The sequence below is a fragment of the Mirounga leonina genome, unplaced genomic scaffold, assembly GCF_011800145.1.
Source record: "Mirounga leonina isolate KUSES-001 unplaced genomic scaffold, KU_Mleo_1.0 Mir_127, whole genome shotgun sequence".
Lineage (NCBI taxonomy): Eukaryota > Metazoa > Chordata > Mammalia > Carnivora > Phocidae > Mirounga > Mirounga leonina.
This window is the reverse complement of record NW_023270316.1, coordinates 29380000-29452088: the sequence shown is the minus strand read 5'-3', so window position 1 is coordinate 29452088 and position 72089 is coordinate 29380000. Positions and strand designations below refer to the sequence as shown.

At 39.1% G+C, this 72089-nt stretch overlaps 1 protein-coding gene across 1 annotated transcript; it reads right to left on the bottom strand.

Annotated features, from left to right (window-relative positions):
* Window positions 1-34570: 34570 nt before the first annotated feature.
* EDNRB (endothelin receptor type B) lies at window positions 34571-58176 on the bottom strand. Its single transcript, XM_035003212.1, has 8 exons — window positions 58012-58176; window positions 56582-57117; window positions 41433-41545; window positions 41094-41298; window positions 39567-39716; window positions 39066-39199; window positions 38424-38532; window positions 34571-36947 (listed from the first exon to the last, which is right to left on the bottom strand). Exons 2-8 carry the CDS (start codon window positions 57065-57067, stop codon window positions 36813-36815), a joined length of 1332 nt encoding a protein of 443 aa, XP_034859103.1. The 5' UTR covers window positions 57068-57117; window positions 58012-58176; the 3' UTR covers window positions 34571-36812.
* Between the last annotated feature and the right edge of the window lie 13913 nt (window positions 58177-72089).

Below are 72089 nucleotides of genomic sequence, written 5' to 3'. Positions count from 1 at the left end.
GTACCTTGCTCACACCAAAAGTCTTTATAGACAACAAGCTTCCTTATATATTTTTATTTTTATTTTATTATTATTTTTTAAGTAGGATCCATGCCGACTTGAACTCACAACCCTAAAATCAAGACCTGAGCTGAGACCAAGAGTCAGATGCTTAACCAACTGAGCCACCCAGGTGCCCCATGTATTTTTAAAATTTATGTTTTCTTATTAAACATTAACATTAACTGGTGATACTATTAATGCCAAATCATTTGTTTGTGGATATATGTCATCTAGTTCTGTCATATCCATCCATGAATTTGGCTGAATCTACAATAACCGACTATTTCAGTATCATGCAGATAGCTTTGGTATCAGAGTAGAAATCAAAACAACATAAAATATCTCAGCGAAGTGAAACAGGATTCGTGGTCCTTTGCAAAGAGATGCCATTGGAATACTTTAGCTGTAATTTTGAAGCATTACTAAGAATTTCAGAGTTAGTGTGTCTGGTTTGTGATCTCTGTCTGCCTCTTCTTCCCCTTTTTACAATTTAGCTTGAAAATTTTCATTCCTTTCCTTTCATTTTATTAAGTAGCTAGCATAGGAACCGAGAACTTCACTTTCTTTCTTTTTTTAATTGGGGAAAATCAACATTTTTAGAGGTGAACAAATTTAGTAGCTAAGGTAATCCTGAGAAAAAACATATGCGGAAGTATCATGCTTCTGGATTTCAAACTATACTGGTATACTAGCCATAGTATAAAAGTAATTTTTAAAAAACCATAGTAATAAAAACAACATGGTACTGGTACAAAAATACATACATCAACCAATGGAACAAAATGGAGAGCCCATAATTAAACCCTGGCATATACAGCCAACTAGTATTTGACAAGGGAGCCATGAATACCCAATGGGGAAAGGATAGTCTCTTCAAGAAATGATGCGGGGAAAACTAGAGAACTAAGGAAGAGTGTAGAACAATGAATTTGGACCTCTATCTCACATCACTCTTTAAAATTAACTCAAAATGTATCAAAGACTTAAACATTAAGATCTGATACCAAAAAACTTCTGGAAGAAAATGTAGGGAATAAACTCATCATTATTGGTCCTGACAGTATTTTTGGGGGCATAATGCCAAAAGCACAGAAAACCAAAATAAAAATCAACAAATGGCACTACATCAAACTCAAAAGCTTCTGCACAGTAAAAAGAAACAACAAAATAAAGACAACCTATAGAATGGGAGAAAATTTTTGCGAACCATCTATCAGATAAGGGATTAATAGCCCAAATATATAGAGAACTCAGTCAACTGAATAACAGCAACAACAAAACCAAACAATCTGATTAAAAATGGGCAGAGGAAATAGATACACCTCACACCTGTTAAAATGGCTATCATCAAGAAGACAAGAGACAGCAGGTGCTGGAGAGGATGAAGTGACAAGGGAAACTTTATACATTGTTGGTGGGAATGTAAATTGGTGTAACTACTATGGAAAATGAAATGGAGACACCTCAAAAAATTAAAAATATATCTACCATATGATCCAGCAATTCCACTTCTGGTTATATACCCAAGAAAATGAAAACAGGATCTCAGTGAGATATGTGCACTCATGTTTATTGCGGCATTATTCACAATAGCCAAGATATGCAAACAACCCAAATGCCTTTCAATGGATGAATGTATAAAAAAAGATGTGGTACATATACACAGTGCAATAGTATTCAGCCAGGAGAATATTCTTCAGGCCTATTTACAACAACATGGATGGACCTTGTGCATGCTATGCTAAGTGAGATTAAGTCAGACAGAGAAAGATAAGCACTATATGATACAACTTACATGTGAAATCTAAAAAAGTTAAACTTGTAAAAAACAGAGTAAAATGGTGATTACCAGGGGAGATAAGAGTGATGGTATCTAAGGGCACGAACTTGAAATGAGTAGTAAAGAAGCGAGAGAAATCTAATGCACTGTTTAATGAATATAGACAATAATATTGTACTGTAATTATGTAATGTGATAAATATTGCTACATGGGCTATCATATTATAATATATAAATAGATCAAAATAATATGCTGCACACCTTAAACTTATACAATGTTACATGTAAATTTATGCAATTGGAAAATTTTTATTTAAAAGAGAAAGGAGCTTATGATGGAAAAAAATTGATTCAGTCAGCCAATAGTTTAAAAACCATTGTTTGTTAAATGTACAATCTATAAGGTCCCTTATTATCAAGGCAAATGGATAAATGTTTTTGTTGTCTTCCTAGACTTCTGTTATGGGATATTGTTTTCCTTTTCAAAACGAACTTTGATATTAATTGTAGCCTGATTTCACTTGAAGGAGAGAGGAGGAATGGAGGGGAAAGATAATGTAAAAATAGGGACATAACAAGTCAGACTCCTCAAAGATATTATAGATTGCATTCATTCCTAGGGATGGCCTAATCTTTAAGCTACTTTCAAATTGAATGTTCCTTAAGAAGATTGTCAATTTCTCCCCAAATATTCAAGTTTGTCAGTGTCCTAATACCAATTTGTACTATCAATGCCTGTTCATTCAACTAATATTTATTAGGTATATACTATTTATAGTAATCTATGATAGGTACTAGAGACAAAATGGTTCCTATCCCTATAGAGCTGACATTCTAGGTGGGAAGGCATATGAAACTGATGTAGTAGGTCTGATACAGTTGCATGACTAATAATGCAGAACATGAAAAAAATTAAGCAAGAAATACCGTAGTTGAACTATTGACTGCCAGTTTTATGACTTGTGAAAATCTCAAATTACTTCTTACGTTTCTTTGTGACAAGGAAAATATAAATTTTTGGTCATATAGCTATAACGAGAATAAATACTAATTCTCCTGTGGGAAGGATAGAGAAATGTACTTACTTTTGGCTTCACAAAGGCCATTTCTCTTCACATTCTTGGTATTATAGTATCAAAGTATTGGGGATTTTTAGGCAGGTCTAAGAAACTTCATGGAAGAAAAAGGGTCAGGAACCTCAGCCTTTCTCTTCTGAGAATCACTCCAGAACCTCTCTAATCAATCAAGATGGTCCTAGAGGGAATTGTGTCCAGAATGTCAGTATGAGGAATTTCATAGGCTTGTTCCCTGGGATACAACTATAACTGGTGAAACTTACTAGAAAACAAATTTTTAAAAGAAAAAAAGAAAGGAAGTCTGGACATCATCTTAAAATCATACAGAAAATGAAGAAAGGTTTATTTAAGAAACTCTACTATCTCAGGAAAAACAGTAAAAGTCTGTGTCACTTAAGCTATGACTTGTTCCCTCTCTCCCTTCCCCTTTAGCTCACGATGACAGGAGCTCCACTCTGGTTGGGTGTGGCCAGAAAGACAGGGCTTCTTCACTCCGCATAACTTCTAGTCAAGGGCTAAAATATCTCCCTCAAGAGAGGGAGGTCTTAGCCTTTTTCATTACCCCCAGCTTTGGGCTACAGGTAGTTGTGGCTGAGAGGTTGGAGGCTCACCTTCCTCCACCCAGCCTCCTCTGGGGATGGACTCTGCACTAGGCATGACAAACTGAGAACGCAGGGGTCTCTCATCACCCTTGCCTTGGCTTGCTCACAGGGTGGAGGACTCACACCTGGAATGAGAAGCTGAGAAGACCAGAGACTACAGTCATCCTTGCCTGTTGTGCTGGTCATAAAGCAGAACTGTCACTCTGAGAGTAGCAGGACTCTTCTGACTCCCAGATCTGGGGCAGTGGCTCAAAGATTTTGCCTAGGATGAAGAAGCAGGATGGCAAACAGGGCACTGACAATCTCCCTGAAAGAACTGATTTATTTGTAACAGAATATGGGGAGTGTAGCTACCTTATCAGAGAGAGAAAGAGAAAGATAAAAAGGGCTCTCTTGAGGCCAGAACAAACCTCAAAGACTGGACTCAAAAACTACCTTTGCAAAGGGGCCTTAATTTAATTGGATCAGGCTATGGGGAATATATAGTTATGCCCCAAGGCAGAGTCTAAACAATAGCGCGATCAGTCAGCAATTAGTGGAGCGAACAGATAGTTGTGATACTCCCAGAGGCAGACAGTTTAACAAAGAGATCGGGAAAAAGACAGTAAAAAAGAGCCCCCGCTAAAACTACTGTCATCCCGGGGTGGCTATGCCATGCCCAGGGCCTTGCCCTCTGAGGGGCAACATCGGAGGCTTCAGACTGTGGGGGAAAGAGACTTCACTTAAGTAGTACAGCCACATCATTAAACAAATAAATAAGCAAAAAACAACAATACTACTTCCTGGGGGAGATCAGTGCCTACCTTTGTTATAATTGTTATTATTATGCAATTATGATTATCTAAAATGCCCACAGTATATTATCTAAAATGTCCATACACAGGGAAAAAGGCAGGCGACAGACATAGCCAGTGAGAGGCTCAGATATTGGACTTAAGAGACAAAAACTTCGAGGCAGCCATTATATAAATGGCCCAAGAACAAAAGGAAACCATGCTTAAAGATGTAAAGAAAGATATGATGACTGTGGTTCATATTGAAACAGAGAACACATAGAAAGAGATAGAAATTATTACTTAAAAGAGGGACCAAATGGAAATTTTGGAGTTGAAAAGTATAACTGAAACGAAAACTTCATTATAGTGGCTCAACAGTAGATTTGATGTTGGTTTTTTGAAGAAAAACAAATAGAGATTATGCAAGCTGAAGAACACAGATTTTAAAAATGAAGAAAGATGATTGGGGTCTCAGAGAAATGTGAGACACTGTTAAGCATATCAACATGTAATGGAAGTACCAAAAGGAGAGGAGAGGGAAAAAGGAACAGGGGGAATATACACACACACACACACACACATTTATATATATATATATATATATAAACTAATGACTGAGATATGAGGACTAGAATTTATTTTGAGGGAATCATAGGTCTTCATTGACATTCTGGACCCCACACCAGGGTCTTTATTGTCTTGAGAAGGCTAGCTGTAGGCCCTGTGTAGTTAATGCTGGCAAACCTTCTGACTTAGTTACCCATGGTATGGGGAAATGACTCACTTCTTTGAGTAAATGACATTGGAAGGGAGATCTGAATCATAACATGATAACATGAGAGTCAGAGAGGGTAGTGCATTTGTGCTCCCATTTGGGACAGAGGGAACATGTGCAATGTCTTCGAGACAGAATGGTGTCTTCAAAGACATTGTATGCATTGTGAAGGAAAACAGTAGCCCAGGTGAGGCTGGGGGTAAGCTGGTATTAGTCAGTGAGATTTGTAAGCCATATGAATGACTTTTAAAAATTTTCGGTTTGAGATAATTATAGATTCACATGCATTTGTGAGAAATAATATGGAGAGAACTTATGTATCCTTTACTCAGTTTACCCCAATGATAACATCTTACAAAACTGCAGTACAACATTGCAACCAGATGTTAACATTGATAAAATCAAGGTACAGAACATTTCCATCAACAAAGAAATCTCCTCCATTGCTCTTTAATAGACCTATCCACTTTTCTCTTGCTTCTACCACCTTCTTATTCCCAGGTAAACACTAATCTGTGCTCCATTTCTATAAGAGCCATGACAAATAACTGCATAGGGAGATGGTAGAGGTTGAAGAGCAATTAATTGTTCAAGATAGATGTTTTGCAGTGCTTAAAAATTTCAAAAAAATATTATGCAATTGGGTCAATACTAGTTTTGGAATGTCAAACAATATTGGTATTCTTAATATGAATTTGATATTCAGTTACAAATAAATTAGAAATTTTGAGTAAAGAAGTCAACAAATGAATTAAAAAGCAAAATTGATCAGCCAGTGAAAGCTCAGTTAGCTGGAAGACAGGTCCAAGAACCTCTCCCAAAAGGTTTCAGGAGGGGTTACAATGGGGAAAAAATAAAAGGAAATTGAAAAGGAAGGGAAGATGGAATACTTTGTTGTTTTTTATTTGTTAGAAAATGCAGGGTTTCTCTGTATGTGGACATGCTTGCACTGAGCTAGTTGGATATTGACAGACTCAAGGCACAGTTTCTGTTTGGAACACATTCAATGAGAAAGGAGATTCAGGGTGAGGTAGGCAAGTGTCCACGAGGAGCAGGCTTCAAGTGCATCAGGAAACATGATGCAGATGCTAGATGACTAAGAAAGAGGAAGGCCAAAAAAGCTGAGGTTGGAAACAAAACATAAACCTGATTTGTTTAATAATTTTGTCCACGAATAAAGCATGTTTTAAAACACAGATAAGCGTGAAGAGAGAGTATGGATCTAGTATCTTCAAACTTTATGCACAGTGGAATCACCTGAGGAGTTTTAAAAATGATCAGTGACGAAGTACCATAGTCAGAGATTATGTTTTTATTGGTTTGGGGTATGGTCTGGGCACCAGGATTTTTAGCAGCTTCCTAAGTGATACCAGTGGACAGCCAAGGTTGAGAGACTGGTAGTTGTAGACCTGTTCAGTATGGTAAAATTGATGGCTTATGTATTTATGTATGATGATTCTTTTCTTCCAAAAGAACTTGAGTTAGGGTAAATAAGTGAGTTACAAGCAAGACAATTGGAATTAAAACAACAATAGCCCCAACAGATTTAGAGCATCTGTAGAAATGGTCCTGAACTCTCCCTTCAACATGTGAATCATCTCAGAGCACATTCTGGTACTTGACCCCCACCCTTAGATCTGGGCTGGACTCTGTCCTGGACACACAGTATTTTTGAAACAGAAGATTCTGATGTGCAGCAAAGCTTGAGAACCGCTCAAGCAAACTGCAATATCAAATTAGATGCTACCAAGCACCTGAAATAAATGTTTTACCTCATTAAATCATTAAGTTGAGTTCAAAGTTCCTGGCAACTGATTCAAAGGGGAGACATGTTACAGAGCTTCCATTTTCTGGATGAATTATACAAAGCTCTTCTTTAAAGATGACATATTTTTGGAAGAGAATTTAAAATAGATTTTTCCTGGATTGATCCTCATGTAAGGTCTTGAGTAGTGACTTAGGGCTCCAATCAAATCCCCACAAGAGACACTGGGATGTTGCTTAAACGAATACTTCTTGTAGAGAGCTGTTACGTACGGAAGATGTATCTTTAAAATGGGTCTGTGAAGAAAGTTTTGGTTAACTAAAGAAGCAAGGAAACCTGAGAGAAGGTCTTTTATTATTTACCTAATTTAGATATTATCCAGCTATCCCATTAGAATTAAGTTGCTTGTCTAGCTTGGGGAATCATAGACTGCCCGTGAATATCCCTGAGACCTGTTGTGTACAAGTACCTCAGTGTTCCATGAAGAGATAATATAAAGGTCTATCTCATCTTTGGCCAAGTTCCTTATCAAGTTCATCCATTGCCTTTGGGAGGTAGGGAGAGTGGGCTGATGAAAGTAGATCAGGTACTCAAGGGAAAAATGTTACCTCTAGGACACAAAAGAGGTGGGATCTGATGGGACCTGAGTCCTGCCTTAGGACATAAGTAAGAGGGAGCTGAGGCTGAGTGGCCATCCAGAAGTGTGACACTAAAGCTTACCATCACATGTGCCTCAGAGCATCTGGCTCTTATTGTAGCCACCATAGATTATCTACTCCACAGCTACCAGAAAGAGAATTCATTCATGAAATAACTTCCAATCATCACTTGATAAGGGTCCAAAATATGTGAGAGTTGAAAAAGAATCTAACAGACAATTTTATTTTGGCATTATTTAGTTCCTTGAGTTCTGTCCCTAAGTAGTCCTCTTGATAATGTTGGTTGCCTTGTTACTGTTGGGTTGTCTCTGTTAAATGGTTTGAGTCCTCCTTGAATGTCTGGGTACCTGGCCCCACTGGGATTCATGGTAGTCAACTCTTAGTCCCTCTTTTTACTGAAGAATAAGAAAAATAAATCAGTAATTTCCACTACTGTGAGAGCTCATATTGTAAAACCTCAACTTTCTAGGTAAAAGTTTGTTAAGTGTCTAGTTATTTAACTCCTTTGTGCCTTGTCTGTCTTATTTACAAAATGAGGATAATAATTGAACTAACTGGTAAAGTTGTAAGAATTAAATGAGATAATTCTTGCCAAGGCACTCCACAATTCCTGACACACAGTGATCTCTCAGTAAAAACTAGCTATTTCTGTGGTCATCATAGATGTCTTCATCATCATCCTCCTCCTCATCATCATCAACATCCCTGGAGTGGAATGCAAAGTTTTCCCAAGGTAGGCAAGACAATAAAATAGGATGCTTATTTCTGGAGTATCGGTTTTCCTAAAAGAATGAGTTAGGATAGGGTGAGAAACATTTTTCATTAAAAGAAACATAAATGTATTATGAAGTAAGTTTCAAAAATCCCTGGAATTTTAGGCTAGAATGAGACATCAAAGAAATTTATACTTGCAAAATTTCATAAATCTGTGCAACTTCATATTAAGCCTCAAAACCTCAGAGGTCACACATCCTCTCTCTTCTGCCGTCAGTGGAATTTTTCTGGAAATTTTGGGAAATGATGGCTAAAAGAACTCTAGGATTAGTGCATCTGGAAGAGTTCCTTTCTCGAGAAGAGATGTGTGCCACTGAAATTCCCACTGGAATGGATGCTGCACTGAGTTCCCAGTAATTGTGGTGTTGACATGGTACCTGAGGAATCAACTCAAGACAGCTGAACAAGCGAGGCACACACACAAAACCTGTGTGCTGGGGAGAACTGCTGCAGGGAGACAGCTGCTGAAACTCTGTCTTCCTATGAACAGCTGGGAGGAGGGAGAAATCACCAAGCCCTGGTGCTCACTTCAAGGGCAGCAGGTGTGGACCTGTTGACCAGAACGGCCACGGGAAGCAGTAGATGGAGTTAATCCTGAGAGATGGTCCTTCCAGGATTCCCCCAAACTCTCCATTACCTCAGTATGAATCACTTGAAGGGAAAAGTGTGTGTGTGTGTATGTGTGCGCACGCACACATACACACACATGCACACGTGCAAGGGAGAGGACTGGGGAAAAGTTAAAATTAGATTGAGATTTATGGGAACTAATGTTTTTTCTTAATTATCATTGAGGAGAGGGACTAACAGTTTCTGTAGTGCATTCCAATGGGACTGGCTGCCTGGGAATTCAGAGGGGACCCTTGAACCAAATGAAAGCAAGCCAGTAGTGAGTAGGCAACCAGAGCGTTGGTGTCCAAGGCAAGAGAGCTTAAGGAAGAACTTGAAGGAGCTAAGTGATGCCAGAATTAGCTGTCTCTTGGATTCTTGCTCAACTCTCAGATATATGGAACATTTTTCAGACACTTGATAAAATTGAATTCTCTTTTTGATTTTTAGAGCAGGTGTTGTGTGGACTTAAAAGAGTGCCACATTGAGTGGGTGCCAAATTTCATACTGTAGTTGTAACCCATACGAGAATCTCTCATTTCTGCTGTATTTGGGTGGAAGTAGAACCTACCAGTGGAGCAGAGGTTTGTACTTCTTGAGTACTTGAACTCATGCGTGACGTGGTCTACTAAGAATATCGACATAGCTGGAGACTGCCCTCAGGATTTGTGCACTTCTGTTGAGCCCTGTGATTCTAACCAATTTACCTGTTAGTTGCCTAAGGCCATCAATATATGAATTACACAAACATCTGTTATAAGCACATAATGTACATATATAACACACATATATGTATAAGTACACATATTGAATATACATTGAATATACACACATGTATTTATAAGTATTCAAGTTACATTTTCTACTTATATTTGCAATAAAGAGTCTAGTAACAAAGAGGTTAAAAACATGTTTTTCTTTTTTTTTTTTTTTAAAGATTTTATTTATTTATTTGAGACAGAGAGAATGAGAGACAGAGAGCATGAGAAGGAGGAGGGTCAGAGGGAGAAGCAGACTCCCCGCCGAGCAGGGAGCCCGATGCGGGACTCGATCAAGGGACTCCAGGATCATGACCTGAGCTGAAGGCAGTCGCTTAACCAACTGAGCCACCCAGGCGCCCCAAAAACATGTTTTTCTTAAATGAAAATAAACTGGATTAAAGTTTTATAATTTTTCTAAAATTGAATAGAAAGGAAATTGAAGTCCACAAAATACCGTGGAAATGAATTCTGATTTTCATTGAGCTTTTCTGTTTCGGCTCAAAATAATCTGAATAATATCCTGTTATAAGAGGGGATTGAAATGAATGTCTAAAATGAAACAGGTAAATGATTTTGGCTCAAGTACACTTATGGTGGCTAGACAAAATATGAACTTCTATAGCCTAAAGGTTAAAGTGTGGTCCTCTCAATACTAAACATATAACTCTATTAATTTCATCCAAAATCAGAATATAGTAAAACTTGACAGGAAAAAGATAAAAATCATTTTATAGTGAAGGGGAAATCACAAGGAAACTTGCTTTTTACCTCATTTTCAGCAACGTTGCTCACAGTCACTGCCGTGAGCAGATTGTTGATGAGTTTTTCTGACATCATTCTTCTTTTTAGATTTTATTTTGATAGAGACGAGTCAAAGAGATTACAATTTTATTTCTTTGAATGAGGCTGCTATGACAGCATAATCGCACTAAGTAATAGAGTATGAATCCTTAAACCAATGACATGATGCTTCTCATTGCATATGACAAATTTCCATTAATTACTGGGTGAAGGATGGACTTAAAGTCATGATGCTGTAAAAGCAACTCATGTAAAATTTGTATCTAGTCAAAACACTTAAAACATTTTTTGAAAATAGGATTTGAAGACATTTCCATGTGAGTTTACATATTTCTTCTCTTTTTTTAGGGGGGCTATATGTGATAGTTACCCTGTTTGTCTTTTTATTCAGAATGGTATAGTTCTTTGTGGGAATTGTTCTTTTACAAATACTGGAGAGTCATAATCTTTTTTTTTGTTATTTATGTATGTATGTATGTATGTTATGTTAGTCACCATACAGTACATCGTTAGTTTCTGATGTAGTGTTCCATGATTCATTGTTTGCATATAACACCCAGTGCTCATGCAATACGTGCCCTCCTTAATACCCATCACCAGGCTAACCCATACCCCCACCCCCTCCCCTCTAGAACCCTCAGTTTGCTTCCCAGTGTCCATAGTCTCTCATGGTTCGTCTCCCCCTCCGATTTCCCCCCTTCATTTTTCCCTTCCATCTCCTAATGTCCTCCATGCTAGTCCTTATGTTCCACAAATAAGTGAAACCATATGATAATAGACTTTCTCTGCTTGACTTATTTCACTTAGCATAATCTCCTCCAGTCCCATCCATGTTGATGCAAAAGTTGGGTATTCATCCTTTCTGATGGCTGAGTAATATTCCATTGTATATATCTTAAAGATTCATACATGAAATTTATTTATGAGCCCCCATTATGCCCTTACTTTTAGATTATTTGTCCCCTATGTTAATCAATGTCTCCTGAATACGTTCCATATGAAAAATTGCCTGTAATTTAGGATCCATGAAGACTTTCTTCCCTGATAAAACCTTTTGCTCCCTGACATTGAAAAATGATAGATCAGCATTTTAACTAGTGTTTAACCAATTACACCCATTCACTGAAAAGATAAAAATCTAGATTTATTTTTTGTTCATACTTTATACATTTTTTTTCTTTTATATATTCTTACTTCTAAATTATCACCTTTTTAAACTTACTTTATTTGTTGTGGACTGACTTAAATCTCATGCAGAAATGAAGTTGGTGTAAGTAGAATATCCATGACTTTTTCAGGATCTATGCCAAGGCATAGCTGGGTCATCCCAAATTTTTGATTTAGCTGGCCAAGTCATAGTAAAGCTCTAAGGTTTGTGCAAATAAATGAGTATAAGCACCAACAAGGCCTTTTAACGTTTGCTGTCCTCAAAGAAGTTTTTAGGATAACAAGGCTGGGTGGGGCCTTGGTCTTTCAAAACTTGGTCTCTGTCGCAAAGAAATTCAATTAACCCATGTATGCTAATTATTATATTCTTTCCATCCAACTGCGGTGTCTTATTTCAAGGAATTTGTGGAGACAATATTATACCCAAAGTATGATGCCAGCATAAAAATCTCTAGCAATTTGCAGATTAATAAGGGGGTATTTTAGGATTCAGGGACTTTGTTTTACTTCTCAAGTTATCTCCATAGGTAGTTTTCTCACAGATCCTTTACTTAATGACTTAATTAAATGGGTCTTCAGAAGTCCATAACAATGCATATGATTCTTGTTTGTGGCAACACAAGTGAATTTTGTGTGGTGGAGGAAATAAATCTAAGTCTAATTCTCACCGGAATGGGTTTTAATGTCTTTAACTTCTACTGCTTCCTCTTTGCTATTTGAAAGGCCTTCTATCCAATCTCAACCCACAACTCCTGGAATCGATGTGAATGTTTGGATAGCTAGTCTGAAAGTGGGTAAGAACAGCTCCAAATCCACTGGGGGAGATTGAAAGGCATGATCAGTGGAGGAAGAGACAAACTTCTGAGACACATCTTATTGCCTATATGCTGCATCTGTTCAGTCTCCTGCGACAGTGAGTACTCTGAAGAGCTAGCTTCTAAAAAAGGAGAGTGATGTTATCTCCCAGGCAAACTTGAAAAGAGAATAAACAATGCATTCCTCTCTGTCGATGTACGTCACACTGCTGATTTCTTGCGTGTAAGAGTTTACCAAAGAAAATCTGGAACCACTAAATGCTACTTGCTCAACCAGTATCCTGTAACCATAACATTCAGCTCCTTGAAAGAAAGAAAGAAGCAAGATGAGGAATATTTTAAATTATCCCAAGTCCCTCTAAATAGCAGATGCACCAGTCAGTCATGAAGGAAGTCAATGATGTTTGTCAGTCCTTGTCTATAACTCAGTTTTAAATTTTATAAGCATGTTAATGCTGTTTTTCCAGTTGTAGGAGAGAGGAGTTAAACTGAACTGCCTTAATATCATGATATTTTATCAAAGTCTCCTAGGATATAACAAAAACCCTGGGAAAGTGGGGATTATATTTTTAAAAAAAATCAATGCATTGTTAGGCTTTTCGTCAAAATCTGTTTAGTGATTACATTTCTGTTTTAGAATAAGAAAACAATAAAAAAATAAAACAATCAAAAAATACTAGATACATAACCTTCAAGATTTCCAGGAAAATCAAAGGTAGATATTTCCAGGCTAGTTAGTTTGACCTCATGAAGTGTTTAGCAAATAAGAAGTTTTAGGGAAAGTGTACTCAAAAGTCCTGCTGATACATGGTTCCATGTGGATATCTTCTTCCCCAGTAAATCATCAAGCATTTGCTCTGTTGTTTCAGGATTTCAAAGATCCTTTTGATGGCAGGACACAACACACTGACACTTAAAAGAAAGGCAGAATTCCGTTGCTTACAGTTCCAAAGAACGGGCTGCTAGGCAGGACTGTACAAGGGGTTACACCTGGGGACAGAGTACCAGCTAGCTGGAGCTGTAGAGGGGAGCTAATTGTGGCAACGGGGTGCGTATATAAACCAATTGGAATGGTTTCAGGTCCAGGATTATAGGGGTTGATCCTAGTTGGTGAGTACCTACCTGGCCTTGGGGTAATTAGGGCTTATAGGAGCCCAGAGTCTGAGAGCTCAACAAGGGGAATAGTTAGGGTATGAACTTAATCAGCTGTTCAAGAAGGGGAACTGATTGGCCTCTAACTAGTTAGAACCTCAAAACTAGGTCAAGACAGCATTTAATAGGAGCCCAGAGTCTGAGAGCTCAACAAGGGGAATAGTTAGGGTATGAACTTAATCAGCTGTTCAAGAAGGGGAACTGATTGGCCTCTAACTAGTTAGAACCTCAAAACTAGGTCAAGACAGCATTTATTTATTTATTTATTTATTTATTTATTTATTTATTTATTTATTTATTTATTTTTTAAAGATTTTATTTATTTGACAGAGAGAAACACAGCGAAAGAGGGAACACAAGCAGGGGGAGTGGGAGAGGGAGAAGCAGGCTTCCCGCTGAGCAGGGAGCCCGATGCGGGGCTCGATCCCAGGATCCTGGGATCATGACCTGAGCTGAAGGCAGACGCTTAACGACTGAGCCACCCAGGCACCCCGGTCAAGACAGCATTTAAAAAATAAACTATATGACATCTGTGTCCAGCATTGTATACAGGATATAGCAGGTGTGTGAGAAGATGTGCTATTATTAAAGAAGCTCTGGAATAGAAAAACTGATTTCTGGCAGGACCAAATGCCCATTTATACACAAGTGTTCTGCAAGGTGCACAATAAAGAGAAAATAAGGTATCGAAATTACTTCAGATTCTGGTTCAAAAAGTCTGCGTGCCTTTCTGCAGGCTGTATCTCTCTGTACACTTTACTAATTCCCTGAGAATGTCTACTTCTTTCTTTAAAAACAACTGTATTGAGATATGATTATGTAGCACAATTTTTATCTAAGTGTATGATTTAATGATTTTTTAATAAATTTACAGAATTTTGTAACTGTTGCCACAATCCATTTTTAGAACATTCCCATGATCCCAGAGAGATTCCTGAGGCCACTTGTGATCAGTTTTCTTCTCCAACCCCCATCCTAGACCACCATTAATCTCTTTTTGTCTGTATAGATGTGCCTTTTCTGGACATTTAATATAAATGAAATAATACAATAAGTGGATTTTACATCTGGATTTTGTGTGTAGCTTTGATTTAGCATAATGTTTTGGTTTTTTTTTTAAGATTTTATTTATTTATTTGAGACAGAGAGAATGAGAGACAGAGAGCATGAGAGGGAGGAGGGTCAGAGGGAGAAGCAGACTCCCTGCCGAGCAGAGAGCCCGATGCAGGACTCGATCCAGGGACTCCAGGATCACGACCTGAGCCGAAGGCCATCGCTTAACCAACTGAGCCACCCAGGCGCCCTAGCATAATGTTTTTGAGGTTCATCCATGGTGTAGCATATATCAGTACTTTGTTCCCTTTTCATTGATGAGTAGAATTCCATTGTATGGATATACCACATTTTGTTTATTCATTCATCAGTTGGTAGACTTTTGGGTTATTTCCAGTGAGAAGATATTGTGAACAAGACAGCTATGAACATTTGTATAGAAATCTTTATGTGAACATATGTGTTCATTTCTTTTGGATATGTACCTAGGAGTGGAATTACTTGGTCATATAACACATTTTTTTGAACAAGCAAATTTTTTTAATTAAAATGTGATTAAAGTGCAAAATACAGAAATGTATAAAGAAAATAAAAATGTTACATAATCCCTACACCTTGAGATAATTATAGCTTGCATTTTGGAGTATATATAATTTTAGTCATTTCTCTTATGTTATATGTACAGCTATATTTATATATCAATTTGGAGTCATAAAGTAAATGTAATTTTGTAACATCATTTTTTAAATTTAAATTCAATTAACCAACATTATATATATATTATATATATGTGTATATATATATATATATAATTAGTTTCAGATGTAGTGTTCAATGATTCATCAGTTGCATATAACACCCAGTGCTCATCACATCCTGTGCCCTCCTTAATGCCCATCACCCAGTTACCCCATCCCCCAACCCACCTCCCCTTCTGCAACCCTCAGTTTGTTTCCCAGTCAAGAGTCTCTCATGGTTTGTCTCTGATTTCTTCCCATTCAGTTTTCGCTCCCTTCCCCTATGATCCTCTGCACTATTTCTTATATTCCACATATGAGTGAAACCATATGATAAATGTCTTTCTTTGATTGACTTATTTCACTTAACATAATACCCTCCAGTTCCATCCACCTCGATGTAAATGATAGGTATTCATCCTTTTTGATGGCTGAGTAATATTCCATTGTATATGTAAACCACATCTTCTTTACCCATTCATCTGTTGAAGGACATCTCAGCTCCTTCCACAGTTAGGCTATTGTGGACGTTGCTGCTATGAACATTGGGGTGATGTGCCCCTTCTTTTCACTACATCTGTATCTTTGGGGTAAATACCCAGTAGTGCAATTTCTGGGTTGTAGGGTAGCTCTATTTTTAACTTAAGGAAACTCCATAGTGTTTTCCAGAGTATCTGTAACGCTTGCATTCCCACCAACAGTGTAAGAGTTCCCCTTTCTCCACATCCTTACCAACATTGGTTGTTTCCTGTCTTGTCAATTTTAGCCATTCTGACTGGTGTAAGGTGGTATCTCATTGTGGTTTTGATTCATATTTCCCTGATGACAAGTCACTTGTCATCAGGGAAATACAAATATAATACATTTGTGTACAACTTTTTGAGAAATTGTTGAAGTATTTTCCAAAGTGGCTGCACCATTATACACTTCCAGCAGCAGTGTATGAGAGTTCTAATTTTTCCACATCTTTGCCAACACTTGTTATTGTTTATCTTTTGGATTATATCCATTCTAGTGCTGTGTGTGAACATTTACTTCTTAGTATTGATTTGATAGTGTGTTTGTAATACATCTTTACTCTAGAAGTCAATTCTATTCCCTGAGATAAGAGTATTACCTTCTGTCTTGGAGCTTGTTCACCAACCTCAAGAAAGCCATTTTGTTCTGGGAGATGGTTTTTTTTTTTTTTTTTCTTTTTTAAGTAAGCTCCACACCCAGCATGGGAGCCAAATGCGGGCTTGAACTCACGACCCTGAGATCAAGACCTGAGCTGAGATCGAGAATCAGACGTTTAACCAACTGGGCCAGCTAGGCACCCCTTGTTCTAGGAGATGGGATCGCACCTCTACACTATCCTGGCAGGGCCCCAGAACATGAAGGACATTTCCCTATTGATTCCCTGGGTCTAACCAGAAGGTCATGAAAAGGTCATATGAAAGAGGGGAAAATAAGTGCTTATTTCAAGCTTCATCTTTGACAAATGATGCAATGGTGGTAAATACCTCAGAATTAATTACTTTTGCCTTGTTGTCCTTAGTTAATTGGCTGCATGTAGCAGAAGTACTTGGGAGTGATAGATGGTAGACTTAGACGAGATTATTTGTGTTTCAAAATGGATTTGTTAATGGGGAAAGAAGTTGGTGTAATGACATTGAAATTAGGAGTCAGAATGCGGATCTCTATTCAGTTTGGATCACTACTTACTGGACCCTTGAGTATGTTCTGGGCTTTAATTGCCTTATTTGTAGAATGCAAATGGTAAAATAATCAGAGGATTTCATACTTGTGTTGCTGAAGAACTTTCTTACCTAGGAGCCAAATATGTTAGAAATAAGAACACTTGCTCTGTTAGAAATGAGGTGAGAAGCCAAACTCCTACTAAAGTTTTGCTTTCTCTTGGTACAGTGACATTAGAGATCTGTAGAAATCTGCAGTAAGGAAATCATTGACCGTATCATCTGTAAAATCCCCACTCAGCAACGAGGAATCTATCAGTATACAGCTTTCCAATTTTGGGAAAAGTTTTCTTCTGTAACGTTGTGTGGACTTTACCACTTTAAGTAAACAGTTGGCATTAGGAAAGTTCAAAACAACTCATTCAAATTAAACAAAAAATTCATAAGCTCAAAATAACTTAATAATATTTTGCATAAAATTCAAAGTATATAATGCTACTAATAATCCAGAGTATTTTGTAAGGCAGAAATTGTTCCATAAAAGGTTGAGAGATTTTTATCCAACTTAACTCAAAGTGTTAAAACAGAAGTGCTTACAGTTTTTGTAATAAAATCTCTTGGGAAGAACTACTCTTAACACATCATTCTCATAATGAGTGGACTTTCATAAAGCCACCAAACTAGTTTTGAAAGCTGGTGCACACATGTTACTGAGCCAGGTATTGGGGAGTCTATTTAATTGATATGTGATTTCTTTTATGTAGGGAGAACTGTCTTGGAAGAATACTGTAGTGGGATTTATTGGAAAGGGTCTAGCCTTTATTAACAATAAATTCAGATTTTTAGAGTTGTGATGATTCTCCTTTATTTATGTGATGTTGACACTCAGCTATCCTGGAAACATTCTTTGGGAACCCAGAGCACCTGATAATATCACAGCTAAAGTAGGAATAAGAGGTGATTTGTGCTCCCTTGTGGGCAAATGGGTATGATTAAATGAAAAGATGTTGAGATCAGGAAAAAAAAGTAAACAAACAGAAAACATGATTAAACAGAGGATTTTACATGTGCTGGAAATTATCTTAAGTAAATTTTTTAGTTTCAAGAGAGAATTTAACTGTCCTTTCCGTTAGGGCAGTTTGATTATCCATGGTGTACTAAAATCCAAAAAATGTTAGAATGGCATTTTTACCCAAATTACATTTCTATTTTCTTTGTAAGAGAATGGGGGACTTAGCTAAATTCTAGAGAAGGGATCTGAATTCTTTTTACTGTCTTCTGTATTCTCACCCTCATCTCTTGTGCCTCAAACTTTGTCAGGTACCTAGGAGTAGGGAATTCAAATAGTATTTTGAGGATTCAATAAAATGTATATTTTTATTTATCCAATAAAATATATGTAAAATGTGTGTGTCCCTGTTTCTTCTAAATCTGGAATAATAAACTCTTCTTATCTCACCTACCTCATAAAGATGTCATTAGTTTTTTTTTTAATTACTCACAGAAAAGACTGATTTGGGTAGAGCTTATTATTATTATTACCTTTAAGTTATGTTGCACATTACTAAGGTAACTAACTTCTTGGGTCTGAAGTTATCCCATGGCTTAGAATAGCCATAAAAAGATATCTATGTTTTTTGCAGTAGGCAGTTTTGAAGTTGAAATTATGGAATGTTAAGGAGGTAAACATACACATGTTTCCTTGTTCAACTGAAAAACATTACCAGGGCTTTAATTGCCTTATTTGTAGAATGCAAATGGTAAAATAATCAGAGGATTATCTGATTTATCAGCCAGGAGACAAAAAAATACCTTGTTTCCTGTCTCTGAGTTGTTGCTATCTTATACCTTTCGAAGGGACCCGGTCAATTATCCATAATCCAATGTCTAAAATGCAAACAGTGAAGTTCACTTTAATCATTTTGCACTTCTTTGATGCACTTTAAAATGTAGAATTGTTTTCACTATATAGTTTTTGGTTTCTTGGTTTTTAATTTAAAGAATCTAGAAGAATATGACATACGGTGCAGATGTTACCTCATGTCTTTTTAGGTACACAGGTTGTAGAAAATATGTTCATTCATCTAAGTAATTACCAGGAACAGCAGTCCCAAAGCAGGGGAGACCTTATATCTATTGGAGAGAGCACAGGACAAGGACTTGAGAGTCCTGAGCTCTCATTCTGGCTCTATGGCCAACCAGTCGCAGTTGATCCTGGGCAACAACACTCAGCAATTGGCCTGGAACACAAAGGTACATGATAAATACTTGGAGAGGGGATGGGTTAGTTCAGCCAATACTTATTACATGTCCACCATATTCCAGACACTGCTGTAGGTGTTAGGGTTACAGTGGTAAAGCAAAAATTCATAGTCCCTACTCTTATAGAGCAGATTCTAGTTGAAGAAGATAGACAACAAAAAAAATAAAACTATAGTGTGGCAGATCTGATAAGCATTGCTATGGAGAAAAATAAAGCAGAGAAAGGAGGTGACACAGATTGAATGTTTGTGTTCCCAAATTCATAGGTTGAAACAATCTCTAAAGGGATGGGATTTGGAGGTGAGGTCTTTCGGAGGCCCAAACACAGTCTACAGCCCAAACTAAAACAGGGGAATCAGAAATACCAGGCAAGGAGCAGTTACTATATCATATAGGGTGGCCTGGAAAAGTTAACATTTGAGTAGATGCCTCAAGGATGTGAGAGAGAATACTGAGTCAGAGTGAACAGGGACACAGGCCCTGGGCAGGAGTATTAAGGGCATGTTCAAAGAAGAGTAAGGAAGGAAGAGTAAGGAAGAGTAAGGAAGTAAAGAAGTCAGTGTGGCTACTGTACAATGAGTGAGAGGAGGGAGGAAGGAAGTGAGAATGTTTCGGTAGCAAGACATAGTGCCTGTAGAACAGAAAATTGACCTTCAGATTTTATAAGATGGTGTCATGTGACTTTAATGAAAGTGGTTTTAGTGAGGTCCTGGAGAGTAAAAATTATAGTTTGGCTTTATTATGAACTAGATAGAAAGTTTTTGGGGTTGGGGGCAAAGATCTAAGCAGAGAAGAATGATCTGATTTATCCCAAGAAATAGCTCTAGGGAAATAAGGAAAGAAGCAGACAGGCTATTGCAGTGATGCAGTGAGGCGGGCTGTGGCGGGGTGGGGGTGGGGGGATGATAATGGTTTAGACCATGACACTAGCATTGGATATGGAGAGAAATGGTCAGATTCTAGATGTATCTTGAAGGTAATTTCAATAGGGTTTGCTAATGGGTTAGAAGTTGATTATGCGAGAGAGAGAGAGAGAGAGAGAACTCAACAATGGCTTCAAGATTTTTGTTGTGAGAAACTAAAAGAATGGAGTTGTCATCAACTGAAATGAGGAAGCTGTGAGAAGGGGAGATTTTGGAGGGGAGCTGGCAATATCGGGACTTTAGTTTTGTTCATACTAATATGAAGGCACCCGCTAAACATCCAAGTGGATTTATCGAGTAGGCAGTTGGCTATTCAAATCGAAAATTCATACAGGAAGTTGAGACAAACAATGTAACTTTGGGATCATCAGCATATAGAGAAAATGTGAAGCCAGGAGACAAGGAGACGAGGTGATATTACTTAAGAAGTGAGTATAGAGAGAGAAGAGAAGAAGTCCGAGCACTGAGCCCTAGAGTACTCCAATGTTTAGAATTTAGAAGATGAAGAATGTCCAACGAAGGGAACCGAAGAGGGAGGAAGGGAATAATAGCTCAAAAACCAAGGGAAGACAGTGTTTCAGGAAAGAGAGAGTGATCATCTGTGTCAAATACTGCTGATAGATTTAGAAAGGGCAGAACATTGTACAAATGACATCCTCCACAGGGCAGTGGTTCTTTACCTTCTTTCAGCAACACAGTAATGAGTGCAACATGGTATTTCCATGTCAGGAGCTCATCATTTAATCAGGAACCACAAACATAGGCAATTATGTGGTGATATAATAGAAATACATATAAAGTGCAATAGAACCATTGATGTTTTTGTTTTTATTGTATTATTTTGAACATATTGGTTTTTAATATATTTGATGTGCTGTGACCCACTGTAGTCATTATTTTCTTTATTGTTCAAATGGCACTTCTTTGGTTAGAGGGAACCCCTTCAAGCTGGCTCTTAAGTCTTTGACAATTTCCTTGCCCTCTGGTATTACAAGAAATACCAGACTCACCTTGTACATATCCTGCTTCAGAGCTGGGAGTCATCCATTTCTCCAGGGAGCCCTCATTCTTCCCAGTAGCTAATATTATTTAGAAATTATAATCTGGGCACTTGAGATACATCTTGCCACCATGTTTGGTCATTTTTTTCTAGGCCTTTTTAGTAGAAAAAAAATAGAAAATACATATTTTAAGGGAAAATACATTGTGGGTTCATAAGTATATTTCCAATTCAATATAGAGTTGCAGAGTTTCTAATTTCTTTGCCTTAATATTTTTACCTGTTCTTTAACCAAAAAATCATGGTTTCCAATGACTTTGACATTAGGGAACAAGGTATTCAAGTTGCAAAGTGAAGCTTTGGACCTTCTTTCTACAGATCACCGTGGGGCTTAAGTGATTTGAGGACTCTGGGGCACACAGCACTGTGTGGCATGTCAGATGAGATGCCTGTTGGAGGGGGGCCAATCGGAATTTTAAATGACACCAATCCAGGTTAGTGTGGGGTTGGTGGTAGGATTTGGAGCTAAATAAGTTCTTATGCAAGTTTAATTTTGAAATTCATGGATTATATCATAAGGAAAGGCCTTACTTTGAATGAATGGAAAGAACAGAAAATTTGCCCCTTATCAAACACTGATGGCTTTATAGGATTTTCAAGGGTTTTTCTTCCCCAGAAAGATCAGATTTATGAACGTGTTGCAGCCTGCAGGATAAAGCATGAGGCAGCGACTGAGGGGAGCAGTGTTTCCTCATCGGGGTTTTAAAAATTCTTTGAGGAGTTGGAGGTGGGGAGTCTGATTGTATGTGAATGTGTGTGCATGTGTGTGTTTGTGTGTGTGTGTGTGTGTGTATGTAGGGAGGCAGAAGCAGGATGGGAGAGGTGGTTAAAAATGTTCCTCTCAGTGCTCAGTTTACAAGCACCACAGTTTAAAAGGCATGATTATGTGCATACCCTGGCTGGAGGTGGTAGTTAATAGCTTTATGAGTCCAACTTATTAATATTTGCACATAGGCTGGAAGGGACATATTTCTCACACCGACTTTTTTTTTTTTAAGATTTTATTTATATATTTGAGAGAGAGGGAGCAAGCAAGCACAAACTGGAGGGGGGCAGGGCAGAGGGAGAGGGGCAAGCAGACTCCCCACTGAGCAGGGAGCCCGATCCTGGACTCGATCCCGGGATCCTGGGATCATGACCTGAGCCGAAGGCAGATGCTTAACTGACTGAGCCACCCAGGTGTCCCTCTTCACATTCACTTTTTATCACCTCCCTTTTAACACCACATATTTATTACCAGTCTCTAAAGAGGAAGAAAAAACATGCAGTATCCTGATTTTGTTTTCCCCTTTTGGTTTGATATTACATGTGGTCTTACTGCTCACCCCTATTTCTGGCACAGTTGATTTCTTAGGAATCACAGTATTTGCAAAAAGATAAACTCAAAATCCTTTTGATTAATTCATAATTCTTCTAAGTAATAGAGTTGAAGGTTGTGGCTAGATAATTTCATGGAAGTGTTTTTGAAGAGATTCTGCAGTTTGGAGTGAACATTAAGGATAAGAAAAGCAGGCTATTTTACTTGTTGTCCTTAAGTGGGCAATGTGTTAGAGGGAAGTTATCATAACACACAGTGATGGGTTCTTTGGATTGACAATAGACTGATTTATTTGTTCCCAACTGCTGTTGTGAGCTGAATAGTCTATGATTTGTTTCGGATGTATTGGGGCTTATCTGAATCTATTATTCTATTTGCTATGCCTTGACCTGTTGACACTGGTTTACATCAGATTGAAAATTTAAAGTTGACATTCAAACAATAATTTCTCAAGCAATAGTCTTGGAAACAAATAATTTAATGCTTTTCTCTAACGTGATCTCTTGGCTCACACTCTTCTTGGTAAAGGCAAACTTAAAATGTTTTGTTAGAGCACATGCCTATTACACAAGGTATCTGTCTGGGTGGTAGGCAAACAATGTTTTACAGAAGAAAATAGAAATATCTTGTTTCATTATAAAATCAGTCACTTTCCTTTTCCATAAAAGAAAGGCCATTTATTCATGCAGGTGATCCGAGTTCAGGTCATGTTGCTCTGTTTATGACAAGTAAGATGTGGCGTTTCCCTATACCACTGAGTTCGGAGTAGACTCCAGGCTTGAGGAAAGATGAAAAGGTACACTACTGGAGTAGATCTTTTCATTGCTCTCACTGACTATAGTCTATGGATAAAAGGAAAGAAATCAATTAAGGAAAGAATTATAAGACCAAGCAATTTGTTAGAGGAAAAAAAAATTTGAAAAGTTTCAGGAAGTTGGATTAGTTGTCCAGAACACGAGAAAATTTAAAGCTGAATAAACAATTGCCTTAAAACTATTTTAGAGAGTATTTCTTACAGATGTTTCACTCATTCAATATATATTACTTGGCCACACACGCCAAGTATACACTGGTGAATAAGGTAGGCCCTTAAAAAGTTTTGCTTGGGAGAGCCTGCCACCCCCAGATCAAGTAAGCAAACAATAAAGAAATTACAAATTGTGATAAAGGCTGTGAAGGAAGCATGCAAAGGGCTCAGAGAGAAAATAGGAAAACGAGTCTAATAGGAGAGTCCTTTCTTTCTACTCTCAGTTTAAATGTCCCCTTTAGACCAGACATCTCCTTTAGAGGAAGTAACATTTAAACTGAGACCTGAAAGCAAAAGAAGGAGCTAGCCTTGCAAAAAGTGGCAGGCAGCGGTGAGGAGGAAATGTTCTAATCTCTTTGTATGTGCGAAGGTCCTGAGGCAGGAAAGTGACTGGCTTTGAGGACCCATAGGAAGACTACTGTGCCTAGATGATGCAAAGCAAAAGGAAAAGTGACTCAAGATGTGGTTGGAATGGGGTGCCTGGGTGGCTCAGTCGTTAAGCGTCTGCCTTTGGCTCAGGTCATGATCCCAGGGTCCTGGGATTGAGCCCCGCATCCGGCTCCCTGCTCAGCGGGAAGCCTGCCTCTCCCACTCCCTCTGCTTGTGTTTCCTCTCTCACTGTGTCTCTCTCAGTCAAATAAATAAATAAAATCTTTTTTTTTCAAGTTAAAATCTTAAAAAAAAAAGATGTGGTTGGAAAGATAGGAGAAGTCTATATCATGTAGACATCATAGCTCATGTTAAAGACTTTAGATTTCATTTCAAGTATAATAAGAGTTTATTGAGGGGTTAAATTAAGGTAGTGACATGATTCAATATACATATAAAGTACTACAATTTTACAAATATGGAACTGGGGAGACCAATAGATAGATCCAATATCCAGATGACAACAGTTCCCCCCGCCCCCCAAGGCAGAAGCTAGGGAAGGGGAAAAGTACATGGATTTGAGAGACATGTTGGGGTAGAACCCAGAGATAGAACTATTGCATTGGATGTGAGAAGTGAGGGAAAGGAAGGAATCAATGTTCTTTGAATTACTGGGTAGCTGGTAGTACTCTGCATAATGGAGCATACTGAGAGTGGTAGGGGGAAAGCAGGTGTGATGAGAAAATGAAGAGTTTTATTTTAGATATGTCAGGGTTCCTATGTTCATGGGACACCCACGCAGAGATGTCAAAGAGGCTGTGGTAAAGAGAAATGTGGCAGGGGGAGGGGAGGCTAGGTTAATGATATAAATGTGGAAGTCAGCAGCTGCTTCAGTGTTGTGGGAATGGATTTAATCAGCTACAAAGAGAAGGAGGGAGACAAAAGAACATGCCCGGGACTGAGGCTCCACAAGCATGATAGAGCCTGGGTCAGGAGCCAGAGGAACCTAAGAATGGATGGTCAATGAAGCAGGATGAAAACGGGGACATGGGGCACAGGGGTCACTGGCAGAGTGTTTAAAGGAGGGGAAGATGGTCAGTCATGTTGATGCTTGTTAGAAGTCTCAAGGACAGAGTAATGCCTATTGAATTTAACAACACTGAGCTTTGGGTGGTCTTGAGTGTTTCAGAGGAATGGTAGGGCTGGAAGACCATTTGCATTAAGTTGAAGAATTAAATGGGAAGGAAGGTCATGGAAGATACCCTTCTGTCCTACTTTCTTAAGACCAACATGTTTGATACATGGAATAATTTTAGGACAGTCAAAATCAATTTCCTCTTTAAAAGAAATGTACACTCTCCCTCTTCAAAAGCATTTTAAAGCTACTCAGCTCCTGATATATCTGGAATGCTTAATGGAAAACCCAGTTACTAATATTTATTATGGTATGGGACCTAGAATTTAAAATTTGTCATCAGTCACTACTTATTGAGTTTGCCTGCTTATCCAAGTCATCTAATAAAAAAATTTAAATCTACATTTAATGACTACAAGCTGGTGAGGTTACAAAAGAGGCAAAGGCCTAATCACAAACTTCCAAGGAATTTACAATTTAAACTCAAGCTGCTACCCAATATTTATAGAAAGCAATTAGGTAATTCTTTCTAATGACAATCTCAGCAAACTCCTTGTAGTCCCTAACATGGTTTATTATGTATGAGAAAATGATTCTGCATAACTAACAAATTAAATATAATGTATTTCAGCACTCTAAAGTATACTTTGTAAATATATTATTATATGTGTTTTAATAACAACTTTTTTTTTTAAGATTTTATTTATTTATTTATTTGACAGAGAGAGACACAGTGAGAGAGAGAACACAAGCAGGGGGAGTGGGAGAGGGAGAAGCAGGCTTCCTGCTGAGCAGAGAGCCCGATGTGGGGCTCGATCCCAGGACCCTGGGATCATGACCTGAGCTGAAGGCAGACACTTAATGACTGAGCCACCCAGGCGCCCCTTAATAACAACTTTTTAAAAGCAACAAGATGAGAAAACAGAAACTTGAACCAAAATTAATCAAGAGTTGTCTCTTTCCTCCTTCTCCTCATCTGTCTCTCTCCCCTCCTGTCTAAACCCAAACTCTCCTTCCATGATTCCGTCTCTTCACACTTTCTCAGAAGTTTCTGCTCTCAAACTATCTCCCTTCTTCTGTATCTCTGACCTCTCCTTCTGTAGCCTCTCTAGTTTGCTTCCATCATTAATGTAAACTCTTTCAAGACTCTCGTGTATCAAAAAAAAAAGAAAAAAAAGATGAATATTTTATAAGCCCCTCAAGTCTAAGAAGTGCCAAGTCAAATTCATGTAAATACTTCTTCTAAGACTCTTCATTTCTGGCACACATGCACACGCACATGTGCGTATCCTTTAAAGTAATTACAGGCTGCCCTCCAGTACCCCTCAATTTGTGCTCTATAGTTAAGAGTCTAGAGGGGAGGTAGGTGGGGGATGGGTTAAATGGGTGATGGGTATTAAGGAGGGTACTTTGGATGAACACTGGGAGTTGTATGTAAGTGATGAACTAGTAAATTCTACACCTGAACTAATATTACGCCATATGTCAACTAACTGGAATTTAAATAAAAATTTGGAGAAAGAAAAAAATAATTAAATAATTACAGGCTGGGTTTTCCTTGTGAATGGCATCACCCATGCTGAAAACCTGGGATGTATCACTGACTCTCTCCTCTCCCTTTGGTTCCTCACTAGGTCCAGTTTATTTACCTTCTATATATTTCTGTCGTCCAGCTACATCTTTCCAGGACAATTACCCCAGTCTAGGGTAGAATATCTCCTACTTAAATCAATGCCTTTTAACTGGTTTCTGGAACTTCACCTATGCCGTCCTCCATTGTCCATAACATATCCACGGTGATCTTTCTAATGCACATCCCTGGATTTAAAGCCCTTAGTGTTTCCCCAGCGCTACCCAGGTCTTACTTCACTGTATAAACCCCTTTCTGAACCGGTTTTTTTTTTCTCACCTTACCTTTTCTCCTTGCCTCTCCGATGCTGTACACACACACACACACACACACACACATCTTCGGAGGTCATGTCCTCTTTCATCTCTAAGCTATGTGCATGCTGTCTTCTCTCCTGGAAGAATTTCCCTGTTCTTGTCCTCTTCTGGCGAACTCCTACTCACCCTCAGACTTCAGCTTACTTACATATCACTCGCCCTAGGAAGCCGTCCCTAAGTACCATTGATTCTGGGTTCCTTTGTGCTTTCCTATCAGTGTTCCTAACAAAACTCCATGTTGTGTGCTTGATTTTTGGTTTGTTGACAGAAATAAATGAACAGCAGTGCTTCAGATTTATTACTTGGCTTTCTCCACAATCTTTTAAAGAAGTATTGAGACAATGAATTTCCATACTGGACTACAGTGTCAGTCTAAGCAATTGAATTAAAGCTTTCCTGGTCTGAAAGTGCACCAGGATTATGCTCATCCATAAATTGTTGGTTATACTATGTTTCAACCTCTTGAAAAAATAGTTTTTGTAGTACTATCTATAATGTATTGAAATGAAATTCACTTTCAACTACCCACCATGGTTTCCTTCTACCATGTTTTCTTTGGTTTGCTAAAAAGTTTAAACTTGCAAGAATTAATTTAGGAAGGTGTTTAAATTTGCCTGCTTATTATATTGAATGTATTATAGTTTTAAAATCTGCTTTGGGATTTATTTGTTTAATAGATCTTTAGTCAACATAAATGCTTCTATATTGCCTGTTTAGTAAAATAACCTGTTTATACTTCTGCCAACCCCAAAGAATCCAGATATTCAGCGTATAGTAACCACCATTGTGATTAATAAGAAGCATAAAAAATCTAGCCAACATGGCTACCAAGCTTGTGATCCAGAAATGTGTCCACCTGTTTCACTGTACTGCTATTCAGTTTTTAAAATTAATTTTTATATTTATTAAACTAATACATGCACCTAGTTTACTGTAAAAATGCTTATAATGAATAATAGTAGCCTCCTGCCCCTACCTCAACTCCTTTGCTCTCATGAATTCCACACCCCTAAAATAATAACTTCTTTCCCATTTTTTCTTAGCTTTTTCATTCTTTTCATATATTTTCATAGTTTTCCCTTTATATTTCTAAAGAACATAATTTTACTGATGTTTCTTGATTTTTTAAAGTTGAGTTTATTTTTATTTATTTTATTTATTTTTATTTTTTATTAACATATAATATATTATTAGTTTCAGAGGTACAGGTCTGTGATTCATCAGTCTTAAATAATACCCAGTGCTCATTACGTCACATGCTCTCCTTAATGTCCATCACCCAGCCACTCCATACCCCCCACCCACCCCAGCAATCCTGTTTGTTTCCTATGATTAAGAGTCTCTTATGGTTTGTCTCCCTCTCTGGTTTCATCTTGTTTTATTTTTCCTCTCTTCTCTTATCATCTTCTGTTTTGTTTCTTAAATTCTACATATCAGTGAGATCATATGATAATTGTCTGTGATTGACTTATTTCACTTAGCATAATACCCTCTTGCTCCATCCACATTGCTGCAAATGGCAAGATTTCATTCTTTTTTATGACTAATATTCCACTATATCTATCTATCTATCTATCTATCTATCTATCTATCTATCTATCTATCTACCTATCTATCTATCTATCTATCATCTATCTATCTCTATCTCACGTCTTCTTTATCCATTCATCTGTTGATGGACATCTAGGCTCTTTCCATAATTTGGCTGTTGTGGACATTGCTTCTGTAAACATTAGGGTGCACGTGCCCTTTTGGATCACTACATTTGTATCTTTGAGGTAAATACCCAGCTGTTTCTTGATTTTTCAATTGGATGTTATCTATAAGCTTCCTGTTTCTCTTTGCTTTTTAAATTGTGAAATATAACACATATACAGAAAAGGGCATAAACCATGTATACTTAAAGAAATAATTATAATAAAGAACTTTCTGGCCTGAAATGTCAATAGCACTGAAGTTGAGAAGCCTGTTGTAGAGCATGCCATTGTATGGATATATCCCCAAATTTGGCTCTTTAAATGATCACTGGTGGAGTTTGGGTTTTTCTATTTTTTGTGGAAACAAACAATACTTCTATGAATATTCTGGTATCTATTTACTGGTCATATAGCAGTTTCTCTACAGGCAGAAATTTTGGCCCTACCCTAGCATATCTTCAGCTTTCCTAGATGGTTCCCAATTGTTTTCCAAAGTGGGGATTAGATTTTTATCATAGAAAACTGAGACTTAGCTTTCTTGTATCATAGACATAATGTATTATTTTCCTTTCCCTTTTTCTTCCAATTTATTTATATCACAATCTTGGTTAAAAGAAACTTGCATGTTTATTTTGGCAAAGAAAATTTGCTTACATCCAAGTCACATTTCTATGATTTTATATATTTTTTTCTCTGAAAGAAAAAATTGGGGGGGATTTATAATTGCCTAATTATTTTTTGTTAGCTTCCTTTCTATGGAACTATCATTCATTTATCCTTAGATGCTTTCATGAAACTACAAACTCCTATACATGTGGTGAAATATAACGGTCAATCTCTTCTATTTTTTTTCTTGGAGATATCCTTTCTTAGCTCTTCAGCTCCTAACTAGATTGAGTGCATTGTAGAAGGGTGGGTTGAACATAATCCACCCCTCCCCCTGCATCATTTTTGAGTTTTTCCTGTTCTGAATTCACCTGTTTCCTGGATTTCTTAATTTCCTCCCTTAGTTTGCATAAGCATACTTTGGTAGGGTAGCTTTACATTCTACTTTCCTCAACTTCACTTCAAAATTCTTTTATTGTACTTTATGTCTGCAAACATATTTTCAATTTCCAAGAGCACTTTCTGGATCTTTGAATGCTTCTTTTGTTCATATAGCATTCCATTTTTGCTTCATTTCTTATTGCTCTGGGAAAATTAATTTTTGTTTTCTTGAGTTTTATTTGGGCTCCCTGCACTTTTTCTGTTTCCTCAGTCCCCCCACCTTTCTGTTTGTTTGTTTGTTCCAGGTCTGTCTTTCACTTCAGAAGTTTTCCTAAAATGTCTACTGGCCTTAGCTTGCTCATTCATATTTAAAAGTGTGGCACTAAGAGGGAAATTGGAAATTCTATTTACTTGGGTGGAATGGAGCAGGTGTACAACCCATGTGGATGAGAACCTTCTTCACCCCAATATTGATATTTATAGGTATCTTCTTCTTTTTTTTTTTTTAAGATTTTATTTATTTATTTGAGACAGAGAGAATGAGAGAGAGAAAGCACATGAGAGGGGGGAGGGTCAGAGGGAGAAGCAGACTCCCTGCTGAGCAGGGAGCCCGATGTGGGACTCGATCCAGGGACTCCAGGATCATGACCTGAGCCGAAGGCAGACGCTTAATGACTGAGCCACCCAGGCGCCCCTATAGGTATCTTCTTCTTGACCTGGTTATTTGCTTCAAACAGAATCTTCAACCTCTGGCTGGGACGTCTAAGGATGCTCGTTGCTCTTCTGGGTGCCTGGTGTGGGATGAGGGCCAAGCTCTCAGTGTCTATGAGGCAGATCTTTGCTTAATCCTTTTGATTCCACTAAGGGGCCTCATTTCCACCTTCAGCCTGTCCTTGTTGTGACCAAGTCCATGGAAAATCCGGCACAACTCTCCAGAGAATAAGCTGTATGTCTTTTACCTGACTAGGGAATAATCACCCATTGTACAGGCTAGAGATGGATGCTGGAGTCTGATCTTTTAGACTGTTAATTAATTCTTTTGTTTTTGCCCTCACTTCAGTCTCTAGCTTTCAAGGGTACCTGCCACCTCCAATTCCTGAGTTGCTTCTGAGCTATGATCCAATCACTCCTGCTTCCCTGGCAGACATTTAGTAAAGAAAACTGAAATCTGACTAAGTTGTCCTTTATCATCTGGTGTTTATCTTACACAAATTTGTTAACATTTCTAGTCAGCAGATGTCTGCCCTTTCATCTCTGTCCTCATGGGTTTATACCTTTTTATTTTTGGTTTTTTTTTTGTAATTTTAACGGTGTTTGGAAGGAGGATGAGGAAAAAAGCTTATATGTTTAAAACACTGTCTTTCTTTTCTTTCTTTTTTTTTTTTTTTTAAGATTTTGTTTATTTATTTGACAGAGAGAGAGACACAGTGAGAGAGAGAACACAAGCAGGGGGAGTGGGAGAGGGAGAAGCAGGCTTCCCGCCGAGCAGGGAGCCTGATGAGGGACTTGATCCCAGGACCCTGGGATCATGACCTGAGCCAAAAGCAGACACTTAACGACTGAGCCACCCAGGCGCCACTGAGCTTTAGCCTTCTCTACTGCTATGGTGGCATGATCTATGATCTATCTAGAAAATAGTACCAAGTGAATGGGGAGCTGAGGAGCCAGAGATACATCATCACCTTCCATCACGCACACGTGCCCTGGCTGTTAGGGAGATGGTCTCCCATGTGTCTGGAATTGCCGATTTCAAAAGTCGCTTTTCATTCTCCTGTTGCTCTGATTCATAACGCATCCATGTTTCTGCTTGGCCTCCCCCTGACTTCCGTGGCCCTGATCACCCTTGCTCCCTGCAGCCTCTTCTGAATTTCTCATCTCCGCCCACTCCTCCTGTGTTTGTGACCCCTGTTGTTTTATTCTCCATCCCTTCTTTTCTTTGTCCCTTACTTTTTCTGATTCTTCTTGAATATGTCATTCATCCTCTTCTTTAATATCTTTAGTATCTTGAAACCCACTCTCAGCACATTTTTCTCTTTAACCCAGATAGACTCCCTAAGTGTCTCCGTGGATGCTCCAGGATAGCTTTAAGCTCATTATGTCCTAAACGGAATTCATTCCATCCTCAGAACTCTTTCCTTCTCTCCAGTTCAATTGCTGCCTCTCGTTTCCCTTATTATTATTTATCTAAGTCAAGGGTCAACACATTCTTTCTGTAAAGTCCAGATAGTAAATATTTTAGCCTTTGTGGGCCACAGGGTTTCAGAACTCTTTCCTTCTCTCCAGTTCAATTGCTGCCTCTCGTTTCCCTTATTATTATTTATCTAAGTCAAGCGTTAGCACATTTTTTCTGTAAAGTCCAGATAGTAAATATTTTAGGCTTTGTGGGCCACAGGGTTTCTGCTACAACTACTCCGCTGTGCTGTTGGGAAAGGCAACTCTAGTCTATATGTAAACAAATGGGTGTGACTGTGTTCCGATAAAACTTTATTTACAAAAACAGGCCATGAGGCTGGATTTGGCCCTCGGGCCATGGTTTGCGGACCTCTGATCTAAGTTAATGGGTTTCAGCCAGAAACTTCTAAACTGAGCTTTACTTCCACATCAGCCGGTCAGTGTGTCATGATGGCTATCTTTTCAGCTGACTGGCCCTGTTCCTACTATCCCTACATACTTTCCTCTCTCAGACCCTCAGCTCTGATCAGTCAGTGCAGGAGCTGTTTATCTTGTCTCACTGCTTTCTGCCTGTTTGCCCTCTGATCCATGCTCTACATTGCTTCCAAAGTAGTCTTATGAAAACAGAACTCATCTTGTTACTCCTTGTTTAAAATACTCAGTGCTTTGCAAATATCTACGCTGCAGGGCTTCCCCAGTTTTAGATCCATAAGAACTACTTGAAATCTATGTTAAAGTAAATACTTCTGGGTCCCATCCCAGAGGTTTTGATGATATGAATCAGAGTTGGAGGTCAGGAGTCTGTGTTGTAAACAGACATTCCAGATGGGCCTGAGGTGTGCAGTCCTCAGACATTTGAGAAACACTGGCCATGGGGAAGGGCAAACCCTACTGCATGGAACACAAGGCCCCCCTGGCTTGCCTATCTCTCCAGCCCCACTTCTCACAGCCCTCCCTCAGCATGCTGGGGTCAAGCCCTCTCCCTGAACTGGCCATGCTTGTCCACCCCTCTCAGTTCTCCCACACGATAGTCATTTAGCCACCTGTGCCATGGACCTTTTGCTTGGCAAATTTCCTTTAAGGCTCAACTCATGTACCAACACCTCTGGTGAATTTCCTTAAACTCCCTAATTCTTACCGTGTATGTATCTATATACCAGTTCCTATAACATATTAGCTGCTTGATTTATTTGTCTCTCTCTCCCATCAGACTGTAAATTTCTAGAAAGCGGGGATTATGTCTTCTTCATTTGTATATGCCTATATTTTAGAGGGTACCCTGATAAGCACACTAGAAATTTGTTGATTTGATTTAAGAATTAGGCCGGGGATATTAATATCTATATTTTATAATATTATAATTATAATGTTAACCTGACATAATTAAATTGAGGCTCTGAGATGTTCACTGACTTGAGGTCAATTATATTTTCTCCCTCCCTCCCTCCTTCTTTCTTTTCTTTCTTTCTTTCTCTCTTTCTTTCCTCTCTCCCTCTCTCTTTTTCTTTTTCTTTTGGTGCTTTTTCCATTACACATGCTGCCTTCCTAACATGATGGGGTTATTCCTTGTGTTCACATGAACCTTGAATCCTGGAAGTGTCCATTGGGATTTTTCAATTGGGGTATACTCATTCAATCTTTTAATTATTTCATGTTGTCACTTCTGAGGCCAATGACTGAAAGTAAGTCATCCAGAATTCTCTTCACAAGCTTGGCCTCTATGGTATTTGGATTTCTGGACATTTCCTTCTTAGGGCTGCCACATCTTTTGGTGTTCTTCCAAGAATCTAAACTATATTTATTCTGTCTACTTTTACTATAACGAAATGCACATGCATTATTATTATTAATATAACTTGACAACTAACTGTTCAAGAGAAGGGAGGCTCTTGTCAGTGACCGCATAGGGTACTGCCTATGCTTGCCCTTCCTTTACTTCTCACAGAGCACAGGAATTCCAAACTCCTCTATCTCTAATGCTCAGCTGAGATTAGGCAGCTGAAATCCAGCAAAGGTCAGGCGGCACTGATAGAAACCTCTGGAACACTAGGCTGGGTTTTGTCAGACTCAGAAAAGGATTATGTGCTAAGAGTCACAACACATGAACTCAAGAGCAGTCAGTAGATGGTTATTTAATGCTCGTTTCCTTTTGCATTGTATTAAAATTTTTTTATTACTTTGTCTCTTATCAGATAGGAAACTTGCATTTTATTAATCTCATCCTACCTCACACATAGCAAACACTCAAAAGAAACTTGTGAAATGAAGTGAGTAATCCCAAAAGCTCATTTCAACCTTTCACCTTTGACATTTGGTACAATAATGATTAACCAGTGAAATGCTCCAAAGGCAGGCAACCAGAGATTGGTAGATAGGAGGGGCCATCGGAAACTATCATCCAGATAATCAACCTTGGAAAACTGAATGTCTGTGTGTATATCTGGTTACTCACAACAATAAAACACAACAACGAGGACGACAACTGGCCTGGAGACCAGAAACCTGGCATTTTAATTTAACAACTTTTATACTTCCTTGATTATTGTATGCTTAACATAAATAATGTCTATTTGTAACATTTGTATTACCTTTAAACACTTAGTCAATTAGTATTTAAGAAATCATTCCTGTGCAGCAAAAAAATAAGCTGGTCTTTTTTTTAAACAATTTAAATTTTTATTGATTTTGTTTACATAATAAGGAATCAGCAACCACAGTAGTTGCCACTTGAAGTGACCACAGGAAAACAAAATATATAATTATTTTACATGCTTATATTACAATTTTATAAAGTTCACTACAGCATACCCATGCTTTGTTATAAACTGTATTCCTTTGGCCATATGGGTTTTATGTCAAGAGATCATGTTTGTTTCTTACCAACTTTTACCGGTCTGCTAAAATTTTGAAATCAAAAATTTTTAGAAAAGTTACTGAATGCAATTTCATTATAAATAGTACATGTATATGCTCTTTGTGTGCAGTTTCAAAATTTGGCAAGATGATTACAGGCCACAGTCTGATATGGAGAAGGAAAGGGTGCTGGGATGTAAATGAGGAAGAAGAACCAAAACTCAGTACAGGGTAATAAAAAGGAGCTAAAACTTAAGGAGGACAAAAAATATATTAATGAACCGTGAAGATGTTAGTCACCCAAAGTGAATTTAAAATCCAAAGTTTGAAATGTCTTTTGTGTGGACAAGCATCTGAGAAAATGACTGGGGAGGAAATAATCAACAAGACCGTGAGTGACCTGTAAATAGAATCCATGTGGCATGTGAATTAATTATTGTCCTTTCTTTTGGGCCACATTGTTGGGTTTTGGTTTACTGTATTATCACATTAGATGCTGACAGAGAACCACACTGCTAGCTCATTTCCGACATGTGGCCCAGGGTTACTAAGAGAAAAAAAAAGTAGAAACTCTGTTATATTTTAAGACGGAGCTAAAGCTCTTGGGCCCAATTTATTCCTGAAGTCACCCTGAGAACATTGCGCTGTGTTTTGCTGGAACAGAATCAGGACCTTTTGCATTGATGTGACGGGGCAATGACGAACGTCAGGCTAAGAATGGGAATCTATCCCCATGGGTTTCCTCCCACCCCACCTCATTTCCTCTCCCTTCCGTTCTCTCTTGGACATATTTTCACACACATATCATCCCAAGTTAACCTAAGGCACTTTGCTGGGGAGATGAAAGAGTGAGGCAATAATACACAAAGAGCTCTTACAGTCCCAAAAAGCAGTTTTGCCTGTATGTGACTAAAAAGGACCACGTCGAGAACTGTTTTCTAGTAGCTATTTACAAAAATAAGACAAAAATTAGTAATAAGCTTTACAGGTAGCTGTTAAATGGATTAATCTCTGTGATTTTAAAAAATAGTATTGTCATTATCATATTAGACCTATGTCAGAGACCATTTTAACCCCTGCCTGTGGGAGAGGATGCTGCTTTCTCCGGAGCCGTGTGGACACGGCTCCAGGCACCACGCATCCTGTCCATGATGACGTTGCGGGCATTTCTCCCCCGTAAAGGTATGAACGCTGGGGCCAGCCCTTTGTTTAATCATCTGCATGTCGTATATCGTAGCTAAGTATTTACAGATGACAAAACTAAACAAATAGTGTTTGAACTACAATAGTGAAAGAAGAAGAATGTTTTAATAATCCCCCCAAACTTGTAGGTAACATTTTCTCTGCAGAGTACATGAATGGGAGATTTCAAACAGTCTTTTGGGATAGCATTCCAAAGCTCCTCTCTCTTTCCCTTTGTGACATCTGATCTTATCTGAATGTCGAAAGGTTAATGATTTTCAAAAACCTCAATCTCTCTTTCTGATACTACCTCCTGATCCTCCAAATAGGTTTCTAATGTCACAAAAATACACCAGCTAAACTGCTTTTACATTGTCCAACCAATGGTGTGACACCATGAATAAAAAAGTTCTTTCGAAGGGTTTTATTTTTAAATTTTAAATTGAGTCATTTAAACTTTATTTAAAAATTCCATTTTACAGTGACACCATTTTCCTTTATATCAGATTCACATTAATTTAAAAAATAAACTTCTTTAATAGGAATTCAGAGTGAGCTCAGCTTAAACGTAAGTGGGGCACGAGAATACTGGAAGCTATCAGGAGCTACGCTGAAGTGCTGATTGTAAAAAATTAAGTGCTTTCACGATGAGGCTTTCTTAATTCTCACTGCTTTTCTTCTCCGGCTGTAAACAGCTCACAGAATGCCATGTGTCACTGTGAGTGCTAAGAGAAGAATTACTCTTACATTCTTACATTGTTTTGTGCAAGCACACAGTTGTTTTGTTTGGCAAATGCCTCATTGTTTTAATGACTTCTGTCCAGAATAGAGAACATGGCATTAAGTGAATATGCCTTCTTTTAAGATGAGCTGTATTTATTACTGGAACGGAAGTTGTCATATCCGTGATCATTAGCTTTGAACTTCAAGCACGACTGCTTTTCCTCCAAGGACTGTTTTTCTTCAAATGACTGGCACCAGCAGCATAAGCAAGACTGTCAAAGCAAAGGAACTCGTTATACATTCACGCCAGCGACACAGGGGTGGCTCTTCCCACTTTCTAGGGTTCTGACTTTCTTGGCATGATCAGGAGTTCTCAGCCTCTTTCTTTCCAGGCTCTCTTATTTTTCCCTTTAACAACATATAATCACGTAAGTCGTGTCTGGTAACTTTTTAAACTAGAAAATACAGAGAAAAAATGTCTATCGTGAAAACTCATCTTTTCATTAAGTTTAAAGGGGAAAGCCACTCAAGGCTTGATATTTACTCTTGATTACTTGAGAAATTCTCGTAATATTTGATAAATACATATCTCAAGACGTTTTCCGGTGCAAATAGAAATATTACACACATCAATAAGCACGACTGTATATGTGCATGTTTGCAGATGTGTGTACGATTTATTTTAATAAAACTGTGCTGTGTGTACTATTCCACAGCCTGCTTTTTCTCACCTGATGGTGTCATAAACATCTTCCCATGTCAATGAACTTAGTATCACATTGCCGGTTTTTGTCAGCCGCCCGTTACGCTCACGTGCCTTTTCAATATTGTCACACAATAAACTTATAGAGTATATAAATGTCTCAGTTTCGTTTATCCAAATTTCTTTTCTTGGATTTTTTTTAATCCAAAACTTTGTTCCTACTGTTTGCTCTCTGAGAATCTCTCTAAGAAAGTGGGAGGTCCATTGTTTTCTGTTCTATTAAACGAGAGAGTTGAACTTGATGAACGTTCTATTCTAGCTCTGCGATCCATGAGTCTATGAGTGGGCAAAGAATTTAAGACTGACTTAGTTTTACAAGGAAACTAAGTTCTTTCCAGGAATGAACTACCAGGGATGAATGGATCATGTCCATATCAGGGAAGGGGACCATTTCATTCATGTTAGATTGTTGAAGGAGTGAAGGAATGAATGGATGGATGGTACAATACAAGCAGCCAAATCAAGAATAATGACACATATTCCACATCAAGTAGCGCATCTCTGTTATATAAGCAAGGTGGAAAAGAGGAGGTAAAACCTGAATTAAATGTCTTCATTTGACTTGCTATTCTCATGTCCAGAGGAATATTATAACTAACTGAGTTATAATCCAAACCATGCTGCACAGTCCAAAACCTACCAAAAAAAATGGTAACAGTGCATTTAATTCATGTTTAGCTCTTATTTTATCATATGATATCTGTCAGACATTAATGCATGTACTTTTTGCCAATTTTCTGAGCATTTCTATGAGTGCCACTGATCGGTTGAGGCAGTAGGGAGTAGATGACGAGGATTTACAGGCAAAAATCAAGTACAGTGATTTAAATAGAACTCATATTTTTTAAAAAATCATCTGTGATGTAATGCAAGGGAAAACTGTAAAACAATTCACTAAATCTCTTTAGATAGAGGTATGAATAGTTTGGAAAAGTTATATTTGATGCTAGGTCAAAAAGAGCTTTTTATTTTGAAATACTCCTACCTTAAAGCAGTTTTTGAATCTTTTGCTCACCAAATACAGAGCTATAGGATTAATGCAGGAATTCAGGGAAGCCATGTTGATGCCGATGTAGTCCAACACCAACAAAAAGCTGCAAAAAACGACCCAAAACATGTCTGTGAATAATACACTGCTTTATGCATGTATTCCTGACAAACTTTGGAAGAAAACTTCACAAACTTTTGTGAAGAAAAGAAATTATCCATATCCATAATTTTTGGCTTTATCACTGGTCTTTGCTAAGGATGACTCCTCTCTCTGTCTCTCTCTGCCATCACGCCCCTCCGCCCGTGCCCAGTTCTCTCTTTTACAGTAAAATCTCATTTGGAAGTGCTGAGCTGGCTGCGAAGAAGGCTTTGCAAAGTGCAAAGGAGAATCGGAGCTGGTATTTCCAACTGTGGCGCCCGCTCATCATTTTAACAGCTCTGCCTCTCCATTCCCAGTGTTCTCACAAGTCCCCTTGATTCTTTCCTCTACAATAGGTGTGAAGATAAAAAATGTGAATCTTAATTGCTCCCTGAGGGCTAGCAAAATGGTACTCTCTCTGCCTACTAACGAGATCGAAGAAAAAAACCTTCTGAATGGCATTAACTTACAAAACTCTGTCTATTTTACCTTTCTTACCTCAAAAGTTCACACCTATTAGGATCATTCTGATCATAAAGAGTGAGTTTCAAAATCCTGCTGAGGTGAAGGGGAAGCCAGCACAGAGCAAAGACAAGGACCAGGCAAAAGACTGTTTTGGCCACTTCCCGTCTCTGAAATAAAACCATAGTAAGAGACTAAATAGATGGTTCAGATAATCACAGCGGTCTCTCTTCCCAAACAGAACCTTTAATATTGTTTACAAAAAGTCACTGGTATTTGTAAAAATCCTGAACACCGAGCTTTAAGTTGAATAGTTAATATGAATTAGAACCAAAATGACTACAGATTCATCTATAAAAAGTAATGGCTCTTTCTAGATTCTTTTAGATTATGTAGAATAGAGTATCTCTAGATAGATATTCAAAAAATACCAGAAGCAAGAAAAAGGAAATATGCTCTAGTGTATAATAATTTTGGTTTTTCTTATTCATAATCATCATTGTAATCGTGAGTCAGCACATATTTCTGTTCTCTTACCTGCTTTAAGTGGTCATTTAGAGCAATCTGCATGCCACTCTTCTTTCTCAACATTTCACAGGTCATCAGGGTATAAAAAAAGGCAGTGATGGCCAATGGCAAGCAGAAATAGAAACTAAATAGCCACCAATCTTTATGTGTCTTGTAAAACTATGGAGAAAAGAGAATTGTATGATTAACATTCCTCTGTAAAAAAAAAAAAATCTTATATGCCAAATGCTAAATTAAAAAAAAAAAAAACAGCCAACATACTCATCAAGGAATAATTATCTTCTAGAGTAGATCCATTTCATAAAGGCTATATAGAATCTTTCAGGCCACATCTACTGAACAAATAATTAAATACTTATACTAAATGAAACAAACTTTCCCTAAAGAGCATTTTAACTTTTGCTCAATTAACAATTGCTCAATTTAAGCAATTGAGGAAATTAAAAATATATGGTATTCCAAATATGTTTGCCTTCACATAAGCAAATTATCCTTAATGCATTTGTGCAAAATACCACATCTGAATATGTGAAGACATCCTTGTGTTTAAGGGAAGCTTTCACTCTTTAACAAGTCTGTTTTCTGGAAAAAAATCGATGTGGAAAGGTCTATACAAACCATTTTGCTAAGAAGTGTATAAATCTAACTTACCAATTGGAAAATCAAAGCTGCTTATGACTTATGCCTTTTCTCTTATTCTATTTCTGCTCTTTTTTCTTTGTTTTTAAACTGTTGCTCCAGATATATCTTGTTGGAGCAGAATTTATGTAATCTATGCAGTACTTTTCCCTTTTAACTGATAAGAAACAAGAAGTCAGCAATCTCATTCTCAATTTCACATTAATGTCCCTCTTAATTCTTTTCATTACCATGATATATGCAATCCCTAAAGTTGTGTATGGTCTTCTTATATGTAAAATAGAAAATAATCCTGGGTGACACCTGGACCAAGTACATTAACTCCTCTTGACCCATTCTGGTGGGAAGAGTCTTTTACACTTAAATTAAGATCTGCCTACAAATACCAGCATTGCCATTTTCCCCCTATTTCCTGATTCAACGTTCTTGAATAAGTGGCCAAGATGAAAAATTCTTTGCAATGGCGGCTCTCCCTTTAGAGAGAGGACAGGCTTGCCTTTCAGAATTCATCCACATCAGGGCATCTTCTACTTGATAACTCACTGAAACATCCAGTCCCTCTGATGACTGCTATGTTGTCTTATGCAGAACATGCAGTACTTGTCAGTCCTTCTGGGGGAGTTAAGTAGAGAAGCTATAAATCCAGATCGATTCTCTCACATGAACTTGGTTTATCTGCATCCCTGGGCACTGGGGAATTCTTGCACAAGTAGTGACCTAGCTTCCTGCAGCATGGGTCATTAGTCACCCTTCGCCCCACAGTCCTGGGGCTTACACTCTTAATTTATGCCAAGGACAGTCATCAATCAATAGCTTCCCAAGAAGGGAGGATCAGGGGGGAACGTAGCTAAATATTTGTAAGGCAAGAACAGAAAGGAAAGAAAAGGTAAAATTCACCTGCATGAAGGCTGTTTTCTGAGTAGGAGGAAGCAAGCAGATTCGCAGGTAACGTCCTTTGTAGTCAAAGGTTATCATATCAAAACCCACAGCTTCAGGGACAGCCAGAACCACGGAGACCACCCAAATTAAAACAATTTCTACTGCTGTCCATTTCGGAACCCCGATTCCTTTAATTCGACTCCAAGAGGCAACGGCTCGATATCTGAAGAACAAAACAGAATTATCTGTCAAGCTGGCAGAGCCTGTTTTATTGAATTACATAGTTTATTTTCTAAGTAACACAGCAATCACTCGTATAGTGTTCAGGATATAACTGGCTTAAATATACACTTTTACCTGTCAATACTTAGGGCACATAGACTCAACACAGTGATGCCCACGGAGGCCTTCTGTATGAAAGGCACCAGCTTACACATCTCAACTCCAAAGGGCCAGTCCTCAGCAAGCAGCTGCATTGAGAAGACATGAAGGTCTGTTAGGGAGATAGCCACATAGTGCCCTCTGAACCGCATTACTTAGTGGACCATAATTAACATACGGAGTAAGATAAGCAATTCCAGTTCTTCTTCTTTTCCTCATGGACTACCCCTTTGAAAAGCACCAGTGTTCAATATATGGATCAGGAGCGTGGTTGGGAATAATGAAAACGCAGCCAGTTCATGAGAATTTGTTATGCATACGCAGTAGCTCAGGCTCAGGATCGCTACCATGGGGCCAACTGGGGTCAGTCTTGTAAGTTCCCCTTAGAAAACGGAGCCTGCTGCCCTGCAAACGGCTCTTATACAGTCACGGGGTCTCTCACATGCTCAGGTCATGGCCAAACCAAAATACAGACGATAAACGGTAATAACAGATAATAAACGTTCCTCAGCTGGGGAGACTAGTCTGCTCCTACGGAGAACAGTGTGTGCGTTTGTATACTTATTCTTTACTGTAGTCAACTTGAAGGCCCAGTAACTCAGCGGGAGTAGTTACTCACTGCTCCTTGAACACCCCAGACACACTCCTGCCTTCGGGCTTTACTCTAGGTGTCTCCTTATTCTGGAAGGCTCTTTCCCCACAGATCCACTTGGCGAACTCCCCTGCCTCCTTCAGGTTTTGCTCAAAGCTCATCTTTTCGACATGAGCTACTTTAACCACATTATTAGTACAGTACCCGGCCAGGCTTCCATCTCTCTTACCCTACTCCACTTTCCTTTTTATGTATAGCACTTATCAACAATTATTGCATGTATTATAACATTTACTTGTTTGTTTTATTTCATTTTTGCTCTCTGGAATCCCTGGAGTTTAAGACGGAATAAGGCCTATGCAACTGCCTAATGTAGTTCCTGTCACGTAGCGGATGCTTAATATTCAAACCCCTAAAATATATAGGCACCAGCTCTACAATGAGCAAAAAGACAGAGTTCTTGCTATTATACATATATTTCTCTTCGTCTGACTTCAGACTATGCAACCATCTATTGTTAAGCTCAGTTATTTTCTTCCCTGGGACAACTGGGTGTGCCCACACTGGTTAATGAATCACTTTAGGTGAACATCTGGATTGAGTGCTCATGAGGTTTTGAAAATAAAGAAAAGTTTTTCAAATTGGTGTTTTTAAAAATGTTTTAAAGAATAATCTTCCCAAAGTGAAAACTGTTTTGAAACACAATTGAGTCTTTCCGTCCTTTCACTAGTGAGGGTCCCTTGTGGAGTTTGTCAAGCTGGCGGATTGTTTTATAACGGCACCGAAGGCTGAACTGTGTCTAGTATGATTATGACTTGGAGTCCCAGCATGAGATCAATTTCACTTCTAAGTTACCCTGACATGTAGGCCAGATGGTGGCAAACTTACACAGATACGCTTAATCTAAGGTCCTGGAAATCGACAGGGCCAGGCAGAGGGTGGAGGGAGCCAGGTGTAGGAAAGTCATTGGTATCAGTCAGTAATAGAGAGCGGCGGGGTATGGGGCAAATCCCATCTAAAAGGAGAAGCTGCTAAAAACCACGACATGATTTTTGCCAAGAAATAAAAAAACAAAACAAAACAAAAAACTTCTTGATTTTAGTCAAAAAAGTTGGAATTTTTATATAAAACCTCATGATTATAAAAGGTGTCAATTAACTCATATTTTTAAAAAAACACTGTCTTATAACATTGTCTTTTTTAATTTTTTTATTATTTTTTTTAAAGATTTTATTTATTTATCTGACAGAGAGAGACACAGTGAGAGAGGGGACACAAGCAGGGGGAGTGGGAGAGGGAGAAGCAGGCTTCCCATGGAGCAGGGAGCCTGACGCAGGGCTCCATTCCAGGACCCTGAGATCATGACCTGAGCCGAAGGCAGACACACCCAACAACTGAGCCACCCAGGCGCCCCACATATAGCATTGTCTTAACAAAAATATATCTGTGGGTCCGACTAGTCTCTACTCGTGACTTCTGGGTTGATCAATTGATTCAGAATTCTGATCATTCATTCATTCATTCAATAAGCACTTATTGAGCATTCAATATATGCCAGACACCATTCTGAGTACAGGATGCATATCAATAAACCAGGCAAACTTCCTGCTCTCATAAAGCTTATAATCTAATGAGGGAGGTAGATTAAAAACAAACAAACAAATATTCAACACGGTGTCACACAGGTATTGTCATCATATGAAGAAAGTATGGTGGGATTTTAAGTAATTTCTTGATAGGCTTCTCAGCAAGGTCTTTCTGAAGAGGCACCATGTAAGGGACCGGACTAAAATAAGAAAGTAAGCAAAGAGCATTCTGGACAAAGGAAAGAGCAAGTGCAAAGGTCCTGGGGTAAAAATAAGTAAATAAGCCTAGTGGGCTGAAAGGACAGGAAGACCGCTATCAAGGCTATAGTGGCTAGGAGATGAAGTTGTAGAAGCAGGAGTTGGAATAATTTTTTAAGGTAATACATTGCAAGCTTTTCAATGGGAAATGGCACGGTCTTATTTATGTTTTTAAAAAGATCACTGTGGCTGCTCAATGTGGAATAGAATGTGGGGTCAAGCCGGAGCTTGTGGTGACCGGGGGGCTGAACAGAATGGGTTATAGACGAAATATATTTTGAAGGTAGAGCCAGCAGGACTTGTTATGGGTTGGATATAAGATATGTGGAATCAGGAAATTTTAAGAGGTTTGTATATGAATGGTGGGACCATTTACTGAAATGGGGGAAGACTCAGGATACCTCAGGTCTGAACCAACTATGAACTGCCAATTGCCCTTGGAAACATAAGAATAAAAAGTTTCCAGCCAGTTCCAAGGACTCCACCAGACCAGCTTGCTATAAATTAACCAGACAATATTCTTTCTAATAATTCTGATTATCCTTAGATGAATCGGGGGGAAAAAAAGGAAGAAAAAAACCTGACACTTATATGGCACTTGTGATGGGTTTTCTAAGCACTTTACACGTACAGTATCACTGAAATCTCCAAAGGAATCCTGTAAGATAGTATTATTGGTGCACATTTTATAGATAAGAAAACTGAGGCACTTCGGGGTTTATTAACATGTTGTGTTGATTTTCAATATGTCCACAAATTCTCGGCTACTCCTCCCTTACAAGGGTGAAGCCTCATTTCCCTTCCCTCAGAGATGTGGGCTGGCTTTAATAATTTGCTTTTAGTGAACAAAATGTGGCCAAAAGGATGAGGTGTGATGTCTGAGACTAGTTCACAAAAGGCCTGTGGCTTCTTCCTTGCAGTCTGGTGGATCCCTCATTCTCGGGGAGACCAGCTGCCATATCAGGAGGGCACTCAAGCCCCTTTATGGACAGGCCACCACGGTGAGGAACTGGGGCTTCCTGAAAATGACTGGCACCAATGTGTCAGGTGTATGAATGAGAGAATCCTCCAGCTTTAGGCAAATCTTCAGAAAACTGCAGCACGTGGGAAATATCTTAACTGCACCCTCATGAGAGAGAGACTCTGAGCCAGAACCACCCACTCTGGTTCCTGAATTCTAGACCCACAGACAAAGTGTGAGATAATAAATGTGTATTGTTTCAAGCCACTAAGTTTCGAGGTTATTTGCTTTATCTCATTAGACAAGTAATATACTTGGTTTACTTGGTTTATTACTCACATGGTTACTTGTCCTTGTAACTTGGTTTATTACTCACTTAAGTAACAGATCCACATTTGAACCCATACGGTCTGATTCTAGAGTCTATATAGTGTTTTGCAGAAACTGACCATAGAAAAAAAAGATGGTTTAGACTTAAATCAAGATTAGTATTTGTAAACCCATAGTTATGTGTCAATGGTAAAATATCTAGAAGCAGAATAAAATTTCTCCTAATCATCTAGCTATTTTATTTCTTTAGAATATTTTTATTTTTTTAAAATTAAAAAAAGTTTTAAAGATTTTACTTATTTATTTGACACAGAAAGAGAGAGAAAGAGAGTGAAGGAGTGCAAGCAGGGAGAGTAGCAGAGGGAGAGGGAGAAGCAGGTTCCCTACTGAGCAGGGAGCCCAACGTGGGGCTCGGGCTCGATCCCAGGACCCTGGGAACATGACCTGAGCCAAAGGCAGACGCTTAACCGACTGAGCCATCCAGGCACCCTCACCTAGCTATTTTATTCATATAATATCCAAAACTTAGGAAATTTTCAAATATCTTATTGTTTCAAATCATATCCAAATATGCAAATATTAGTATCACGTAGGTACAGCCATCAGATGAATCAAGATGAATGAGTGTTCAGGCCGCTGAAGGGAAAGAAGTCTGGCCAATGGAAATGAGCTCTGCACTGAATCCCGGCCCTGTTTTGAGGTTACTATTGTTTTTGGCTCAACCTAGAAATTAGATGATTGCTCTTCATACCACTGGGAGGCCTGCAGCCCAACCTCTGACCCAAGTTATCACAGGGCACAGGGAAACACAAACTGAAAATTGTAACTGTTCTCTTCAAGTTCAACACAGAGATAGTCAGAAACCTAATCATAACTGAGGGATTACAATTTTCTAATCTACCCTTCCAAAGGGAAAGGAACTGCAAACTAGGGAGTATTAATTAACCTTCATCACCTTTCAGCTTTTCGGACTTTCAATTCAGGTCTGAATGCTGCTGGTCCTGAGAGGCCACAAAAGATGAGAGACAAAGTGCAGGCTGGCACTTCTCTTGTTTCATAATGAGAAGGGTGACTTTGGCAACCCCTGCCTCTCTCCAATCAGAAGGCGTTGTGGAGATGCTGAGGAGTCAGACGCCCAGTCACAGAAACCAGGCCCACTACTGATGCTCATCTTGGTCTTAATGTCTTCCAGTAAGTCTTGGGCAATCTAGTGCTGGGAGCTTATTTAAAATGCAAAGATATTGGGGCGCCTGGGTGGCTCAGTCGTTAAGCGTCTGTTTTCGGCTCAGGTCAGGATCCCAGGGTCGTGGGATCAAGCCCCACATCGGGCTCCCTGCTCGGCGGGAAGCCTGCTTCTCCCTCTCCCACTCCCCCTGCTTGTGTTCTCTCTCTCGCTGTGTCTCTCTCTGTCAAATAAATAAATAAAATCTTAAAAAAAAATAAAATAAAATGCAAAGATATCAACCTCTTGTTTAGAGGTAAACAAAACCCTGAGTGAAGGTGAGAGAAAAGCTGCTTAAGTTTAAAAACAAAAATCACTCTCAACCAAAATGCCATCTTTACATTTTGGTGAAAGAATGCTCTTAGAGATTTTTATGATAACTGGAAATTAATTATTTCACTATTTGTTGACAAAAATCATGACATCCAACACCTAATTTGAAGTCCAACAATATAGCTTTCTTTTTTGTAGGGGAAATTGATGCTCTTTATTGCAAGAGGAAGCAATTCTAACTCTAAACCCAGCAATAATACACTCTTATTCCTTATGCTTAGGTTTTTTTTTTTTTTTTTTTTTTTTGAGACTTTACCCCATTCAATTAGAAAACCTAAGGGCAAGATCTGAATACCGGACACAAATCAAGCACATAATCAAACAGGTCTCCCTAACTGCAAAGTCAATGTTAGAATTCTGTATTGTTTCGAGGTCCCTGTCACATGAATTAAATTTTTAGCTCCTGCTTAAAATTAAGTTTGAATACATATTACCTACCATTTATTAAATGTGAGCCAGTTAGAAAATACTCCCATTAACTGTTACTGGTTTTCACATCATAATGGCTCATCGAAAGAAGAGCTTTTGTTACTGTTAGGTCCTATAGCAATGTGGTGTCCATTCGACAAATGAGAGGCCATGCTTGTGCTGATCCCTTTCCCCTACAGCTTATACTGCTTCTCTAGAACATTTCTATTGTATGAATAAAAACAAATAATCAACACTAGATTTAAAAAAGGACGTGATCATACTGATTATAAGGTTTCTACTCAAAGATGACCATGAGTTCATTACTTTATGTTGGAATAGCTGTTTGAGAAAGATAAAAGGCCATAGCATCCAAATACATTATTTTTATATCACATTTAAAAGTTATTTTTATATTATGGAGTTTTTTTCTTAATTTCTAAAAGGACAAATTGCTTGAACAGGAAATAAATATCCTTTCTTTATAAGTATTGTTGAGTCCTACAAAGTCTCTCCAACTGGGGGATTTACATTTTTCATTTCTCTTTTTAATTAAAAATTACATTCTTGAGAAGTTAAATGGAAAAAAACCCTGTTAATACATACCAATGTTAATGCCCAAAGGAATCAAGCCCCATAAGTCAGGAAATTCGGAAGTTAACAGTCTCGCACTAATAAATGTTCAGTCGCCTCATTAACCATATATATACTATTTTCTTTTTCTATTTTTTTTTTACTTAAGACTATGTACTGAGCTTTAACTGTTTATTTGTTTTAGAATATTCTGTAACATTTATAATGTCCAGCATAGTGCCTGGCACCCACAGTGGTCACTCATTAAAAGCTTGTTAATTAGCAGTGAATGAGCACGTGGAGGGATGAAAAGAATGAATGCGATCGTAAGGCAGAAATCTTGTGATTAAAATTTTTGTCATGAACTTTCAGTTCTCACATTTGAAGCAAGTTCTTTAGAGAACGGAGATGGCTCTGCATTTATTTTTTTGTATCGTCTAGTTCAGGCCCTTCCTTCCTCCTTCCAGATCAGGTCTTCCTGACACATGAAGCCAGGGTCCTGAGGGATAGAGGGTGACGGCTGGCTCTTCTCTTTTTGGAGTTCTGCCTTCCAAGCAGGCTAGAAAAGGTGAAAAGCAAAAATTCCTCTCTGTCCTCTCCTACTCAAAGCTGCCAGGGAAATGACTGGCATAAAACAAACCTACTGTTTCTCACCATCTCATGGGGCCCTATGAGGAGCGTGAGTTGTAAATTTGGTGGAGATGGATGCCCTAAGCATGGAGATGCTGTAGGAGATGATCGTTTCAGAGGCTGGGTGAGCCACGTATTAACAACAACCAGGGTTACTTGGTCAGATTGCTGTGATGAGCTGTGAACATTTCCTTCAAATGGCTGGTATTATAGAAATGTTTTTACAATAAGAGTCAAGAGAGGTAAAGAATGGAGAGTTGTGTTTCACAACTTTGGGAAAGGGTGTATTTTTCTGTTTTAGCTCTGTTTCCTGGAGCAGATAAGAGTTTTTCCTGCATTCGAACTGGCTTTTTAAAGATAGAGCACCCTCATTCAAGGATTTCCATTTCTTTTTAAAAATCACATATAGGGACAGAATTTAAAGTAAGCTGATGGTCAAGTACATAGAGAATATTTTTTTGACATACGGTGTACCCATGCCCTTGGGGACAAATATCAATTACAAGTTCCATCATGCATCCATTAAAACATACTTAATCACTTAAGGATTAGGTCGTGTGAATTAGAAATATGTGGTCAGAAATAATGCCAGCTTATCCCCCAGGGGTGACACTGAAACAGACCACAATGTGAACAGTGCCCCCTGGAGTTGTGTGAGACAGAGACTCCGTCTCCAGGAATCTGTTGCAGGCACACCCCAAAACAGGGGGTGTTTCCTGCTCTGGAAACACTCCTATGACTTGCTGAAATGGAATGATGACTCCATGAAGATGAATTAAGTTTCTTGAAACAAAATCTCCAGGAGAAGCAAAGAGATAGAGAAAAAGATCAAAAATAAATTTCTTAGGAGAAATTTAAGTTCACTTTAAATATATTTTCCTACTAGTGTTACAATGAAATCTATTTCCAAGTCTATAACAGGCCAATGAAATCTATTTCCAAGTCTATAACAGTCTATAACAACTCTCCTATTATCTGAACTTAAAAGCATATCCATAGTTTGTGCTTAAAAACTCACTGACACATTACACATTCTGAAGAATTCAACAAAGAGCATTAAGAAATGCTCTTTCCAAACCTAGCATATTAGTAGATTCACTTATCTGAACTGTATCCTCTAAGATCACTATGACACTTGAAGAAGCACGAATTACAACTTGATGGTCTCATGGCTCAGAAAGAGACTTGCAAACTTTGTGAAGTCCACAAACCTTATTAAATCATTTCACATCTTAAACCGAGTTCTATTCAGACACTATCTTAGGGGACACTGGTAAGCTACGATGAGAAGACATTTGATTACTATGGAATCTAAAAGCCCTTTATAATAATTTGAAAACACTGAGCGAGGGGGGAAGAAGATATGTACAATGTAAACATCCAGAGAATAGTTTTCTTCCTTTCTGGAAACTACAATGGAGCTAAAGAGGAAAGAAGTAGAGAGAGGACACAAATCAGGGGGCACAGGTATGGCTGAGAGTCTTGGGGACAGAGAACGGCGGAGAATTGTGTCAGTCCACTTTGCCAATACATTTCTGACTGAGCCTCTTTCTCTCTCTTGTACCACCACACTTTGGCTATTTTCTTATTCGTTTACATTTTCACCAGAGAGTCTACAGGAAAAGAGCAATAATCAATCTAAGATAAAAGCACTGGGAAGAACAGAAGTCTAAAATGAGAGAACTTGTTGGCTAAGGTATACCCGACACACCACACTCGGCTATTTCCAAAACATAATCAACCTCGTCTTAACTCTGTAAAGTCTTGAAAGAGAATGTTTCACATCATAAATTACATCTTGAATCTTATTTCAACTCAGGCTCTATCTGTCAACACCCTTTAAAGCACTTAATCATTTATTAGCATTTGGCATGTTTCTCTAAAACTAATCAACTATAAAACATATTAGCCACACAGAGATAACCTTATATGGTTTTTCTTTGAGAAATGAAGAACATGGCTCCCCAGCCTTGAAACAACAGAGTTTTGGCTCTGTCATCCTCTTGTATAGCTATGGAAATATCTTCAATCTTGACCAACTCATTTAAAGTGAGTAAAGAAAAGATGTAAAGCCTTTGATAGATAAGCCTTCGTGTATTAAAAGAAACATTGCCTTGATATTTTAAGAGGCTTGGATTTATGGAGTGACCAAGTGGCAGATCAAAGGTAAATACAAGAAGTACCATAAAGTTAACCTAGGGAACTTTCATTGCCCAAGGCCAAGAGTTTGCCAATCATTTTGTCACGAGAATCCACGTATGGAGCAATGGATTGGGAATATGAAATCTTGAGGTCCTGGGTTATTTGAATTATGCTATTGACCTATTATTTAATTATGACTAATGTCCTCATATAAGAACAGGAGCAAACTTCCTCCTTTTTTCATCTGAGCAGCTATAAAAAATATGATTAGAAAAGTCCACTGTCCTTACATTTTATGCATAACATCTTTTGTCAACAAGCATCTCTCTGGTATTGACTGTTGCAGGCACTATGCTAGGTGGGTGTTGGGGTATTAGTTTTATTTGTTAGTTGATTCTAGGTCATTCAGAGCTCATAGTCTAACTCTTGATTAGTACTTTTAAAAAGCTTATACTTTAAATGTGTTTAATTGGTGCTCCTTAAATTTTCTTTACGTTAGGTAAATGAATCTCAAGGTATCTAGGTTCTGCTTTGGGTTCAAAGAACTTCTGCTACTAGAGCATCTCTAAATATTACTAAAATTTCAGTAAAATATCTCAGTTACTTAACTGGGGATGGGAAGAGTGTTATTACCTTGGAAGAAATCAGACTCCCTATCCAATGATACTTTTACTTCATGTATTGTTCTACGTGCATAAACCCCCACTTATTGACCAGAAAATTATAATTTCAAAAGTTACATTTGATGGTGTTCAATTGACTTTGACTTCTAACTGTGAAACTAGTCAATTACACACAAACTTGTTAAGTACTAGAAGTAGTCTAAGACTGGAAGTGAGAAAGGTAAGTTTGTTCAGAAAGATAGTGTCACAAGCAGGAAATGTCTGATTACCTGTCAAGGTCACTTCACTCAAAACTCATTTGTGGATTCAGTGAAGCAATGCCACATTTTTACATGCCAGCATTTAAATGTTAGGTGTACCCTACTTTAACTAGTTAAACATTAAAGATCAGCAATTTTGCCTCTCAGAGTTACGAAGGCAGGCCCTTTGCTTCTAATAGTAGCCTACAAAATCTTAACAGTAAAGCCATCCAATGGCACTCCACCACCACTGGACAGCGGATTAAATGTGGATCTTTATCAAACTAATGTTCTTATCGGTTAGTGTCTTACAGTTCACAAGCAGATTTGTTTGCAAATGCAGTTTGTTTACACATAAAGGAAGTTATATTTGAGAATTAACTGTATTAATTCAGTTACCCATGCAAATATAGCACAGACTGAAATTGTTAAGAAAAATCCAGAGATAACTTAAAAACTCATTATTTGCCCAAGAATTTTTAATTGCTGGAGAAGTTCAAAGAAGTTAAATAAATTTTAGCTTCAACTTGCAACCAAGCTTTGTTAAATATCACCGCTAAACCAAACCAAGCCAAACCAACCACCCACCCACCAACTAACCAATCAACCAACCAACATAAAACCTTCACAGCATCCAGAAGTACGCCTAGCTCTTTTGCTTTTTACACAGCTTTGACAACTTTGACATCGGTGCTACTCCAACTTAGTAGTTAGACAGAGTCTCACAGGCAACAGACATTTAGGTTACCGCATTCATTGCAGTCTATACAGGAAGGACACGATTAGCTTGTGAATAAGGAGAGATTCATCCTCCCATCAGATACTTATAAATCCTGGCTTTTAGTTCAAGTATAGATATAGACCATGCACATGTTGGCATGGTGATCCAAGTATATATTAGAGATAGACATTAATACATGTATATCTGTATGGAGAAGTTACATAAAATAGTGATTCAAACTAACAGGACCATAATAACTTTGGGGCACAATATAGAAATATCTATCAAAATCACAAATGCATATATCCTTTGATTCAGGAATTCTAGTTTAGAAATTTATCCTGCAGATATAGTCACACATGCGTGCAAAGCCATTTGTATGAATATATTATTTGTAGTCACGTTTATAATGGCAAAAGCTGAAAAAAAACCTCAAAATGTTCATTCTTATTCATACACACACACATTCTAGTAACATTTATTCTTTGCTTACTATGTGCCAGGCACTGTGCCAAATGATATTCACCTGTCCGTTTGTATATGTATATATGTGTTAAATATACATATATACTTTTAAATGTCCTCTTTGAACGACTGCATTTTTCATTTTCATCTGGATGGCCTGACATATCATAGCATGTTAGAGCCCTACCATGTGCTGCTGAGAAGGGTAAGCCAGGCTCTTCTTTTCAGCATATTTAGGTGAATATGTGAAGCACTTCAACAGCTTCTCTCTGCTGGGTGTCTTAAGACACCTCTCTGGACTTTGTCAGAGGATCTCCTCTCTGACACAAGAGACCTGGTGAGAGGACTGACTCTACCAGGGAGTTTCCATAGACCCAGTGCCTTGAGGGAGTCAAGGCAGAACAGATCTATAGCCTGAGGTTTGTCAGCATCTCACAGCAGCCCCTCCCTGTGAAGTTCTGTCTCAATTTCCAGCAGTAGCAAAGACTATGACATTTTGGGGTTTGCCAACTTTTTTGAACACTGGATTTACTGAATTCCAGATTAATGTAATAGATTCACACGGACGTTTCTGGTCCCTTGGGTGTGCCAACAGATGGGATGGGTGGGTTCTATGAACCCCTCAGAATTTTGTGAATGTTGTGTGTGTGTTTATGATAAGAATGAAAATTTGTTTATGTTTTATATATAGATATATAAAATTAATATGCCATATTAATTATAATATATATATAAATTTTATATAGTATATACAACAAACTGGATTCTGAAAGAGAATTGTAAAACCCCGCAGAAACAAAATTAGAAATCACTGGTTTAGAGATTCAAGTCTCCCACTTTAGGATAAATTGAAATGGCCCTCATAATTCACTTAAGTTACTTTGTGTTAAGTATCATGTCTGACTATGCTGAAATTCTAAATGCATTTTTAAAAACTTACTTATATGTTATCACAGTTATTTAAGCGAATAAAAGGCTTTTAACTAGTCTGAATTGGGTGTTTGATAAATAAATCTTCTAGAATAACAAACAGCGATATTATCCATATTATATATTGCAGAATATCTGAAAAGGATTTCAGGAGATAGAAATCTTCAAATGGGGTCGCCTGGGTGGCTCAGACGGTTAAGAGTCTGCCTTCGGCTTAGGTCATGATCCCAGGGTTCTGGGATGGAGCCCCGCATTGGGCTCCCTGCCCAGTGGGGAGTCTGCTTCTCTCTGCCTCTCTGCCCCTCTCCCGCTGCCCTTCTCCCCACTCATGCTCTCTCTCAAATAAATAAATAAATCTTGAAAAAAAAAGAAATCTTCAAATGACTTAGATTAAAATTGAAAACATTTGCCAAGTATCTTATTGTGTGTTAGTGTATCATATAATTCCACCAGTGCACTCAAATGAGGTTCTAACAATACTCCATGCGGGAGAAGGGCATGCTGGGTCTGAGTTCACTCAGTGCAGAGGGACAGGGAGGACCACAGTTTCTAGGACCAGATGGATGCATTGGAGCTCTAGTTTCATCACTATCCAGTGGTGTGACATTGGGCAAGTTACCTCTTCACCTCTCCAACACGTAGTTTTCCCATAAAACGGGGATGACATAGGATTTCTTGCAGTGATTTAGTGAAATAAACCAAGAACCTGTGCATAATAGATGGCATCCATTATTATTATATTATGCTTCAAGTGACACAGGTTTATGCACACTAAAAAAATAAACCAAAGCTCCCATGTAAGATTCCATGTTGGCAAACCTGGCAATGGGACTTTATCCTCGCGATGGATTTGTTTATGACCAACACAGATGACTAGATGGCCAGATTTGTAATGACTCATTAGTCTGTTTACTTCAGAAGTAAAAACACAGCTTTAGCAGACTGAATGGCTTCAGGCAAAATGATGCAATTTCCTAGGCAAATCATAAAGAAAATTGAAATGGAAGTAAAAGTTATGTGCCCCCCGGGAGTCAGATATCCTCAGGTTGATCGAGTGTAATCATTTGACCAGACAGACAAAGTAAGACGGTCCTGGAAGAGCTGATTTCAACCGGCCTAGAAGCAACCCATCTACAAGAAAATGTCCTCAACCCCATCTTCCATACAGCACTTCAGCTGCTGGCTGGCTTAAGAAGGTCTCAGACTGAGTTGGACATGTGGGGTTTTCTGAGACCTCCCCAGAGAGAGCTTTCACAAAATTCTCTGCAAGCCTAGCAAACCTAGATTGCAATCTCCTTTTTCAGAGGGCTCTTCTTGTGCTTATTTAAAAATTTCTCAACACCTTGTACTCTATAGTTTCTCAAGTTAGTTTTGATGAATTGAATTGGAATCCTTTGCCAAATTGGAATGGTAAGACTTGGTCTGTGGGACTCCCTAAAGAAGTAAGTGCATCACTTCTGGCTCTAATAGAACTGTCACTGCATTTAAGGGACCCATTTCAGACTGTGCCTCTTCCAGGAAACACTCAGACTTGAGAAGAACCAGTTACCATGCAGATTTTAGGATTTCTTCTATTTATCTACCATTTGTGGGAGTGTTTCCTTCTAGAGCCTGGCTCTTAATTCGAATTCTACTTCTAAACTTCAGAAATTGCCAAAATTCCCTTAAAGAATGGTTATTTGGATTAGGACTTAAAGGCATGCCTTATGGTGACCCCTTCTCAACAAAGATCTTGAGTTCCCTGCCCCCCCCTCCCCCCCCGCCTCCGCCGCCACCAATGATGCTTTTCTAGCCCTCCATGCCATATTTTCCCCTTGTACTGAGCCCTGGACTACCTTCAGGCAAATTCCCAAAGCACATTCCCATTCCTTTACACTTTGGTTCTGTTCTTCCGTGTGATATTTCTATTACTGAGCATGATGGGTAAGCAGAGTTTTACATACTTGCATGGGCCTTTAAAATCTTCTGTTGGGCCTTTAAAATCTTCTGGTTCTTTCACTTAGGCTATTTTTCTTAGCACCACAAAACCCCAGTAAGTGGGCACTAACAGCCTCATTGTAGGCTTGAGGAACCTGAGACCCAGCGACGTCGGGTTGTGTCTAGAGTTCTAAAGCAACCTGGAGTCAAATAGTGTGGGGGTTTAGGTCCTGCCCTAGCTCTCCCTGCTGTTTCCTCCGATGCCCGTGGTAATCGCAGTAATGTTAGCTACTGAAATCCTTAGAGATCTTGCGTTGAGCCCCCTTTGGTTTGTTCACAAGGTAATCGATGAGGGTACAACTTGCACTCTGGACTTGATAGATTTGGGCTTGATTCCCACCTCCATCTCTTACTAACTGTGAGACCTTGAACATCTTATCAGTCATCTGTAAAATGGTGAAATATCTACTGCTGGGTTGTCAAAAGTAGTAAAGGGAAGTAACCTATCCATTTCAGTGCTTGGCCCACTGTAGACCTGCAATCAAGAGACGGTACACTACAGTCATTCACAGCAGGTGAACTGTGTTGGTGTACTCACTTGTCTGGGTCTCTTTCTTCTAGCCCATTTGTTTCCTAAAAACCCATTCCATCCCCTCTACTTTCAGGGCCCTCCCCAAAAATGCTTCCCAAGGTTAATGTGCATATGAATCACCTAGATATCTTAAGATGCAGATTCTGCTTTTCTAAGTCTGGACTGCACTTGCAGTTGTAACAGGCTCTCTGGTGATATCAATCCTGCCAATCCACGGACCACACCTTTGCAGAGAGAATGGACCCGGTGAGCTGGGCTTAGGGACTAGATACTTCAGGACCAGTGGTTCTCAAGCTTTACAGTTCATCATCATCACATGAAGAGCTTGTTAAAATACAGACGACTGCACTCCATCCCAGAGTTTCTGAATCAGCAGGTCGGAGGTGGGGCCATAAAATATCATTTCTAACAAGTTCCCCAGTGATGCTGATCCTGCTGGTCTGAAGACTACACTCGATCGAGGCTTAGCCTAAGGTTATTAAAGACCAGTAGGGAATTTATTTCCCATGATAACTGACTTTAGGAGGCGGTGGATCTTCTTGAGTAAGCGTCCCATCTCCCTCCTCCTAACTAGGCACCCTCCCGTCGATATTAACCCTTTACCTTGTAGACAGTGATGGGGATGTCAATGATGATGTGCAGCAGGTCTCCCAGAGCCAGGCTGGCTATCAAGATATTAGGGCCGTTTCGCATGCACTTGTTCTTGTAAATGATTCTCAGCAGTGTGGAGTTTCCGATGATGCCCAGCACGAACACCAGACAGGACACCACCGTGTTGATATACTTGAAAGTCTCCTTGATCTCGGTGGATTTTTCGCAGGGGGGAGGGGAGAAGGTGCGTGGCGGGGCTCCAAGTGTTCTCCCTGCTTTAGGCATCTGCGGCGGTGCAGAAGACCATTGCACGCTGGCGTTGGAACCCCTGGGCCAGGAAACCTCAGTGGGGGGCGTCGTTATGTCTCCGGGCCCCAGAAGTGGCAGAGTGGCCCCGGCCGGCGGGAATCCCCTCTCTTGTCCCTGGACCCCCGCCACGCCGCAGGCGAGGATCAACGCCACCAGGGCGCGTCCGCGCCAACTTAGCAGAGGCTGCATGCTGCTGCCTGCTCCAGTGGGCGTCGGGTGGCTGCTCTGCAGTTTGGAGTCTGGAGACCAGCAAGAGAAGAAAGGCAGGACGCTTGGGTCAGCTACCCCAGCCACGCCCCTGCAAACCCGCTCGGGCAGAGCGCAGCCGCGCGCCTACTGCCCGCGAGCAAATGTAACTCAAGTTTGCGCGCCAGTGCTGACCCGGTGCGCGTGACCCTCCTGCGCCCATCCACTGCCCTTCCCGATCCAGCTTCCCCCGTGTTTTTTTCCTCCCTGGCGTTCCCCCGGGGGATAAGTGACTCGCAGTGGGGCGGGGCATTCTGGAAGGGGTGTGCCAGGGCGAGAAGGATGGGTGCCCAAGGCAGAGCTCTGAGTTCCTTGGTGTGCCCCGAGGAAACACGTACGTTCTGACTAGAGACGCGTGGGAACTGGGAAATCAAGGCAGCTAGAGGCCAAGGGCATATGCCAGTCTCTGCATTTTGCTCCGCAGGGAACGCGGATACCCGGTGTCGGAACGCGAAGACTCCTCCGGGCGAATGAAAGCCGCTACTTCCCAGCTGCCCGCGCTCGGAATGCCCCGGAGCCCCCCGGAGAGCACCGGCTGACTCTGGCACTTCGCAACTCGTCCGACTTGGGGGAGTATCAGCATTAAGTCGGAAGCCTCTGTCCCCTTTAAGTGGCTTCTGACTCTCATGCGCTCTCCTTTACTCCAACCTCCTTTACTCCAACAACACAATTCATTGTATTTTATACATCTTTTCTTTTTTATTAGATTAATATATATTTATATATTTATATAATATATATATTATATGTATAATATAATATATATAATAAATATATTATATTTATTAGATTATATATACATATCTCCGCAACTACTAACCCGACCTGAGGCCCCAGGACAAGGTTCAATCACTGATTTTAATTCCACACCAAGCCGGAGTGTTTACCTCGCGAACCGGGAGCACCAGGCGCAGAGCGACGAGCGGGGACCTCCTTCCCGGGAAGCTCTGCTCGCAGCTCGCCTCCAGCCGGCTCCGGGGGCGAGCACGCCTCCCTCCAGCCGCGGGCGGGTCTGGCTCTGACGAAACGCTGAGGGAATGCCAGAGCAAGTAGCCTCCGCAGCTTGCTCGGTCGGGGTCTTTGCTGTCCCTAGACAAGTACTTTTATTCATTCGTCCCTTCCCCCTCAATCACCGCCAGACTCCTCCCGCGCCTTCCGACCGCTCTGCAACCTTTCCCCCTGGGCGATGCCTGGACAGCGTCCGCAGGAGCTGCCCGCTGGAGAGGGCAGTCCCCGGCCAGGGACGCGTCCCGAGGGCCTGCTGGTTGTCGGAGTTCTGAGGTCTTCGAACGACCTGCCTAAACCAAGGGCAAGTTTTCACGCAGCCGGCGAGACGCGCGGGGCCTCCAGACCCGAACAGGGTTCTGTATTTAAGTTAACCTGGACTCTTCATGAGGAGTGTGACTTCGCTTTCCATTAAGTACCCCGCGGGGATATATCGGCCTGGTTGATTTGGGGGGCCCTGCTCTTTGCTGTTTTGATTTGCCCGCAAGTTTCAAGTCCACGTCGCCCCCAGCACAGAAGAGCACGATTCTTTCTTCTCCAGCTCTGTCACTGCCCTAGGAGAGGACTGAAATCCCTCCATCATTTCTTCTAGCTGCTGCAATTCTCCTTTCTTCCTGCTAGTCCTCAAGTGTTTTGTCGGGCCATCTCTGGGTTTTTTTTATACTGTCCAGGGATTTGATACCCATAGGGGACATATAAACAATCAGAAAGCTGCCGTTCACATTCAAGGTGGTACTTCAGCAATAAAATAAATTCTTCCTAGCCATTCTTGAACTCAGTTTTTATGGGGTAGAGAGAAACAATGGTGACTGGCAGTTTTACCCAAAGATTGTCTAAAACAGGTCAGATTCAGGCTGTGCAGTGCACACTGGATATTACTCTGCTGTCCTCCACTCCACTAAATCCCTATTCTGTCTGTAAAATTTCATGCCCAGGAGGAACCATCCCATGTGGTAATTCACCTAGAGACTAGGGGGCTCATTCTTGGCTTCATGGCCAATTCATAGCATAGATGGGACAAGAATCTCAGAGTTTTGTCTTCTATGCAATGTTTCCTGGGAAAGTGGAAGTAGAATGTTAATTTCTATTTAAAAAGGTGAACTTTAAGTGTGAAATATGGTCTAAAGAACATAATGAAAGTGCAAGGCTAAAGGAATGAGAAATGTGGTCTAGGGCTGTGAGTGCTAATTCCAAATCAGGCTATTTTGGGCGTAGTACTTATCCTCCCTGTCTGGGAAAAAACAAGGTCAGCATTCAATTGCTTCATAGCTAAGTGAAAATATAAAGTGTTATGTGAATAAGGAATCATATAGATGCATTTGGAGTATGACTATTTGGCTGCTTGGGATTTGCCCTACTTACACAAGACTCTCTTCATACATCATGCATGGAATCCCTGCTGATGAGGCCCCTTTCATTCTCCCATCTTCACCACCACCTTCATTCACATTTGGTGCACCCAGTCCTGGATGTCTAGGCACACCTCAGAGATCTTGCAGGTTCGGTTCCATACCGCTGCAATAAAGCAAATACCCCAATAATGTGAGCCAAATGAATTTTTAGTTTTCCAGTGCATATAAAAGTTATGTTTATACTATAGTTTATGAAGTGTGTGATGGTGTTATGTAAAAAAAAAAACAACAACAGTGTATATACCCTAACTTAAAAATACCTTATTGCTAAAAATGCTTATCATCCCTGGAGCTTTTAGCAAATAGTAATCTTTTTACTGGTGGAGATGTCGATGGCTAGTAGACTTATCAGGGTGGCAGCTGATGAAGGCTGGGGCGGCCGAAGCAATTTTTTAAAATAAGATAACAGTGAATTTTGCCACATCACTTGGCTCATGCCTTGGGCCATACTACTACAGATATGAATTTTTTTTCCCCTTGTGACTTAAAATCTCTTATTGATAAACTATTTGTTAGTTTACCAGTAAAGCACAGTATAGATTTAATTTGTAAATATGAGCAAAAGATTGTATCGATTTTAAGAATCCTTTCCTGAAAATTTTTCAGTTTGAATTGATTTTGAATTTAGCATTTATGAAGGATTTCTGTCCTTGTTGTTTAATTAGTAAATGTGGAATCTTTTACAAAGTTGCTTTTACGAAGATACTTTTTCAAGTGTCCTAGGATGTATATCAAAACCCCAGATTGGCTAAAATCACCCATCAAACACAGAAAGTGGGGAAGGACAATGTCCCACTACCCCTTTAAATGCTTGAACTACAAGGTCATGAAGACATGGTTGAATGCACTTCAGAATTCATTCCTCAAAGAGGTTTGCCATGGGGAGCTTGCCCAAAGCAAACCTTTTCCCCTGGTAAGAGAACAAAGAAAAGCCCTTTTAGCCACAAAAAAGGTGAATACTTTCATGTCATCCCCTTGATATGAATGTACCCTTCGAAATCTACTTTGCATTCTGTAAATCATGAATGCTGAGGGACAAGGTGTGTGCTTCTCCACACGTTCCCCTAGGAACCGATCCAATGATCAAATAATGATTGAAGTAAGGGCATAAAGAAGATTTAAAGTGATTGCACCAATCAATGGCAAACAGCCTGAGCATTTCTATCTCTTGGATTTTTCTCTGATTTTACATGACCATAGCTCTTTGGGCTTTAGGGTTAAGGATACTTTTTAAATTAAGGTATACTTTAGGTGTAGTTAAATGCACAGGGCTTAAGTGCACAGTTTGAAGAGTTTGGACAAATGTGTACACCTCTGGGACCCATACATAATGGGGCTTTTTGAAAATGCATTTACTCTTTGCTGAAAGCAGCAAAATTTGAATAGTTTGGATTTGGTCACTGTTCCTATTAAAATTTTTATTAAGACTTTCTTTCTGCTTTGTCAACCTGTTTTATACATATTATCAGCTTCTGTAACTGAAACATAATTCATAAATTAGAAGTGTGCTTATAAAAGAAAGAATCTAAGACTTGAAACTTTATCGATGGTTCCTCTACAGTGCCTAGTTCTAGTCCATGCCCCCATAGTCATGAAAATTTGATAGACTTAGAGTAATTAGAAATAAGACCTAATTAGTTCTCTTCTGCTTATAGAAAATATGAGAAACAGGAAGGTCACACTTCCTTTTTTTCTGTCTGAGGAAAGCAGCATAATTCAGCTACTTCACGCCATGGTCTACGTTAATTAAAGATTTAATTAAAGAATTTGCTTTCCTGCTTACAGCTTAAGTAAGTTTTGTATTTCCTCCTTTGATATATTTTTTAATGCCGGCATCGACGAAAGAAAAAAACAAATGAATGTAACTTGGTCTGCAAACTCCTTCAACCTGTCACAAGCGCTCTTTGGCACAACTCTGAAAATGTGTTAGGAATTCCAATCTAAGCAGGCAGTCCGACCTGTGCTTTCTTGCTCTGTCAGCACACTCTTGACATTTATGTAAATTACTCTCAGACCATTCAATCATGGACCAAACACTAGCAGTACTTTTTATTAGAACAATTCTATCATGTGTAAGGCACTCCTTTCGGGGGCTGTTATTTCATTTGGGTTATATTCTGTCTGTGTGTATACTACGTTTTGTGTATCCATTCATCTGTCTATGGCTATTTGGGTTATGATGAATTTATGGGTCATCTTTACCTCTAACTATTTCCTTTAATTTTCATCTTTCTTACCGCCACTCTTTTAATACCCTAATGGAATGTCTAAAAGGATGTGAAATAGTCATAGGAAGTTAGAAATAGAGGAGAAAGAGAAACTTGGAGATGTAACAATCTGCTGTTGAATCAAGGGGAGTTGCTACTTCTTTAAAGAAAGGGAAAATTCGTTGCAGCACAACGTAGAATGTGCTAGAAGGCACAGAAAGGGAGAATTGAAAAATAAATAAAAAGAAATGGAGAATTGTCACAGCAAGTTTCTTTTTTTTTCTCCAAACGATTGTGTTTTATCAGTGATTTATTTTTTTAAAAGATTTTGTTTATTTATTTGAGAGAGAGAGAGAGAGAGTGAACATGGGGGAGAGGGGCAGGGGGAAAGGGAGAAGAAGGCTCCCCACTGAGCAGGGAGCCTGACATGGAGCTTGATCCCAGGATCCTGGGATCATTACTTGAGCCGAAAGCAGACACTTAACCGACTGAGCCACCCAGGTGCCCCATCAGTGAGTTATTTTTATGTATTTTCTGCCAATAGTTAAGCTTTGGATTTTAATGGAATCTTTTTAGTCAAAATCTGCTGACATCTTTTAAAAGTTTCCTATTTTTTAAGACCCAGTTTTAGGAAGATAGATCTACTTGAACCAAATGTCAAGGGAAACAGTGATATTCCTGAAAGTTTCTCTACTTTACATTATACAAGTACTTTGATTTCCAGCTTCATCTAAAACAAATAGCTCAGAGTTATGGTGTCCTTTTATCAAGGTGAGGGATCATCAGGGGCTTTCAAAGCTGTGCCCAGTTTTTGTCGGATTGTTTCTAGGGATGCCTCTTAGAGATGAAAATACAGGAAAGTGCCTCTTCTCTTTCAGGCCTTCTAGGAAGAACATTTGTTGCTACCTGTGGAGACAGGGATTCTGAAATGGCTTCATCAACTATGGATTATCCAAATGAAATTGGTCACATAATCTTACAGGAAATGCACAGGAGACACGCTTCCTCCACGGGCAGCCGGGGCTTGTGAGGCTGACATTTGAGGGACCACTGCAGAGGTACTGGGTACCGAGTAGCAGACAGAGATAGTAATGGGGAACCCAGATGAGTGGTTCATCTTTTGAATATCTACATTGTTTTTGTTTACTTGTTTTATTGTGTTCAGTAGTGTTAAGTATATCCATATTGTTGTGTAAGAGACCTCCATGACTTTCTCATCTTGCAAAGCTGAAACTCTGTACTCTTGAAATAACAATTCCCCTTTTGCCTCTCCCTGTGGGCCCTGGTAATCATCGTTCTACTTTGTTTCTATGAATTCGGCTACTTGAGATAGCTTCTGTAAGTGGAGCCATCAGTGTTTGTCTTGTGTGACTGGCTTATTTCACTCAGCATCCTGTCCTCAGGGTTCATTCATATTTTAGAACGTGACAGGACTTCCTCCTTTTTATGGCTGAATAATATTTCGTATATTCTGTCTGTGTGTATACTACGTTTTGTGTATCCATTCATCTGTCTATGGCTATTTGGGTTGCTACCACCTCTTCGCTATTGTGAATAGTGTTAGAATGAATATATGTTATAGACTGGATGTCTGTGTGCCTCTAAAATTTACATGTTGAAACTGAATCCCCAGTGTGATGGTATTTGTAGGTGGGGCCTTTGGGAGGTAGAACCCTCATAGATGGGATTAGTGTCCTTATAAAAGATTCCAGAGAGCTCCCTTGCCCCTTCTACCAAGTGAGGACACAATAGGACGGTGGTCTATGAATCAGGAAGTGGGTTCTTACCAGACATTGAATCTGTAAACTTTGATCTTAAACTTCACAGCCTCCAAGAACTGTGAGAAATAAATATCTATTGTTTAAAAGCTACCTAGTCTATGGTATTTTTGTTATAGCAGCTCCAACATGAGTGTGCAAACATCTCTTTGAGTACCTGCTTTTAATTCTTTTGGACATACACCCAGAGGTGGGATTACTCGATACTACGGTAGTTTTAATTTTTTAAGGAACCGCTATACTCTTTTCCATAGCAGTGTACCATTTTACAATTACAATATTTATATTTTAAAGTAAACTTCCTTTCAGAAAATAGTTTATAATATCATTGGATAGAAGAATGTGAATGGTTAAAATATAAAATGACATAAATCTATCTCTAAAAGTATCAGGATTGAAACTGCTGTTTTCTTTTCTCCCTCTCATTTCCTACTCTGATACAGTGGGGAGGATTGATGCCAAATAAATGAACAAATCAATAAGTTAATTTCCAATGTAAATTGCAACATCAGTTTTTGATGATCTTCCATGGCTTACGTGAGAAAAGAAAAATATTTTGGTTGTTGCAATGGGAAGGGATTTACCCTTGGACAGTGTGGCCTGTGATGGACTTGATAATATGGTATGATAATTTCAGGACTTCTGAGAAGATTTACCACTTCTCCTCACTGCCACCCAGAAGCATACTTTTTCCTCTGGCTTTCTGATGTCTAGAATTCTACATTCAGGAACTAAGATACTTATGATCCTTTCTTGAGAGCAGGTTTTTCCTATTGAGAAAGTAAAGAGAATTGCCAGGTGGGGAGCAGGGTGGAAAATTAATTCCACTGGACAGCCAGACAGTGGCCGGCTGATGTGAAAATGGAGTTTGGGAAGAAGGTTCAAGATGCTAGGTGCCATATACCAGGCAGGCTGGAAGGATACAGTAGAGGCGAACTGGGGGATGGTCCATTATTGGCTCCAAGTCTGCCACCAGGCCACAATGAGGGGTTGCCTGAGACAATAGTCATCTCAAGATTTGACCGGAGGAAGATGCACTTCCAGCTCACCCAGGCAGCACCCCACCCACCCACTTCCAAGTCCACTCATGTGGCTGTTGGCAGGCCACAGGTCCTCAATGGTCAGACACATCAGTTTCTTGCCATGTGGGCTCCTCCATAGCATAGCTCACAGCCTGGCACCTGACTTTCCTCGGAGCAAGCAAGCCAGAGAATGAGAGTGTCCAATATGAAATTCACTGTCTTTTTGTAAGCTAATCTTGCAAGTGACATCTCATCACTTATTCCATATTCTATTTATTAAAGCAAGACACTAGGTCCAGCTCACACTCCAGAGGAAGAGATTGCACAAGGGTATGGACAGGAGGTGGGGGTGATTTAGAGCCATTTTCAAGGCTGCCTTCAACAACTACTAAGAGAACTCTAAAGAATACCCTAGGGCTGAGAGATAGCACCAAACATAGGTCAACATTTAGAAAGGAGGGCTCCTCCCCAAGGTGCAGGGTGTGACTGTGGCCCACTGGGTAGCAGAGAAGTTCACTGGGTCATCCTGGGCCATAGATGGTCCACAACCGCCGGCCAAGTTTGGTGAGCAGGAAGCATCCTGCTGGGGAGAGGATGGGTTGAGGCTGGCAAGCAGGAAAGCACAGGTAGGGACTGGGGAGCAAAAAACCTTTGACCAAGAGTGATGAGCAGGAATTATTTGCTAGGGTTTCAGCAAAACTTTCCCTGGGGTGGGTGTGGGGGGAAAGCCACTGATGTTCTGTACATCACATGCTGCACATGCTGCTGGCACATGAATTGAAGTTGAGTTTCAGCCCATGTGGGAGCTCATTTACTTCTGACCCACCCTTACTCTTAAGAAAGAACACCTCTGAGTCACAACCCAAAATGATGCCATTTACTAGGGCTCCCACCCATAGAGTGTCTTGGGCTCCAACTTTTTGTCCCCCTGGTTCTGTAAGGCTGGAAAAAAGCCTGCCTCTTTTTAGAATTGAGTGCTTGGGACAACAAAAGCGATCTCAAAATGACAGGCTCATTTCTCTGGATTTCCCACCTCTCTGAGAACTTGGGAATTCATTGCTTTATTAACACTTTGATGGCTTCATTCTAATTAAAATATATTCACGCACATGTAAGATAAATATCTATCTATCATCTGTCTGTCTCTCATCTTCAAAAGGAAGGTTGTTCTCCATTAACTAGTTCTCCATTCCTGGCGGTAGAAGTCTTGAGAGTCAAGGATCACAGTGGGAGTGGTGAGGCCTCAGGTCCTTGATCTGGAAGCTGGAGTGACTTCAGAGATTTCTAAGTTGAGACAGGTTGAGGATTAGACTCTTGAACTATATCTTGCCTTGTTCTGTATTGGTGTGGGAACTGGACAGACCTGAAACTGCACAAGAAGGGTGTTAGCCGGCCTATCTCAGGGGAGGGGTGCGGATTGAGGAAGTCTATGTCTAGGAACTAGGTCAAGGGTGGGGTGGGTGGAGGGGGCGGAGGGTGCTCAAGGCAAATTTAAGACAAATTCTCCCTTTCGGATAATTTGATAAGAGACTGGTCCTGGCATTTAGTAAATTTGACCATCAGGAATTTCACAGAAATGTTTTCATGATATTTTTCCAATTTCAAGGGAGTTGAAAAACTAGGTGAAGACAATCATCACTGGGATGCTTTGGATAAAATTTATCCTGAGTAAAAGCTATAATATCTTAAGACTGTCACGATTTCTTTTCTTCTAGTACCTTTATCCATACATCCATCTAAATATTCACGATGAATAATCCATGTGTTGTGAGGAAGTCAAGTATTTATAAAAAAAAACCAAACCAATATTGTACTTAGATATATTTAATCTTTTATATGCAAGCAAGTAAATAAACAAATTAATCTTTCATAAAAATTTGGAGGATAAATATCATTTTTATTATATATACCCATATGTGTGGATTTAATATTGTTTATTGCTGTAATGCGTCATATTTTCAAAGCTGTAATGTTAACCACCGTCTTATGTCAAGAACCAAGTGATCTGATCTTTCGCGGTCCTCATTTACCAACAAGAAATATCCTGAGGAAACATTTCATCTCTTTTGTTCACCACAGGGTGGCTTCAGTATTGTTACCAAATATTTTATATATATTTTTTTCATGACAGTGTTTTTGTTTTGTTTTGTTTTGTTTTGTTTTCTGGTGTAAAATTAGCTAGAGCACATGATATTTTAAGGAACTTTGTTGTCAAGGGGAATGTCTTTTCCTGAAAATGTTTACCACTGGAGGCATCAACAGTGTGTTTGGCTTAAAATTAGCTCTAAAAACACATATTTAAGTTATTTAATCTGAAGTATACAAATGCAAATAGATTTGCCTGAAAAACAAAAATGCCCTCTTTCCTTTGGAATTCCAGACATAGCACAGCTTCTGGGAGGTCAAGAGAAAATCAAGTCTGAGAACAATGCTGTCCGTACCTTTACTCCAGGGAAAAGCTGAATTTGCTGTAGGGATAAGAAGCAAAGGCAAAAATATCATTGTCTTAGTAACATCTTCACCAAATTATATAAATATAATTTCCTAAAGATTTCTTAAAATATTTCTAATGCCTAATTGAACAATAACAACCATTTTCCATCCCCCAACTTTTAAATTAATTTCTATAAGTATCAGTTTACTTAGAGCCTAGTCCATTAACAACGATGAAGTAGGATCCAAGGTAATAATGGTTGATTCAGCAACAAGCATTTTCAGTTGAAAAACTCAGTTGTACTTTAACATGTAACAACTTTAAATTCTAGGTGCAGACACTGATGAAGGTCAAAAAGTTAGTGATTCATTTCCTGCCCTTGACATTATGCTGCTTCTTACAACAGATTTCTGGAAGTGACTGACAGGGAAAATAATAATGCAAAGGTCTCGTTTGTTCCATGAGCAAATATAATGTGTGCCCAATACCATGAAATGTTTTCATTATTTGAAATTCTCATAGCATATGAGTGAGAGGACCAAAATATATAGGACTTTATCTTCCCAGTCACAAATACGATGTCGGGGGATGGGGGTAAGATAAACATATAAAATCTGGAAGGGGATAAGATAAACATATAAAGTCTGGTCATGTACCTTTCCATCCATACATGTGTGTGAATATTCTTTGATATTTAGCATTATATTGGCTTCAGCTTGGTCTTATAATATAGCTTCTGTTCTCTTAAGTGACCCTTATTTTTTTAAAAGCACATTACAATAGACTTTCCCTTCTGTGGCTAGTATTTGCTATTAAGTTGTTGGACTAAGATCTATCTATCTTGGAGCAATGAGATATCAATGCTCCAAGATGTGGGTTATATATTTATCAAGGCCCTGAAAACTGATTTGTACACAGCAGGTCAATTTTCCAATACCTTTCTGATAATAACCTCTGGACTAGAAACAGGAGAGAAGTATGTCCCTTTTCAAGGTATGTGGCCTGGAAAAGAGAAAAGAGTACAAACTTCGGCAACTCTGAATCCTGGTCATTTACCTGGCTGAGAAGCTTCCTGTGAACCATTTTACCTCCATACATCTCTTGGGTAAAAGGGAAAATAAGACCAGTGCCTCCTTTGGGGCACCTGGGTGGCTCAGTTGATTTAAATGTCTAACTCCTGACTTTGGCTCAGGTCATGATCTCAGGCTCACGAGATCAATCCTCACCTCAGGCTCCACGCATAGTGGGTGGCATGGTGGGTGGCATGGCGGGTCGCAAGGTGGGACACATAGCAGGCAGCCTACTTAAGATTCTCTCTCTCTCCCTCTGCTCCTCCCCCCACACCACATGCGGGCACACATGCGGCTCTCTCTCTCTCTCTAAAAAAAAGAAGAAAAAGACCAGTGCAGTTTAAATTCTATGGTGCCTGGAATAAAATGACTGTCCAGGAGATACCAGAGATCATTCTTATTAATACATTTTCTAACACTTGTTAGCCTGCATGATGGAGTCTCTTTAGGAAGAGTTTGCTTGTAATTGACTTGATGTATTTATGAATTTATTGATAGCTAAATAGGTGCAATCATTGGTATTGGCTGCTGTGCTGGCTTGTCTTCTTTAGAGGAACAACTATATGATAATCATGAAATGAGCAAGACTGACCACCTTGGTGATTTTCCACTGGCCTTCAAAGATGTGGTCAAGGTCTTTATGACCAACTCAACAATAACCAGTTGAAAACCTATCAAGAAAAGAGAAAGCGGTGAAAAGTAGTTATATAGATAGCATATTTAGCATCAGTTACGAAGCTATATAGATTCAGATGCCTTGTTAATTTCAGCAAGTCCTTAAAAGGTACTATCATACATGAAGTGTTCTCCCAATAAGCTACTTTTGTTTTGTTTTGTTTTTAAAGATTTATTTATTTATTTGACAGAGAGAGACAAAGCGAGAGAAGGAACACAAGCAGGGGGAGTGGGAGAGGGAGAAGCAGGCTTCCCGCCCAGCAGGCAGCCCGATGCGGGGCTCGATCCCAGGACCCTGGGATTATGACCTGAGCTGAAAGCAGACGCTTAACGACTGAGCCACGCAGGTGCCCCAATAAGCTACATTTGGAGAGGAATATATAAATAACTGGAGCACAATGGTATTAGTTCCAATTTTTACTTCAGAATACTTCTTTTTAATTTTATATTTAATATTATTAAACATCTGTAACATGACACCACAAATTAGTATAAATGATTTCTTCATTCTTTGGATGTTTGTTCTCAGGAAGACAATAGTGTTGTGATGGAGAAATGGTTTCAGATAGATACTTCCACAATGGTGAGCATAGACTATCCACATTAGGGCATATCTGGGACCTAAATCATGTCAGAAATTTTAATAGTTTGTAACTTACTTACTTTTGAAAAGTACATACAAAAAGCTATTTTTAAAAATCCAGCATTTATTGATTCATCCGGTATGTGCCAAAACAGAGCTTTTAGCAATTCTGAGCTGTTCTCGGAAATAATGAGACCTTGCTAAATACGTGCAGTGCCTAAAGTTTGAGGAGTTTAACATGAACAGCTGGGTCTTATTATTGGTGCCAGTCGAATTTGTAGCACTATCTATTTTATGACACTTCCACACCTCCTTTTACCTTATAAGGTAAAGACCCAAACTAAATGTGTAGTATACATGGGCCTATATTTAGCAGCAAAATAATGATTTTTGTAAGCCAAAGAGAAACAGAAATTCTGTCTCCAGATGCTGTTTTTGACAAGCAGCATCTAAATAGTTGCTGCCCAATGTCATGATAGTTGTTGACTAATTCCAGTCTGTTTTCTTAAAGCCATTATGTAAAGCCAGATTTCTATTTTTTAATGAGACATCTAAAATACTTACATGCACAATTGAGCCTAAAATAAAATGAAACTTTAAGTACTATAAGGACATTGATGGAGTGGCTAATTTTATTAGACTTTATAGTTAAAGTCTTGACCCCAAATCTGACTCTCCTCAGTGTTGAGGAATTTCTCAAAGTTTATATAGCAAGGCGTATTTTTAAAAACCCCAAAACTTTTAATCAACCTGATTATAATTAATATTCTTGGAGAAGCTTTCTGACCCATACATGTTTCTTCCTCTCTGGGAACTGTCTTGAACATACGGGGTTAGATCCTCCAAATGTCCATTTTGTACCATATGACCCTGCCTTGGTAGCCATCGCTGATTGATGGGGAGGTACCCGACCTAAGCTGTCCTACCAATGCCTTCTCAAGGTTTTGTTGTTGTTTTTGTTGTGGTGATTGTTGTTTTAAGTAGATCAGGGAAATAATTTTTCATAGGAGATCTTGGTGGCCTCCATTAAATGACAGGAGTGAGTGTACAATTAGGATAATGTAGCCAACTAGCCGAGGGGGGTAGGGAAGAGCTTTTTTAACTTTGAGTTTCTCCATCTGGCTTTTTTGAAGCCTAGCTATAGCCCTCCCTTTCCTTAGGGTTGGCATAGTGGAGTATTTTTACAAAATCAGTTTTGTACAAAGTTACAAAACTACAAAATTAGTTTCAGCATGGCATCTTTCAGCAAATATAGTAGTCAAAATAGTTATGACTGATACAAAAGCCATGAGTAAGAACTGTACTAGTGACCTATCTAAAATAAACCCTATTCTAATACTTGTCTCCTCTAACTCTGACCAATTATACTTTTCTATTTGACTGTCTATCTCACTCCACTAGAATATAAGCCTACAGAGATAAGAACTTTTTCTTTTTTGTTCATCATCATATTCATTGTGCCTTAGGCATATGGTAGGCTTTCAGGAATATTGGTTAAGTGAATAAATTGCCTAAATTTAAAGGTAGTAGCCATTAGTAGATCTCTTTTCTGGGGGTTGGGGGGAGGTGTTTATCTCTGAGAAATATTAGTGAATTACAAAATGAATGTGTGTGTTTGTTTTGATGCTGAGTTATCCTAATTGGGGGTTGGAGGAGCATCAGCATGGATAGTGTTTGAACGATAGCTTGGTTACCAGTTTTTAAATTACATCTCATATCTGAGGGAGGAATGGTTTGCTACACTTTTTCTTTGTAATTTGTCCTCTATATAATAATTCTTTTCCTTAGATGCTTAAATTCCTAATAAAATTCTTGTTGAATTGACTCCAGCTCATATACTCATTTTGCTCATTCATTTATTTATTCTTTAGAGTGTCTTCTGAGACAATTTTGACTGTCAGGCCTATAATTATTTATGTTGCTATTCCTAATTGGATACTACTTCTTTACCTGTTTCCTTTTGCATCTTTCTCTCTGTATCTACTCTAGGTTAGAGTCCATGCCCTGCCATTTGGGGTGATCATTTCTTATCTGGGAAAACCCAGCTTGCAAGTAGGTTCTACCTGGTCCTAAGTACTTGAGAACTTCAGTCTAGCGCTCTCCCAACCGAGCTATCTCGGCTCCGCCTGGTCCTCACTTTAGACAGTCAAAAAAACCAAAAAAGCCAACATAACTAGTTATGAAGATCTCCAATTATTATAGCTACCAAAACCACACACAGATAGGAGTTTTTGTTTTCATTTATTTTTAAGATCATTCTGTTTTCTGAACTTGGACAATGGTGACTAGCTAATCAATGGATGCAGTCCTCTCAGACTTTTTTTCCCCATCTCCTTCTTTTAACCATGCATCCAGTACACAAGTGTTAACTATCCAAATGCATGGTAGGAATAAGATGAAGAGGTAGGCATGGTCCAGGCTGCTCAGGAGTTCACACTACAGTCTTATTAATGTGTCCTTGGTTGTGTCTTCATATCTTTGCTAACATTTTATGTTGGACCACTTCCCTCTTGGTTAGAAGTTTGCAGACTCCCACAGCCATTAAATCTTATTTATTTCTTAGGTTTGCCAAGGATTTTTCTGTCTCTTATTGTTGACTATGGGATTTTGGCACATGTTAAGTTAGATGATGCTTCTTTCCAGGACTGAATTCTATGTTACCTCTGATCACTCACTAAAATGTGCTAATGAAAAAGTCAATCTATCTGCAAGATAATCAATTTACATAATGCTAATTATGTTCATATTTGGGAGCATCTTTGTTATATCTTATATTTTA

Bases quoted from the DNA above. Each gene is read 5' to 3' on its own strand.
- EDNRB (XM_035003212.1), bottom strand. From the start codon at position 57,067: ATGCAGCCTCTGCTAAGTTGGCGCGGACGCGCCCTGGTGGCGTTGATC. The intron at 41,299-41,432 runs GTAAAAGTGTAT...TTTGTTCTTCAG, and splicing joins TGTGCCCTAAGTATTGACAG to ATATCGAGCCGTTGCCTCTT. The intron at 38,533-39,065 runs GTAAGAAAGGTA...CGTTTTTTGCAG, and splicing joins AATAGGTGTGAACTTTTGAG to CTTTTTGTTGGTGTTGGACT.